At 41.6% G+C, this 72089-nt stretch overlaps 2 protein-coding genes, 2 long non-coding RNA genes and 1 pseudogene across 4 annotated transcripts; 1 reads left to right on the top strand and 4 right to left on the bottom strand.

The window, feature by feature from the left end:
* The first annotated feature begins 6516 nt into the window (after positions 1–6516).
* LOC131402015 (olfactory receptor 9G1-like) lies at positions 6517–7511 on the top strand. Its single transcript, XM_058537016.1, has one exon. It carries the CDS (start codon positions 6529–6531, stop codon positions 7462–7464), a length of 936 nt encoding a protein of 311 aa, XP_058392999.1. The 5' UTR covers positions 6517–6528; the 3' UTR covers positions 7465–7511.
* Positions 7512–8954: 1443 nt separating this feature from the next.
* On the bottom strand, positions 8955–9893 carry LOC131402014 (olfactory receptor 9G4-like). Its single transcript, XM_058537015.1, has one exon. The coding sequence runs from the start codon at positions 9891–9893 to the stop codon at positions 8955–8957; it is 939 nt and encodes a 312-aa protein (XP_058392998.1).
* A 5206-nt stretch (positions 9894–15099) lies between these two features.
* LOC131402002 (olfactory receptor 9G19-like) lies at positions 15100–16033 on the bottom strand (annotated as a pseudogene).
* Positions 16034–39923: 23890 nt separating this feature from the next.
* LOC131402018 (uncharacterized) lies at positions 39924–49968 on the bottom strand. The gene is made up of 3 exons (XR_009218186.1): positions 49951–49968; positions 47659–47823; positions 39924–40194 (listed from the first exon to the last, which is right to left on the bottom strand). It is a non-coding gene; the product is annotated as an uncharacterized LOC131402018 (long non-coding RNA).
* A 14340-nt stretch (positions 49969–64308) lies between these two features.
* LOC131402019 (uncharacterized) lies at positions 64309–65098 on the bottom strand. The gene is made up of 3 exons (XR_009218187.1): positions 65005–65098; positions 64702–64802; positions 64309–64395 (listed from the first exon to the last, which is right to left on the bottom strand). It is a non-coding gene; the product is annotated as an uncharacterized LOC131402019 (long non-coding RNA).
* Between the last annotated feature and the right edge of the window lie 6991 nt (positions 65099–72089).

The raw sequence follows: 72089 nt of genomic DNA on the forward strand, positions 1-72089 counted from the left end.
AGTTTATAAATCTAATCTTTAAATATGTGAATAATCCAATACCATTTGAATGTTTATCTTCCGAGACTACTTCTAGGATGAGTATCAATTATGAACCTGGCAGGTAGCAGATTGCTAGTTAAACTGGTTAATTTGGGAAGGGATTAATAAAGGGATTATTACAAAGGAATGTGGGTGGTGTGGAGAATTCCCAAGGAAAAGGGTAATAATCCTAGGACCACTAACTTCTGAGAGCTGTTCTTCCTCTATCCCTGAAGGTGCAAGAAGAGAGAGACATGGTGAGCGCTGGAGCGAGAGCTTTGAAGGAGGGTCACCTGGAAGGAGCTGTGGTCTAGGCCCAAGGATGCAGCCAGCTGTGACATGTCTGCAAGCAAGGAGCCTGGGGACAATTACTCTGACCTCACTCTCTTCCCTGCCACTGGCTAAATCCATTAAGTAGATAGAGATCAAAGAAACCCACTGATGGAGTTAACACAGTTGAGCATCCTGGAGCAAAGGGGAGGTTCAAAATGTGGAGAATGAATTTGGAAGGACAATAGAAAAGTTTCAACATATAACAAAAATATCAGTATCATTGAACATATGTGCTTTAATGTGTGATGTATGCATGTGAATAGATATAGTATATGTAATATATGTGCACACATATGTTCAGTTTAGCTTCTACATAATTCAAGAGAGAATGAGGATGAAAATTCAGACTTATTACATTTTCACCAGGAAATTGTAGTCACAAAAAATTTTTCTGCATCATAAAATAATACCCAATTTGTCAATATACAGTCTTGTTTAATTGTCTTGTTAGTTATTTCCCAAGCTATGAAATCCTGAGGGGTTGCAGGAATCTACCACCCTGGGAAACCAGAAACTGATAAAAACAATTCTGGAACAGGCAGATTTGAATTCTGTTGAGGTGATGGTGTGGCTGGGAATTTTAGGTAAATTGCCTAATTCAGATGTTACAGATAGATGGAAAATTTTACTTGTTCCTCACAACCAGTCCAAAGGTCATTTACATCTTAAGATACAATAAGTGCTAAAAAAAGGGCCTTTTGAAATATCTTCACCATCTTCCTATTGCAGTTTCTGAAACTGCTGAGAGTTCACAAGGAGAAGTAGCATTTCTCATTATTACAGACAAAAAAATTAACATTACATAAAAGGACAAGGGAGAAAAAGAAACTAAATACACAAACAAAGAAGCAATCATCAGGAACCACTTACAAAAGAAACATGATTGTCAATATCTCAAGGGCAACTGAGGCAAACGAATGAAGTAGCAAAGATTACTAAAGATTACTAGTCTGAAGGCTAAAAGATATCAAGAAAAGTTTTAATTTATTTCAGTTTGATATTCTTTAAGAAAGCACAAAGGCATATAATATTTTTGAGGAGAATTCCAGACAAGAGATGCTTATCTCTAGACACAAAAAGTTATATTTTAATAATTTTGATGGAAAATGCATTGTTTAGTTTATACAAAAACACAACTTTTGTTGTGGAGAATAATATGTTAGTTTCTTAGCAAACAAAGCTAGATTACCATAGTCATCCTGTTCTGATTACCAGCTACAGAACTCAATTCTTCAACCAGTCTCTACCCAAGGAATTGTGTGCCCTATCTTGTTTTTGTGTTGGCATTAGGATTCCAAGTAGATCTGTTTATAGCTCATCTTTTTAATTGTATAACATTAAGCAACACATCTTTACTTTTGTTAACTCTTTGAGTCTTCCCCACATTGTAATGCAGGCAGGACTCCTGGAATAAAGAATAAGAGTAAGAATACAACTGATATTTATATCAACATTTCAAAGATGTGATTACAAGCAACCTGTTTTACAAGACTTGGGCTACTTAAATGAAAGCAGGTTCCTGGGCCCCACACACAGACTGCTAAATCCTTGTGTGTGCTGAATTCCAGAACCACTGGTTACTGGAGTGTGTATGATGTGCCAGGCACTGTGCTTAGTCCTTATTTGAATTTTCTGCTTTACAACAACCCTAAGGAGATAGAAGTTATCCCCGTCTTACACATGAAGAAATTGAGGCTTTACAATGTTGACTAATGATGGAGAATTTGAATCCCTGTTAACTGCCTGAAAGTCAAATGCTTTTTGTATGATGCCCAGGCTCTCTCTGGTTTGAGCAGTCAGCTCTGATTTCTAAGACATGCTTCCTATCCATCATATATCCATCATATACAATGACAGAAAATCTGTTGCTGACATAAAAAACACCTTCTTCAAAGACCCACTCTATTTGGGCAAACAAGTATTGGGTAAAGTTATTTCATAGGCAGATTTGTTTCTTCCTATTCCTGTCTGCAGGAGTGGTCGAGGGATTACTGGTGACAGGAAATGCATGTGAGATATCAGACAGTTCTGCTGACGTTTTAAGAGTAAATGACATCATTAGATACCTCCCAGAAAATTGATTCTATTGACTTGGTTCTCTTGCAATCCAAGGCTAACCATTCATTCATTCACTCCTTTATTCATTAAATATTTATTGTATGTGTATTATATGCTAGGTACTATTCTAAGCACTGGGCATATAAAAATAATGAAATAGACAAAAAATCCTGCAGTCATGGAGTTTACATTCTAGTGGCCTTCTATCTCTGCTTGACCTCACTCACCCAGTAGACTCATGAAGATCTAGACAGAGTGCTATATAACCACAGGTAATTTTCCCACTCAACGATACTCTCCACTAATTTTCTATCCCTTCATATAATCCCTAGAAGAATCCTATAAAGAGTCACTAAGTAAAATACAAAGCTGTGGAGTAGAGTTTCTTAATAGAGTCATAACATCCTTTAAAAAACATTTTTGAAATGTGTGGTGGATTTTCGACTGTCACAAAGATCAGGGACACTCCTGGCCATTTAGTATGTAGCAGACAAGGATGAAAATCGTTTGCAACCATGAGCAAGTCCCATCCAAAGAAAAACGTCCCACCCTCTACATCCAATGTCTTGATAGACAATGGTGCATTGAAAAAAATCATAATTATGTGAGTTTGAAATTTACTCCACTTTATGAAAAAACGCAAAGTATATTTTACAAGTTTTTGCTATACATCAACTTGCCTAGGAACTAAAAATTGAGCAAAGGTTGTGATTTGTTTTGTTTGGAACTTTATCAAGAATTATTCACCTTGTCAAAAAATCTTATCACGGAGTGTAAGTGTCACTCTGGGTATTTGAGTCACCAATAGATTCGTGATGATTCTACATAGATATGTATTCATTACACTGTGTTCCAGCATTGACATATTGAAAATCACATTATTTTATAATAGATCCTATAATTATTACTATATAATAATTGTATTATCAACTACTTTTCTTTTTTTATCACGTTTACATTAGACTTAGAATATTTTATTTACCTATGCATACGTATGTTTGTAGGTACATTATATTAACAACAAATTTCATCTTAGGACTATGAAGGAAGCATTAAAAGTGTTTGTTATGAAGTGGAAATTTTTGAATGTGATAAAATTGAGTACTATTACTACAAATGATATCAAATTGGGCTAAGTGTCTTTTTAAGAAGTGTACATGGCTAGTTATAAAAACTGGAAAAAATGCTTTTTCAGGTTTTTAGACCCCAAAAGACCTACAATGACATTCCATTTTATTTCTACTTAGCATAATCAGATGGACTAATTTTTTTGGTCTTCATTCTGAAATTTCACCCTGATTCTCAATTTGCTTTTCTCCCTGAGATTTATGACAAATGTGCCAAAAGCCCCTGCACAGTAGCTGAGAGGAAAACTTTCTCTGTGACTATGGAATAAAACTGTATAGGAGAGAGAATATTTTACCTTAGAGTTTTCTACTGGGCCTGAAAAGTAAATTTACATAAAACAGATTAATAGGAGTAAAGCATACAAACTGATTTAGCATAAGTATTACGTGACCTGGGAGCCCTCATAAGGAAACAGAGCCTCAAAGATGTGGCAAAACATAAATGTTTTTATAATAGGTTGAAGAAAGAGAAGCAATAGTGGAAAAGTAACTAAAATATATGGAGAGGCTAAAGGAAGATGCGAATTATTTTAAAGAGAAGAGCAAAGTTGAAGGACTCATGCTTCCCAATGGTAAAACATACTACAAAGCTATAGTAATTGAAACAATTATGACATTGGCCTATGGATAGACATAAAGACCAATGGAATAGAATGGAGAGTCCAGAAATAAACCCTTACATTTATGGATTTGGTAGGTAGGGATAATGCCTCCCCGAAATGTCTATGTTCTAATCCCTGGAAACTGTGATTACGTTAGGTTACATGGAAAGTGGATGTTATGGTTGCTATTCAGCTGACTTTAAAATAGATTATCCCGGATTATCTCTTGCACCCAATGTAATCACAAGAATCCTTAAAATTTAAAATAGAGGCAGAAGAGTTCAGAGTCAGAGGGAGACATGATTATGGAAGAATTGTCATAGAGATACAATGGTGCTGACTTTGACGATGAAAAAGAGGGACCATGAACCAAGGAATGTGGGCAACCTCTGGAAGCAAGGAAATATATTCTTCTTTACAGCCCTGAGAAAGGAAAATAGCGGGGCCAACATCATAATTTCAGCCCAGGAGGACCCATGTTGGACTTCTAATCTACAGAACTGTAAGACAATATATTTGTGGTGTTTTAAGCCACTAAGCATGAGGTAATTTGTAACAGGGGCAACAGGAAACTAAAACAATGCTCAACTAGTTTTTGTCAAGGATGCCAAGATAATTGAATGGGGAAAGAATAGCCTTTTCAACAAGTGGTGTTGGGACAACTGGATATTCATATACAAAAGAATAAAGCTGGACCCCTACCTCACACCATATACAAAAATTAACTGAAAATGGATCATAGACCTAACTGTAAAAGTTAAAACTATATAAATCTTAGAAGTAAACAGAGCAAATCTTTGTGACCTTGTGTTAGGCAATGGTTTCTTAGATGAGACACAAGAGCAAGCAAGAAAAGAAAAAACAGACAAATTGGACTTTATCAAAATTAAAAGCTTTCATACATCAGTAAAGACTATGAAGAAAGGAAAAAGATCACCCAGATGATGGGAGAAAATATTTCAAGTGATATCTAATAAAGGCTTGTATACATAATATATAAGAATCCTTACAATTCAACAATAAGAAGACAAAAAACCTAATTAAAAGGTGATTCAAAAATTTGACTAGATATTTCTCTAATGAAGATAAACAAATAGCCAATAAGTACATGAAAAGATGCTCAACATCATTAGTCATTAGGAAAATGTAAATCAAAACCACAATATTATGCCTCTTCATACCCAATAGGATTGTTACAATCAAGAAGACAGAAAATAACTTGTTTTGGTGAGGATAAGGAAAAATTTGAACCCTCGTACCTTGCTGTTGGAATTGAAAAATGTTACAGCTAATTTGGAAGACAGTTTGGCTGTTCCTCAAGATGTTAAATATAGATTCAATATGTGACTCAGCAATTCTATCTTACATATCTACACATGTAAATGAAAACATGTGTCCATACGGAACTTATACAAGAATGTTCATAGCAGCTGCCAAGAAGTAGCAGCAGCAATGTGTCCATCAATTGGTGAGTAGGTAACCCACTACGGTACAACCATTTAAAAGAATATTACTCACAATAAAAGGAATAAAGTAATGATATATGCTAAAACATAGATGAAAAAGAAAAAAAAAGGAATCATTTTAACAAAGTCTGTGCAGAATTCTTTTGGTCTCAACTTCTATCCTTGATAATAAGGATGTTTCTTATTGCTGCTGGTAAAAGTAAGACAGCTCTCACACGAGAGTTTCATCTCCTGTTTTCAGAAGGAAAGGGGGAGATCAGAGTGTCCCTTTTGTATCTGCAGATATTTTAAATGCCATTAGCTCAAAATAATACTTATGCCAAAGCAGCATATTTTGGAGTGTTGTATTCTATCACCTTTCAGATGTCACCACCTTCCAAACCATAAGAACTTTCTCAATTATCATGGGTTTGAATATCTCGTCCATTTCTGGATGAGAAATTAGAAAGGGGGTTCTTTCTCAGTGTCAAAATTTAATTACCTCTTCTCTCAGTTTGCACCCATCATCCAGTATTATTTTCTTAATATCATCTAAAATTAAGTGAAAGTATTTCTATACTTATTTATTTATTGTATGTTTCTTCCTTCTAAATAAAAGCTACACAGAATAAGTGTCAGCCATATCACCCTCACTGCTGTATCCCAATGCCTAGATAACACCTAGAGCAAAGAAATATATTCTGAAAAAATGAATAAACCACCAACAGCACTAAGGCTTTATTATTATTAAAATAATTTTACTGAAAGGAATCTATTGAGGCTCAGAAAACTCCTATTACCTGTCCAAGTCAGGCAAGATTCCTACTCAGATCTCACTTACTCTAAAATCTATAGACTGGAACAGAGAAAGCCCTCCTTTGGTATTGGTTGGGGGAATTAAACTCTTCACTCTTTCATTTGTAGGTGAGATCTCTTTAAGCCATGGAGAGGAGCAATCACACAGTGACAGAGTTCGTCCTGTTAGGCTTCACAACAGACTCCGTGATGCAGCTGGTCCTGTTTACGGTGTTCCTTTGTGTGTACTCCGTGACTGTGGTAGGAAATACCACCCTCGTAGTGTTGATCTGTAATGACTCCTGGCTGCACACGCCCATGTATTTTTTCATTTGGAATCTGTCTTTTCTGGATCTCTGGTATTCCTCTGTCTACACCCCAAAGATCTTGGTGACCTGCATCTCTGAAGACAAAAGCATCTCTTTTGCTGGCTGTGCGTCACAGTTCTTCTTCTCTGCTGGGCTGGCATACAGTGAGTGCTACCTGTTGGCTGTCATGGCTTATGATCGCTATGTGGCCATTTCCAAACCCCTGCTTTATATTCAGGCCATGTCAAGGAAATTGTGCATCTGTTTAGTTGTATATTCCTATACTGCAGGTTTTGTCAATGCAATAATACTCACCAGCAACACATTCACAATGGATTTTTGTGGTGACAATATCATTGATGACTTTTTCTGTGATGTCCTGCCCCTAGTGAAGTTGGCATGTGATGTGAAAGACAGCTACCAGGCCATGCTGTACTTCCTCCTGGCCTCCAATGTCATTACGCCCGCTGTGCTCATACTGGCCTCCTACCTCTTCATCATCGCCGCCATCTTGAGGATCCACTCCACCCAGGGCGGCCTCAAAGCCTTCTCCACATGCTCCTCCCGCCTGATCTCTGTCACTTTGTACTGTGGCTCCATTCTCTACATCTACTCTTGCCCAAGTTCCAGCTATTCCCTTGAGAGGGACAAAATGGTTTCCACATTTTATACTGTGCTGTTCCCCATGTTGAACCCCATGATCTACAGTTTGAGAAATGAAGATGTGAAAGAAGCTCTGAAAAAATTTTTCAGCTTGACACAATCAGGAGTCTAAATTGACATAAATTTCTTAAATGAGTGCTAAGTGCAAAATTAAGTTCTTCAGGGTAAGCTTGGAGAAGTGAATTAAAAAATAAGTAAACAAACATTTTTTCTATTCAAAGAAATCCAGTGAAAAAGACTTATTTCTTTGTGTTTGTTTTTCTTTTGTGATCAAACTAAAATTTATACTATAGAATATGGATTCAATTTAATATTAGTATAGTTTTTGAAAAACAGCATTAGGGATTAATGCAAAATAGAAGAATATATGTTACTTTGGGATCAAAGGATTACATTTTATTTCACTATTTACCCTGAGATTGACCCTTGTTTTTTCTCCCTATAGTAGGCATTGTGGGAATGTGAAGAAAATGTTATATGGATACTTGATTTGTGGAATATATCCCAAATCCTTATTGCCCAGTACACACAGAACTTCCGTGGTAATGGAAGAATAAGGAATGTTAAGAATTTTGTGATTAAAAAAGAGAGGGCAGTGATGTGTTAGATAATACACGTAGATGAAAAGAAAGATCACAAAAGTCAGAGCTAATATAAATGGTGAGGTGGCTATGGCTAGTTGTTCTAAAATTTTAATTTAAATGCAGTTTATAAATGTGCTCATTACAACAATAACTATAATCTTTCAATAACAAATTCTAACTTTTTATGCTCAAGCTACTCATTTGTCAAATGTGACTAATAATCCTTAATCTGCAATTTTATTGTAAAGAGTATGGAGAAAAAGTCAACTAAACCTGCCACATACTGAATATTGAGCTGTAAGTTTCTTAAAATTGAAAAATTCTAGTGGGGAAAAAAAACAAGCATTGAATCTAGAATACAGTAGATTTTGTTTGTTGGTTTGTTGTTTCAGTGTGTTCCCCTGGATGTCGTTATTTTCCTCGATAGGGAGTATATAGTGGTATGGAATGAGGGAGAGTATGACAGACTACTCATTCTCTGTGGAAGAGATCACTCTTTTATGGAGTTATACAACCCTAAATACACTTGTTTCCCCACGGATTCAGAAAGGTGTTTTGGGTGTTTTCTTTTTTATTTTCTTGTAATAGAAACAACTCAAAAATTTGCCTAATATTCAATTGATGTAGAAGACACAATGTTTACAGAGATGTATTCTATATGCTCAATTAGAACTTTATGAAAATATTTGGAGGGAACTACTTATTAAAAATAAATGCTTGTAAATTTCCAACAGTTACACCATTCCAAATCTTATTCTCAACAAATAAAGTTTTCAGACTAAGATTCAAATTCAAACTATGTGCATGAAAACCATCCAACCATCAAATAACTCAATATTAGAAGTTAATATTATTAATCACAATAAAATGATAATAAAGAGTTAAAAATGGTTTGATCAGTGTGTCATTGTTTTACATACAACTCATTGAATATACTTGAAATATTACAGTGTTACAAATTGTCTATAAGCCAATAATTTGGAAAATACGATAAGGGTATTCTGCAAAAAGATAACCTTCACCTCTGTGGCCTTATGCTCTGAACTGCTTTCCGGAAGGCTGCTTTGACGTCTTTGTTTCTCAGGCTGTAGATGAGAGGATTAAGCAATGGGTTGAACAGGGTGTAGAAGAGAGAAGCCACTTTGTGTCTCCCCACAGAGTAGGTGGAACTTGGCCTTGAATACATGAAGAGTAAGGATCCATAGAAGAACATGACAGAGATAAGGTGAGACGCACAGGTGGAGAAGGCCTTGTGCCTTCCTGAGGCTGAGCGGATCCTCGAGATAGACAGAAGGATGTTGAAATAAGAAATCAGGATGGCAAGAATGTTGGAGACGACCGTGAAGCCCACCAGACCCCGGAGGATTTTTTCATAGACCTGGATGTCTGTACAAGACATTTTTACCAATGGTGTTACGTCACAGAAATAGTGGTCAATGATATTTTTACCACAGAAACTCAGGCGGAAAGTGTTAGCAATATGAGCGATGGAATTCAAGAACCCTCCGATGTAGGAGCCAGCAACGAGTCCAGTACAGAGAGAACTGGACATTGTACTTGAATAAAGTAACGGCTTACAGATGGCCACTAGGCGGTCACAGGCCATGGCTGCCAGGAGATAGCACTCAGTGTAGGCGGCAAGGCAAGAAAAGAACAGCTGTGCTCCACATCCAGCCAAGGAAATAGGTTTATTTTCTGAGACACATATGGCCAGAATTTTGGGAATATACACAGAAGGATACCAGAAATCCAGAAAAGACAGATTACTAATGAAACAGTACATAGGTGTGTGCAGGCGGGAATCAATACATATTAAGATGACCATGGTCATGTTCCCTGACATGGCAATCAAGTAGAGCATCAGAAATATTCCAAATAGAATCAGCTGCCACCTGGGGTCTGCGGATAAGCCCACCGAGATGAATTCAGTCAGGACAGTGCGATTTCCAACTTCCATGTCCAGACAGAAGAAAGCCCAATAAAGATTACAAGAAAAAAAAATTCAGTGATTTTACTGCTGAAAGAAAGAAGCAAAGGTATCAATTAAGTCAGTAATTACTAGAGGCTTATATGGACTTTTATCCCTTACTCTCTAGAATGCTATAATTTCAGTCTCATACTTAGGAACAACTGGAATTGGAGTAGGATCTGATTCTGAAATTATGGCTCTCACTTAGTAATTGTTTAATGCTAGGCCAGTCCCTAATTCTCACCAAAAAGATGAACAAAATGATGACCCCTGACAGGTTGTCTGATTGAATAAAGAAGATATGCATCAAAACACCCGGCCTCATGCTTGGTACATAGTGAGCACTCAAAAAATTTTAGTATACTTCATATATTATTAAGACTTATGTGTCAAGCATCATCCCGATAATTATACAAAAACCAATATACTGTCCTATTCCTTCGGCTCTTAGTACAAATAGAATAAGTAAATGAATAAATAAATAGATATGTTACTCACTATGTGCCAGTTAGTATTCTGAGCCCTAATCTTAACACACTTAATCCTTACCACAACTTTACAAGGTAGGTATTTATGATGCTCATGTAATTTAAGAAACATTTCCAAGGTCACAGAATTATTCAATAGCAGAACTGGTTTTTGAACACAGAATTTCTTTTATCAAGGGTATATGCTTTCAATTGTTAAGCTTTTATGTCTTTTATAGATGAATTATTTTTTCCCCTGTTTTCCTGGCTAAGGCAACCTTGTAATTCTATGACAACTTGAATATCTTCACCTATTAAAAAGACCTTTAAAAAATCACTTTTTTAAAAGAATGCATTCTTTTCCACTTTCCGCTACTAGATGTAAGATTTATATACATAAGTGAGAAATTTTTTTTTAATATAGTGGATTCTGAACATTGGAAAGAAACCAATTTTTGGTGTCAAAGATTCATTGAGAAACCATGAATCCTTCAAAGTTCCTACCTTGAAACTCCAAAGCTAGCAGAGAGAAGCTACAAGGAGGTATCGAATTTAAAACATTACATAATTAGGGCTGATGCCCCAATAGCTTTAGAGCTGATATCCCTCTAACTATAAAGTTGGTGAAAGAAAGCTAAAACGAAGAGAGAATTGTAATTTATTCTGATGTTTAAAACACTTACATATGGGCTAAGCCAGGGTCAGTGTTGTAACTAGAACGCAAACTCAAGTCTTCTACCTGGAGTTCTGGTGCTTCTGCTTGCTAGGAAGAGAGGTATGGTGTCCAAATCTTTCAACCGTAGCTGATGATGTTATGATAGGTCATAACTGCATTGATGATGCTGTGGTAAAAGCAGCTCGAAGTCCTGAAGACCGTTCGTTTCTTTATTACTGCATAATAGATCTTTTCTTATTTGCACACAAAGCATAGATGCTTCAGCCCTACACCCAACGTTCCATAAGCTAGTTCTAACTTACCTTTATAAACCTCTCTCACCACTTCTCTTCATCAATTTAGGACGTCAACCAAACTAAATTCCTCTATGATTCATGTCCCCAGAATAATCTCACACATCCTGGGAGCTTCACAGTTATATTTCTATGCTATTATTCATGTGTATGCTATATTTTTTTTTCAGAATTTACTCAAGCTTGAGTATAAATACTTGACGGGAATGTATGTTTGTTATATTGGTAATGTAAAAGTGGTGGGGGATAGCCACCATCTCAGTAGTTACTTTGAACTTTCCCTGCTATGATATCATGTGTCTATATAAGGCAACATATCTGGGCGTTATTGAGCACATTTTTAATATAATATAATTTGGGGAAAAATGGAAATTTCTGACCAGATCTAATTGTTACTCTTCTACTATTACCCTCTAAAGACGCAAATAACTCATAAAATACATATTCTGCTCTAAATTCAAAGTCTTCCCAGAAGAAGAGGTATTTAAATGAGACCTGAAAAATGAGCTAAAATGAAAATGACCCTAAAATACTCCCAATTTTTTCTAAGTTAAAGTCAAATTCCATACAATGGCTTAAAGGTCTTCCAAGAGCCTACCCTCCATTACCTACAGGTCCATATCTCCTAAGACTCACCCCCGCCTTCATTCTGCTCCAGTTTTGCTAACTTTCTCACTGTTTCACAAAGAAACATCAGCCCTTCTCTAACACCAAAGATTTCTGAACTGTCTATTTCTCTGCTCGAAACACTATTCCTCAGATATTTGCCAGGCTGACACTCTCATCTCCTGTAAGTCCCATTCAAATATCATTTTCTGACTAAGGCTCATCCTTATCACTATTTTAAATTCCACGCCCTCTTCCCACCAGCAATCCTCATCCTTCTTATTCTGCTCAGACTCTGCTCTATTTTCCCCCAGACCTACTGTCACCTTCTAACTCCTGTTTATTAAGTTTATTGTCCATTTTCCCCACCATAATGCATTAACTGTGGGGCAGAAAGATTTCTCCACTTAGTTTACTACTGTATCCCACCATACATAATAGTTCCTAGTAACTAACTGGCACTTAATATATATTTCTAGAACAAATAAATGGGTACTCACCTTTATACCTTGAAGCTGTTTTTCACAAAGTATCATCTACTTCTAACTTAACTCAAACTATTCAGGACTTATCTGCCCTCACATGGACTTTCTTTGCCTAGTGTACTGTATCACTAATAAGAAGGAAGAGTAAATAAAGAGAGGACACATAAGCACATCTCAAATCCATCTTGAATTTGAAATAAACTACAATTAAAATGTGACTGTGAAATAAAAGACAAAATATCAGAGCCAGTTATGCTAACGCATCCCATATAGAATGGCTTCTAAAGAGGTGTGTTCCCCTGTAGAAGCTCTGTTCCCTGCTCCCTTCCCTGGAGGACTTAAAATTCTGTGGATGAAGGTGTCCCTCTAGCACCTAAAAATGAGTACCAAGAAATAAAAATATCATACATTAGTATTTTGGATATCTCAGAGTGCCACAACTACTAGAGGCAAAAAGCATGTCACCTTTTTTTGTCCTCTTGATCTCTCTACTCTGTAAGTGAATGTATGATGACCCAGCATAACCATAACCACCACACTGAATTTCAAACTCTAGATAAGAGTTACATATATTTGGTTGAAATCTTATTTAGGATAGTGTCTGTGTGTGTGTGTGTGTGTGTGTGTGTGTGTGTGTGTGTGTGTGTGTGATTGGCACAACAATGATCTTATGAGAGCCAGGCCAGACTCTATCCACCTTCAAATTGCAGTAGCTGAGAGTAGCTGAGATCATAGCGAGGTCAAACCAGCCAGCTGCCCCAGATTCCAGTAACTTACCCTTGATCAGGAAGGACAGTCCTGGAAGTGATACACTTTTCCCTCTCTTGTCACACTTTGGCTTGCTCTTTTGGGGCCTGATATATCTATTTTCTCAACAGCCCTTTGAGATACCTTCCTCACAAGTCTAGAAATATGTACCTCACTCTCCAAAGACCAATTAGAGTTCATTTGGAGTGTGAGGATGACATCTTTATTAGGATATGGTGAAATAAAGGGTGTTTCATTAAATGTTGACTCTCTTATTGGATCTAAGTCACAATACAATTATTAAATGTGTCTGATCATGGAAACTCTCCAAATTGTACTAATTATAGTTTTCTAGAATGTATCATATTGGTGATAATTTTTTCTTGCCATATGCTCTTCTCTCTCTTCTAGGCTACCCCTTCTTGTCTCATTCATCAAGAAACTCTTGTCTATCCCTGGTGTTACTGGTTGAGTTTACCCCACAACCATTCATGTGTTGAAGTCCTAATGCCCAGTAACTCAGAACGCGGCTATATTTGGAGATAGGGCCTTAATAGAGGTGATTAAAGTTAAAATGAGTTGATTAAGGTGAGCACTAAACCGACCAGACTGGTGTCTTTGTAAAAAATAAGAAATGGAAATTTGAACACCCAAAAAGACACCAAGGATAGATGTAAACATAAAAAAGACTATTTGAGGACGTGGCAAGAGGGTGGCCATATGCAAACCAAGGAAAGCGGCCTCAGAAGAAATCAACTCTGATGGCATCTTCTTATTGACCTTTTAGCCTCCAGAACTGTGAGAAAATAAATTTCTGTTGTTAACGTGACCTAGTCTATGGTATTTTTTTGTGGGAGCCCTAGCAAACTAATGTACTTGCTTATCAACACTAGGGCTTTTTTATGTTGGTGCAGTCCCGTGTTTTACAGGTAGAAAGACAATTAAATTAGGAAATGTTATGCATCATAATGAAATATTCTCCAATTTTTCATTCATACATACAAAACACTGACCAACCAAAGAAATATAAATGTTCATAGACCCTTAATTGTTATCAGTCATTGCTTCACCTAGGAGATATTTTCACTTTGAATCTTTTTGTGGATGCAAAGCTTTTTGAAATTTCTTCCTTGATTTCTCTAGCTATCTGTCTATGTCTATCTATAGATCCATTTTTGTCTATTTCATACAGCTGCTATACTTTTACCCTTAATTCCTTAATTTTTGGGTAAACATACTCTTTTATTGAAAAGCTCACAATGACTCTAGTAAAGATATTTGTTCCTTCCTCTATCTATTGCCAGGGAAATCTTTGTTATCACGGTAAGGCAAGAAATAAGAGTCAGAAAGAAAAAATAAGTTTATTTCCAATGGCATTTTACAGTAGAAATTTTACTTATGACCTCCTAACTGACTCTGTCTGCCAACAATTGGGGTAAGAACCTTTGGTGTCAGAAGTTCTGGGTCCGCACTCCTATTTTCTCACCTACGAACGACATGATTTGAAGGAAGCCATTTAATCCATCTAAATGAGGCTAAGTTTCCATCACCAGTTCTATTATTCTTGTTTATAGATTACAATATTATACATACAAGGAACTTATAAACTGTCAAGTGAAAATTAGAAGGAAAAAAAGCTGCTCTCTTTCATCCTTCTAGAATCCCAGTAATTTTATAGACTTTATTTCAAGCCAGCTGGCAGAGCAGTTTTTCCAAATGCCCCAGCCTCATTTACTTTCAAAACACATTCATGTACATTAGTGCCAACTTGAAAAAACAAATGCAGACTAGTGTTTCAACAATATCCAAAGATTTTTTTGTTTTCTTATTTTATGTATTTCTGAGAGGACAGGCTGATAACAATGATAGGGAGATAATCTGTGAAATAAAATATAGCCATTGTTCACCAAATATTTTCACTTAATAAATCTTTGGTCTAGCTAACATTTTCTTCAGGGCATTTTTAACATCTTTATTTCTTAAGCCATAGATGAAGGGATTCAACATTGGAATCACCACAGTATGGAACACTGACACAACTTTATCCCTTTCTAGTGCATAGCTAGTACTTGGTCGGGAGTAAATGAAGAGAATTGAACCACAGTACAAGGTGACAGCTGTCAAGTGCGAGCACAAGTGGAGAAGGCCTTGAGGTGGCCTTGGGTGGAGTGGATCTTCAAGATGGCAGCAATAATGAAGAGGTAGGAGGCAAGAATAAGCATGGCAGGGGTGATGACGTTGGAGGCAAGAATGAAATAGAGCACAGCCTGGTAGCCCTTCTTCACATCACAGGCCAACTTTACAAGGAGAGGCAGATCACAGAAAAAATCATCAATGATGTTGTTGCCACAAAAGCTCAGGGTAAATGTCTCGCTAGTGATGATGGTTGAATTAAGAAAGCCAGCAATGTATGAGGTTGCAACAAGACTGGAACATAACCTTGCAGACATAGCCTGGGAATAAAGCAACGGGTTAGAGATGGCCATATAGCGATCATAAGCCATGGCAGCCAACAGGTAAGATTCACTCTCAGCCAGTCCAGCTGAGAAGAAGAACTGAGCTAGGTAGCCAGCAAAGGAGATGCTTTTGTAGTCAGAGATGCAGGTCATCAGGATATGGGCACGTTGGCAGAAGAAAACCAGAGATCCAGGAATGGCAGGTTTCCAATGAAGAAATACATTGGTGTGTATAGCCGAGAATCAGCACAGATCAGAGAAATCAGGGTAATGTTCGCTGAGAGACTGAAGACATAAATGATGAGGAAGATGAAAAAGAGCACTCTCTGTAACCGCATGTCTGCTGTGAACCCCAAAAGTATGAACACTTTCACTCTGGTGACATTTTGCTCATCCATTGGTTTGGGGTTTCTCTGGTCTCTTTCTGTGAAAAGATTAATGAATATGTCATGGTTTAAGATATGAGTATATCAGCTTCCCCATCATTTGCCATTTAAGATGATTGAAAAACCCAACTTATGTATTGACCTTGTAAATTGTGAGACATGTTTATGCTGAACTGGTATCATTGTTGTTGGATAAATGGGAAATCCTTCTTTGCTGCCTTGAGAGATCAGTTACTGTGTACATAATATAGTGTGTCACCTTATATTTTTAAACTAGTTTTTCCTACTTTTTGGAGGGAGTAATTTGTGTATCTTCTCTTCCATTTGCACTTAGGGTGATTGGGAACCATGTGGAAGATATGAAGAACTGAATTTGAAAAGACGCACTGACTTCTCTTTGGGTCTTTTAATCCTTTTGTCTTTTTCCACAGAGTTACATATAGAAGCACACCTATATTATTTTAACTATATATTGGAATATCTTTAGAAGTGCATTTTACTGTAATTTCTTCAAAAGCAATAGTTATATTTTCTTCAACTTTTTACCCACAAAACCAAGAACACAGCTTTGCATAAAGTTGAAATTGTGTAACTTGAATAAAAGAATAGATTTACTTAGATAATAGGAATTTGAGATAATAGCTACCTGTATGACACTCAATATAACCTATAAAGAAGTAATTATATTAATGAATGGACAATTGTGTTCATAATGTGAGTGAATTTCCTACAGAACCAAGATTTTAGAAAAATAAAGGAACCAAAAAACTACTGTCCAAACTGAATGATTTTGGGATGGATGGTAGGCTGAATAAGGGCCTCTATAGATATCTATGTTCTAATTCCTGAAACCTGAGAATGGTACTTTATATGGAAAAAGAGTTATTAAATTAAGAACCTTGAGATGGGTAAATTGCCAGGATGAGCCCTAAATGCAACCCCAAATATTCTTATATGAGGGAGGCAGAGGAAGATTTGACTACAGACACAAGAGAACAAGGCAATGGAAACTCAGAGGCAGAGATTGGAGTGATACAACTCAAGAAGACAGAGAAGGCAAGGAATAGATTCACCACTGCAGCCTCTGGTTGGAGTGTGGTCTTGCCAACACATTGGTTTTGGTTCAGCAACACTGAGTTTGGACTTTTAACCTCTAAAACTATGAGGGAATGCATTTCTGTTGTTTTAAGCAGCCACGTTTTTGGTAATTTGTTAATGAAGGAAGTTATGGAACTCAACCTCTAACAATCTTCTTTTCCTTAAAGATAGGAGACTGAATTATTGCCAGCATTAAAGGAAGCACTCCCTTTGCTTATTATGTTACAACCCAGGGGGCCCCTATTATAACACACCAAAATTAAAAAAGGCCTGAATGATGATTGTCATTGTTCTGAATTGACAGAGGGTGTGATATTTCTGCTATTAGATCCAAGGCTTTAGAATCTCTTCTGCTAGAGGACCAAAAAAAAAAAAAAAAAAAAACCTTAATCTTAGTCATATGCTTGGCTATGGACTTAAAACTGAGCTATAAAAATGAAGAATTGCTCTTTTGCAACTGTATTTGTTTGATAGTAAAAATCTATAATTTTTAACTGTAAAATAAACATTAATGCTATACTTATTGTCAAAGCAGAAATTCTTCATAACAACCAAAAGAGGCTTGGAATAGGTTACCTTTGAATTCCCTTAGAATTTCAAGGCTGTCAGATGCTAAGTCATTTTTAACAAAGCAGCTTAAGACTAAGTACCAAGAAATTTGGGTTTGACCTTAGTTGACTGCTGCCAAATTCAAATAAAATTATAACCTCCCAAACTCTATTTTCTCACCTAGTTTTCTTAGTTCAGTGAGACATTATGAGATCACAGATGTGATTAAGCACTGTGAAAACTAGAAGTTAAAACTATATATTGCCTTCTCTATGTTTTCTTCATCGCTGTAGTCTACCCTTCAGATATATTTATTTTATTTCCCAAGAATTTCCAATTACCCATGCTATTGACTCCATAGAGTTTCACGTGTTCTCATGCAGAAACTTCTTCTTCTTTAATATGTGGCTTTTACACAAGTTGAGCAATTGCTGGGCTTGTTTGCAGAATTACAACAGGGAATGAAAATTTCAAGAGAATTTTCCTACCTAATATCATTTTTTCCTCTACAGTTATTAAAAAATTAAGTAAACTTAAGTGTGAATGTCTATGTATATGAATATGTATATCAACGCTTTCACAAAAAACATGGGTTGAAGTTATCTTGGTGTAAGACATAAGATGCAGGTAAATAATATAAATTAAGAAAATGTGAAAAGGAAAAACAAGCCCTGGACCTAAAATGGAAGCAAGGATAAACCTGTTGCACAGCAACCAGTCCAATCCACTACTCTGTGCAGACCACAGATCTGATCAAAACTTTCTAGCAGCCCATATATACAATCAGTAGCATCCAAAAGACAAGCAAACCAACCAAAAGGTTGGGCAATATATTATCATTATTGATACTAATTTTAAATTATTTCTCCCAAGATTTCTTGTAAAGACAATGAGTTTTGAAATATAAGGCATAATATATTGAATGCTATTACATATGTAGACTCACAACAGAGTTTTTTGAGCTGCATTTACTTGCCAGTAATTTGCAGACTTAAACCTGGCTACATCCTTTCTTAGATTGGAGGAGACACTCAGACCCTTCTCCCCACAAAATATTTCTCCTCCCCATCTGCCACACATCGTTCTTTACCAAGAGGCATTTTTAAAAGATAGATGCCTCTAGGAGTGGTCACTCAGAAGGAGCTGAACTCTCAGGGATCTCTCAGTCCTCTCCAGGCATAATGAACTTGCCATTTCTGTCATTCAGTTTGATATGTTAATCAGATGCTTCTTGAGTTACATATTAATTATAAGTCTACAGTATAATCCCAAAGATTTATATTATATTTGCACTCCATCTCTTAAGGAGTTCGTGTACCACGCAATGCCTAACATAGAATAATGAACATTTTAAACTCATGATAATATGAACCCATTTTAATTTTTCTATACTTGTCCTAATCTAAGGACTAATAAATTTCCTGCAAGATAACAGAAGAGGCAATGTTGGGCCACATACAGCTACAGAGGATTTATGAGAATGAAAACATCCATCAAGGACACATCTCATTGCTTGTTTCATTGAAAGAGAAGATAAGCCTGGAGGAAAATATATTTGGAGACATTTCTGCTTCCTTCATCAAATATAATTATAAGAAAGAAAACTTTATTCTATCTCACAATGTAGAATTATGTTACGGTTTGATTACATAAGAATTGTTTTGTCTTTCGTCGCTATTGTGATTTCCTAACCTTTTCCTCTGGTTATTTTAACGCAATACTTCGTGAAGAAAAGGAGACACTTCATTTGAATTTCAACTCAAGTCTAGAATTTCTCACATTATCTTAAATAAAAAGTGCTTTCTATTCATGTCACAGGAATCCAATTTCCAACAGTAACAACACTGGAGAGTATATAAGCCTGAGCACCCCTTTGGGATATGCTGCTGGAAGCAAAGAGGATCCTCACGTGCTATTCTAGCACTAAGTGACCAATCATAATGCTCAGCTATCTTTCTGGAATGCAGCAGGGAGAAATCATTCAAAATGAATATAATTGGTCCAATTAGTCTGTAAAGCCCTTTGCTTTGTGAGTTTCATTCACGCATTTTAGATGAAAGAGGAACCTGCAAAAAAGAACAGCCAACAGAAACATCAGCACACAGTAGATACTCAAGAATCATTTGCAATCCACAGTGATAACAATAATGATAATGAAAAGGCCACAGAATTTTAGTGCTGAGACATGTTGACTATCATTTAATAAAAAGAGCCCATTTTACAATCAATGAATTGAGTGACAGGATTTGAGAAATTGAATTTGAGAGACAGATCCAGTCATATGGTTAGAGGAAGCTTCATCTCTACATCAGAACATGATTATACTCATTGATTCAAAACATATTTATTATGCAACACCTAGGTACACAGCACTGAGGGAGAAGCTGGGGGAGATACATCTGGGAGGCGAGGTAAGGTCTTAGGTGGGCTTAGTTATTGCCAAGAGACAATTCAGGACAGAGACTGTCTAAGAGTGAACCTCAGGTCTACAACTCATGAGTTGTGTGACCAAGAGCAGTGCACTTAAACTCACCAAGCCTCAGTTTTACTATCTATAAAGTGGAAATAACTTGTCTTCCTCATAAAGTTGTTGTGAAGATTGAATGAGATAACATATATAAAGGTTTTAATAAATATCAGTGAAAAAAATCAAAAAACAAGCAGAAGTAAAAATGAAAATAAAATAGAGGGAGATACAGTGCCTGCCCTTGTGGAAGTTATGGCATCATGGGGGAGTTAATCAAATAATTAAATACATTTATAATTATCAATTATGACTAGTATTGCAGTCATAATATTAAGGTGCCATAAGATTTTACTACAGTATCTGACATAGTGTGGGACTTTAGGGAAGATTTGTCTGAGGAGGTTATATTAAACTGAGAACGGAATGACAATAATAGGAGGTCACCAGTCATAGTGAGTGATGATGGTAGGGGTGGCAGCTGCAGGGAGGGTAGGGAGAGTAGTCTTGTGAGGTCACAGGAAATGCAAGGATCCCACTTGAGAAAAAGCACCATGGATTCTAGGAAGGGAAGGAAGTTCATAGTGGCTGGACTTTGGAAAGATAAATACAGCTGCACTGAATTAGGCAGGAGAGGTGGGCAAGTTCAGACAGCATAGGGACTGGGCGTCCATGTTAATGATTCAGAGTATATTCTAAGTGCACTGGGAAGCCACTGATGAGTTTAATCAGATGCATGCTGTGGTCAAATAAAACTCTCTTTACAACATGAAAAATAGAAGTGTGAAGGCAGAGAGGTTCAGATGACTATTTTGGAAACCCATGCAATAGCTGATAGTACTCGGACTGGGTGATAGTAAACAATTTGGTGAAAAACAGTCATATCTGAGAGATAATTGGGAAGTAATATACATATAGGAGTTGGTGATGAAACCTTTAACACACAAATATCTCTGAAATTTCCTTGTCTTTGAAAACAGCCACTTTCCTCTCTCTCAGGGAAAAAAATCTTTTAATGACATTGTAGGGACAGATGTCTTGCAGGATATGTCAATATCTTCTCTGTTCCTACGCTCAACATCCCTCTTTGCTTCCAGGTCGAAGAGAGAATTAGATCCGAGCACAATCCAGATGTGGAGTGGAAGGACGGCTCTTGGAGGACATGTGTATACACCTGATGTGGGATTGTGCTGATTGTCAGGGTCTGAGGAGCTTGTGGGGAATGGGTACCCAGGAAATTGAATAAAGGAAGATAAACCAAGAAATAACATCAGCAGAGGCCTATACTCAATACAAATGAGATGCAAGACCATCGCTTACATTCTTTGTAAAGGAAGGAGTCAAAAAAATTAGAGAGACACGTATGTTGGTGTAGATCAATCATGTGCAACCTACTTAACCATCTCCTAAACCTGCAGTTCTCACATCTTTTGATCTCAGCAGCTGGGTCAACTGTGTCAGGCACCAGGGGCCAGAGGCCAGTTTTTGGAAGGATGGGAAGAGGAAACAGATTCATACTCACTGACTGTGTTCTTCAATTTATTAGAGACTCTTGTGTAATAGAGGAGATTCAAAACAAAATGACTAGACAGATTGAGGCTTTGTTGTTTTCATTTCTACAAGTAGAAACTAAAAGAGGTAAAAATGTTATTGTTGTTGTTTGTGGCCCTGTTATAAATCACCTGCCCCTCTCAACAACCTAAGACCAATATGGCAACTTGACAAGACAATGGGTCAAGCTCCTTTACAAGACACTGAAGTCTCATAATTTATAGCCTTCCTCTCCAGCCACATCTTCTGGTATTCCCCACCACCATGCTGTTGATGGTGCAGACCCTCAGAACTCTTGTGCTGTCATCTAGAAAAGCCTCCACCATGACCACCTCTCTTTAGATATCTACATGCTGCTCCTCGTGCTTGCAGTGCTCTTGCACACTACTCCATCTGGTTTGCTTCTATTCATGCCACACAATTCAAGTCAAGAGTTAACCTAAAACATTTTACATTCCCCGCACCCCTGCACAAACAGAATTAGTCACTTCCCCCACTTTGCACAAGGTGATCCCCAATGCAGTACACTCTGTACAGAGCACAGTTAACACCAAGAATTCAGGGTTCCCTCCACACTTGTCCCCTACTCTCAGATCCTAACAAAGGAGTAGTTACAATTCTAAGTGCTTGCTAAATGCCTGGCACAGGGTTGAGCATGTTACGGCTGTTATCTCCTTCAAACTTCAAACAGTTCAAAGAGATAAAATCTGTCCAGAGCAGTGGGGAAATTTCCTAAACATAATGCAATTGAGAAAAATGAAAAATGTATGAGATAATAATACTTCTTTAAGAAATGAAATTGGGGGGCCAGCCCGGTGGTGCAAGCGGGTAAGTGCGCACACTCCGCTGTGGCGGCCTGGGCTTCACGGGTTCGGATCCCGGGCGTGCCCCGCCACACTGCTTTCAAGCCACACTGTGGCGGCGTCCCATATAAAGTGGAGGAAGATGGGCATGGATGTTACCCCAAGGCCAGTCTTCCTCAGCAAAAAAAAGAGGAGGATTGGCAGACGTTACCACAGGGCTGATCTCCTCACACACACACACAAAAAAATGAAATTGTTTTAAAAAACAGAAAATGCACAGCAACTGTGTTTAAGCATTCTCTGAATAATTTGGTAAATAAGTTAATACATGTAAAGTTTAGAACTTTGTTTAAAATATATAATAATCAATATATAAATTTAGAATTAGTATGAATGTTATCATTTAATTTCTCTATTTTGAACCCTGATGTGTTTTTTGTATCTTTTTTTGGGAGACAGGGCACTAAAATTTCAGGAATTGCAGCTTTTATGGTAAGCAAAATCACTCTCTCATTATTCACAAATCTCCACCCATTGGTACTATCAATAGAGTATGAGAGATGGGAGAGTGGAGAGAAAAATTGGCAATAACATTCAGCCACCCACCAAGAAAAGGGGCTCTGTTCTGATATTCCCAAATGCAAGAGACCTCCAGCCTGGAGGAGTGAGGAAATGGAGTAAAATAGAGGTTCTGTATGTGTATTTATGATCCAAATCCTAATTACTCTGTGATTATGCTGAGAAACACATAAAAACACAAAAAGTGTTCACAGAAATGAAAACTTAGAAAATGCTGGACACTCAAACATACCTCTTGGCTTCACAATAGATAACCTGATCAACAAAGAAGCCAACTTATTTGAAGGTCAGAATTTTGTTTACTTCTTAATGTTATCTTCTGAAAATACAACACAGACATAATGAAAATTGATGACAATGAAATTGTCATGTTAGAAAAATGTTCAAATTGCAGATATATCTGTTGAGCTCTGAAGATCTGACATGTGGCTGTTTAACAATTGAAGAAAAACCAATATGGATTACATTTTAATAGAGCTTCAAAGAGAATTGAGATACACAAGTTAAGAGAAACCTTTGAGAAAACTGAGAAAGTTCTCCAATGGATTTTGTGAAAATAACACTCTTTGTGAATGAGCCATGAATAACCATAATGAGGTGTTGAAAATTTTATGTCCCTTTCAATACTTAATTTCTTACTATCTAGGTGTATGAACTGGTCCATAGTTGAAATTCTGTGTAGCATTTCAAGATCTTTGTTTTATATTCCAAGATCTATTCCAGTGAAATGCTTCATTATAATATGCTAGAAAATGTTGGTTTTGTTTCCCATGTTAGTGTATTCACATCAATAGACATTTTCCTCATATCTGTCTTCCTTAGATAAGAAAGACTTTCTGTATTTGTGAATGGTTAACTCCTTTTCTGCACTTTGCACTTATGAAATAGCTTTATTTCTCAGGGGAGGAAGCTGAAGAGAGAGTGTGACAAGTGACAAAACCCCTTCTATCCTTTTAGGGAGTCTGTATCTCTCTTGTCCATTTACCCCACAGTGTACCATGAACCAGATATGTGTGACCAAGGCCACATTTCTAGATACCTGTGCCCTGATGATGCCCTTTTCCAGGAGCTCCTTCCTCACCTCCATTCTAATGATAGTAGAAGAAGACTTGCTCAGTGTTCATAGATGAGTGACTGAATAAATGAAATTATTTTTGCCCAATTTTCCTCTTTTTATTTTCATGATGCTGACTTTAGACAAAATCAGAAATAGAATGAAATAGAAATATTTCAGGCCTCATTTAGCCCACAGGCCAAATATTTATTGAACAGTGACTATGGACAATTTATCCAATTATGTGCTAATCACTAGAGACCCAACAGCGAACAAGTGAACAACGTAGAAAGAGTCCTTGTGCTGCTTATAGTTCAGGTTGTCATGACTACGGAGCAAAGCAATTGCTTAGTGTGATTGTGAGAAGTTGCAAGACTTGCCCAAGACCATGAAGAGAGTTCATGTCAGAGCCAGCATAATCGGAACTCCTAGCAACACACTTTGTAAGTCTTAGATGCTCTAAAACTTAGTCCTCTATCCCCTTTTTTCACCAAAATGGTTTTCTCTACCTCTACTGGAGCAGAAGGTCTAAATTTGGGTCCATTGTTCACTAGGAAAAACATAGATGGGCCTCAAAGGGTACAAGATTCACCCTTGAAAATGTTCAGGAGAAATCTTGTTTGCATGCTTATGTGTTCAAGAGGGTCTGTTAGATTCTCCGTAGGGTCCATGGTTCAGAGCCATTGGGCTACAGGTTTCAGATTTGTATCCCTCAAAATGAAGGACTTCTAGAGTGATGTAGACAGTTTCTGAAATGGATTTTACCAAAGGAATTTGGGCAAGAAAGGGTAAGCTAGATGAAATTTCCTTTAGAGTACCTTAGAACTCTGACCTTCTAGATTTGACTGCTGAAAAGAGTTGTCAGCCAAACATTAAAATCAAGTCTCATTTTATCATTTTGAACATATCCAGAAGAAGAAACCTAGGTAAAACTTATGAAAACACTGCCAAGAAAAGGAAGTAAGTAAGGGTATACTGATATTTTATATTGCTGTTTTGATTAAAAAAAAAGAGAGAGAGAGAGAAGACATCCTAAATGAACAATTACTGGTTTTCATATGAAAGAATTTCAAATCAAAGCAAAGTGATTATGAATCGTGAGTGTGAATAACAGCATCAATGTAAACAAACGTTTGTGGGGTAATGTTTTGTCCTTCCATTTAATTTTATCTTAAAGGGAAAAAAGTGCCCCTGTTCTCAAGGAGCTTACCTTCTACTAAATATAGACAGGCTAGATGTTCACCAAGCCCATCTACTCTTCTAGACACAGAGGAAGATCACAGTCCCCAGTCAACTTTATAGCTAAGCTAGGATCATGTGACTACATTCTGGCCAATAGGATTTGACAAAAATGAGGTACACCATTTCTATTTCTGGAAATATAAATACACAATAAAACCCCATACACAATCATCCACATCATCCATCCTTTCTCCTCCCCTTCTGCCAAATCCCAGCGGCCATGTTCGGTGACGGTGATGCCGAAAGAAGGAAGAAAACTGGCTCTCCAAGTCACCAATTAGCAGAAAGATGACACGTCCCAGAACTTGAAATGGAATATAGTCTAGCCCATCCCAATTAAAATTGGTCATTCATTTAAAAATCAAAAAAATATATATTAAAAACCCAACAACTAAACAGGAATTGCAATTGTTAAAAATCAAAAACAAACAAAAATGTAACCCCTACCTTTAAGGAAGATAATTTAATTGTGGAAAATGTAATTGCTAGCAGATATATATTACAATATTGTTTAGAGGCAAATTGAAAGGGGAAAAAAGATCTGTTAAAAAGAAATTATTGTCTATACTTTCCAATAAATTTTACTGTGAAAACATAACTGCTCTAAAAAAACATAGTTTATTTAAAAAGGTGGGAGTAGGTGGTTGTTATCTCATGAGAAGAGTGTTGAGTTTGAAGGGGTCCAAAGATGAAGGGGAAGGTTGAAGGAGGTTTTCATTTTTCCTCTATATTCTTTACAGTTTTTGACTTTTTTTAGTAACAGGCATGTGTTAATGTAACCTATGTAATAGAAATAAAAAAGAATTAAAAATGGTTTGTCTATCTTTATAAATATATTAAATATAATTAATGACATTGCTTATAAATGATATATTTAAAACTTTTGCCTTTTTATGTAATCGTTTATCCATACATGAAGAGGCAAAAAATACGTTCCAACTATAGCTTAACAGGGAAAAGACATCTTTCTTGGAGAATTTTTGCCACCTTGTGGTGTGTAAAAGTAATATCACACATTTAATATATCCACACATTTGTTCAGGAAGAAGCATCTTCTACTAGCCAGGCTCTGCTACACTAAATGCTTTTGTAGAATCCATATCTTTCAAAATATCCGTGAGTAAGAATTCCAACTTTGCAGCACTTAATTATGTTGAAGAATTTACATGTATTTGCGGTCATATGTTTCCTGTCTCTTCCCTAAACTGTAAACCCTAAGAAAGCTGGGTCCATATCTGTTTTTGCTCACCAATGTATTATATGCCCTCCCTAGCGTAGTCCCTTGCATAGCACTCAGCACAGAAGCACTTGGTAAATATTTGTTGAGTTAGTTAATTGATTAGTTAATGTGCTGAAACTTAATCATCTTTGGGTTATTTTTGAAATTACAAAAAGCAATGGACAGAACAGTGTGTACAATATCTTTCCATTTGCCTGTGTGTGCAAAGATATATTCATGTAAATTCTTGTAAATTGATAAAACCCTCTGGAAGGAAAGATAGGAACTATTAATATTGATCCATGTTAGAGAAGGAAGCTGGAGGTCTGGGCTGCGATGATCACTTCTTATTGTGTACTCATTCGCATATCTTATTGGAATGTTTACCATGAACATATATTATTTTTCAATATAAAAACATAAACCAAAAAATAAATAGTATAACTATTACCCAATATAGACAACAAATTACCTGTATTTTTCATTATATAAAAGAGAGAAAATAAACATCCATGTCTTTTTTGAATTTTATTTTATTAATAAAAATTAAATATAGGGGCCGGCCCGGTGGCATAGCGGTTAAGTGCTCACGCTCCGCTGCTGGTGGCCGGGGTTCGGAAACTGGGCTCGCACCCACGCACCGCTTGTCAGGCCATGCTGTGCGGCATCCCACATAAAGTGGAGGAAGATCCGTATGGATGTTAGTTCAGGGCGTCTTCCTCAGCATAAAGAGGAGGATTGGCATGGATGTTAGCTCAGGGCTGATCTTCCTCACACACACACACAAAAAAGTTGTATATATTTAAGGTGCACGATATCATGTTTTGGTTTACATATACATAGTGAAATCATTACTACAGTCAAGCTAATTAGCATAGGCATCTCCTCACATCATTATTATTTTTGTGTGTATGGTGAGAGCACTTAAGATCTACTTTCTTAGCAAATTTCCAGTATAAAATAAAATGCTATTAACTATCGTCACCATGCTATACATTAGTTTTTAGAACTTATTTATCTTACATAACTGAAACTTTCTATCCATTGACCAACATCTCCCCATTTGCCCCACCTCCCTGCCCCTGGTAACCACTGATCTACTCTCTACTTCTATGAATTTGACTTTTTTAGATTCTATGTGTAGGTTAGATCACGTGGTATTTTTCTTCCTCAGTCTGGCTTATTTCACTTATCATAATATCCTCCAGATTCATCCATGTTGTCATAAAATACAGGGTCTCCTTCATTTTTAAAGCAAGTTATATATATATTTGGTGATATATATATGATATATATCTCTCAATTGCTTTATCCATTCATCTATTGATGGACACTGATTATTTCCATATCTTGGCTATTGTGAATAATGTTGCAATGAACATGGGAGCTCAGATATCTCTTCAAGGTACTGATTACATTTTCTTTGGATATATACTCAGAAGTGGGGATTGCTGGGTCATACGGTAGTTCTATTTTTAGAGGAACCTCCACATTGTTTTCCATAATGCATGTAACGATTTATATTCCCACCAAAAATGCATGAGTCCTCTTCTCCACATCCTTGACAACACTTGTTACCTTTTGTCTTTTTGATAATAGTCATCCCAACAGTTGTGAGGTGATATCTCACTGTGGTTTGATTTGCATTTCCCTGATGATTAGTGATGTTGAACATCTTTTTCTATACCTATTAGCCATTTATATATCTTCTTCGGAAAAACATTCAGGTTCTCTGCCGATTTTTTAATTAGGTCTTTTTTTCTTGCTATTGAGTTGTTTGAGTTCCTTATATATTTTGGATACTAACTCATCAGATTTATGATTTGCAAATATTTTCTCCCAATACGTAGGCTGCCTTTTCATTATGTTGATTGTTTCCTTTGCTGTGAAGAAGGTTTTTTTTTTTTTTTGTGAGGAAGCTCAGCCCTGAGCTAACATCCATGCCAATCCTCCTCTCTTTTTGCTAAGGAAGACTGGCCCTGGGCTAACATCTGTGCCCATCTTCCTCCACTTTATATGTGATGCCTGCCACAGCATGGCCAGACAAGCGGTGCATTGGTGCACGCCCGGGATCCAAACCTGGGCCACCAGCAGTGGAGTGCGTGCACTTTAACTGCTACACCACGGGGCCGACCCCTGAAGAAGATTTTTAGTTTTTTTTAATTTTATTTTATTTTTCTTCTTGTGAAGAAGATCGGCCCTGAGCTAACATCTGCCAATCCTCCTCTTTTTTTGCTGAGGAAGACTGGCCCTGGGCTAACATCCATGCCCCTCTTCCTCTACTTTATATGGGACGCCGCCACAACATGGCTTGACAAGCGGTGTGTCAGTGTGTGCCTGGGATGTGAGCCGGCGAACCCTGGGCCCTGACACGCAGCACTGGACCGCGCACTTAACCACTTGCGCCACTGGGCCGGCCCCCTGAAGAAGCTTTTTAATTTGATGTAGTTTTGCTTGTTTATCTTGGTTTTTGTTTTCTGTGCTTTTGGTGCCATATACAAAAATCGTTGCCAAGATCAACGTCAAGAATCTTTTCCCCTGTGTTTTATTCTAGGAGTTTTTATGGTTTCAGGTCTTATATTTAAGTCTTTAATCCATTTTGAGTTTACTACCGTGTACGCTGTAAGACTGGGGTCCCCTATCACTCTTTTGCATAATTCCACATGACTTTTTATTGCAATCCTCTTATTTTTATCTTAAATCTTAGCATTGTAATATCTAACTATTTAAACTTATCATTTCAATATTTCAGGGCCTCCCCCCAAGCTAGTACAATGTTTTCTCTGTCGTATATTTGCTCTATTTTGTGTGTGTGTGTGTATAGCATAGCTATATACATTCAGAAGATTATATCAATCAAACATCTCTCAGAGGAAAGATCCACTTAAAAAAAAAATGGAGTAGAAGAGAACAGAGTAAAAGAAAAGGGGAGCAAATTTAATTATTTCCCTGTGCTATATTGATCATTATTTGAGTGCTCAAAACTATTTCCTTCCCCTTGTTGTCTTCATCAGAAAGTACCAAGAAGCACTGACTCTCTTTCCAAAAAAAATCTCTTGTACTTCTCTACTGCAAATTTCTAAAATCCCTCAAGAATGTAATCATCTTTATTTTTTTTTATCGGAAGCTCCTTTGGGAATAGTCATGAGTTAATCATAAAATGTTAAATTTCCCTTTTAGTGTGATGGCTATTTGAGATTTCCTTTCTTTCTTCATTTCCTTCCCTCTTTTCTTTCCTTCCTTTTTGTATGAGCAGGTACCATGGGGCCCTCGAAGGAGTAATTGCCCTAAACATCAGGAGGATCGAGTTCTTAACATGATTGTGCTTCTAACTCGATGACCTTGAACAGATCAGTTCCTCACTCTGATTATTAGCTCCCTCACCAGACAAAGACAGGGCTCAGCCCAGGCTGTCTGTAAGGTAGTTTTCACTTCTAACATTTCTGTGACTCAAAAAACTATATAGGAGTTTGAAGCCTGAACAATGAGTAGTTAATTCTTCAGAGAAACCATTACAGCAAAATGCTGACAAACTATTCTTGCCAGTGTGAGACTGAGGCTCCAAGGCCCAACATGGTTACTGATCCTCTTTCTAACAAGACACCTTGAGCATCATTAAGACTGAATGGGTGCACAGAGACGGGCAATTACTAACCTTGAAAGAAATTATTAGCTCATTCCTAAACAATGTCAGAGGAACTAATTAATCAAGGCAATTTAAAATAACAAAACTTCCTGGGTGATAATTAGTGTTCAGCTCTGAAAGTTAGCTCCTAGGGCCTGATCCAGGTCAGGAAGCAAAGAAGCACTGACCCTGGGGATGAGCAATGCCTCCGTAGATTGATATAAGACAGGAGGGCCACTTTCTAGCGTTATCTGTTCATTGGATGCTATCCTGTCTTCTTGGGGTTTGATCTCTTGCCCTACAAAAGAAAACAAAACAAAAAAAAAACAAAAATGTGTTCCAATTCAACAAAACCTGGCAAACCCAGGAGATTAAATTAATTTATAAAAATCAGAAGCTGTAAGAAAGGCTATAATTCAAATCTTTGCTCTGTTGAAGAACATGTGTCTTGCACAAAGACATTTCTAGGTTTGAACACCAGCTCTTAATCTTGAGCAAGTTATTAAAACTCTTGAGTTTCAATTATTTCAAATGCAACAGCATGTTAAATAATAGTACCTGCAGTGTGGAATGAAATGAGATAATGCACAGAATGTGCCTGGAACATAGTAAGAACTCAATACATATTAATTGTCCTTATTGTTTAGTCATCGCTATCATTCTCACCCAGGCTATTGCACCAGCTCCTACCAGGTCCCCTCACCTCTAGTCGCTCTTCCTTCCTGACTATCCTACACAAAGCCACCTCTCCAGTTGGGTAGGCCTACATGTTATAAATGGTGGCCTCTTCCTACAGAAAGAATAATGCCCCAACTCCCCAAACTAAATAGGCCGTAATCTGACTCCATCGATTTTTCTATCCATATCTCCCACCACTTTACTTCATAATTCCTGTAATCCCAGCTAAATCAGACCACTTGTTTGTCACATCGTCATGCTCTTCCTGTGCCATTCTCTCTACCTGGTATTCTTCTCACCATTGCTAGATGTCCAAGTCCTACCTTCACTGCCAATCTCAAGGATCACCTCCTCCACGAAACCATTCACTGCCCTAATCCAATATGAAGCTTCTTTCTTTCTTTCCTTCCTTCTTTATTTACTGAGTCTCCACCAAACCATGTATTTGCTTCTTATGGCTATTATATTCTGTCATACATTTTAGTCATTTATACATTAGCTATGCTTTATTAGATTGGAAATTTCCTAAGGATAGAGACCATATCTTTCTGGTTATTTTGAATAATAGTAATAAATGCAAAAAAATTTGTATTCTATTTTAATTTTGATAAAATAACCCTTATTTCATTGCTCACAAATGATTATAATTCTATTTTCTAAATGAGGCCCTCCTAGAAGCAAGGTAGCTTCTGGAGATCACACAGAAAGTTAGTGACAAAGTTGAATCTAAAACTCTGCTCTTGGGGCTGGCCCAGTGGCATAGCAGTTAAGGTCATACACTCTGCTGTGGCAGCCCGGGGTTCGCAGGTTCGGATCCCGGGAGCGGACATACGCACCGTTTGTCAAGCCATGCTGTGGCGGTGTCCCATATAAAGTGGAGGAAGATGGGCATGGATGTTAGCCCAGGGCCAGTCTTCCTCAGCAAAAAGAGGGGGAGTGGCATCGTATGTTAGCTCAGGGCTAATCTTCCTCACAAAAAAATAATAATAATAAAAATTGAAAAAATAAATAAATAAAACTCTGCTCTCTGACTTCATATCCAGTGATCTTCCTAGCCCAATTTTTTCTTAACTTTATGTGGACAAGATCAATGGTCCTTTGTCAATGTGGTTGCTGGTCCTTATGCACCTGGGCCTCCCATGTAGCTACTTACATATTTGCCGGAGTATTCGTTGGATCTCAATTTTACAAAACAAAATGAAGTAAAAATTATAAGCATTAACTTCCTCAGCCCCATTCTCAATTCCCCCTTTCTGCTCCTTCCCACTCCTCCCTGGCACAGTCTTCCCCACCAGAGAGTCAACAGACCCAGAACCTCCTAAGAGCCTGTAGAAGCACCTCTTCAGGGGCAAAATCTGTGGCACAGGGTCTCAGGTTTACAACCAGGAAAATGAAGATATGGGGCAGGAGTAGTTAATGCATCTTTTACTCCAGCAAATAGTAAATTAAATATTTGAAGTCTATAGATTGGCAAGGCAATGCTTAAAACACTGTTATTGACTGGTAATGGATAATAAATAGTTTGAAACAGGCTTATTCCAAAATCCTAGCCTCAATTAAAAATAAATAAGAGGAGAGTTACTATCCTTGAAAAAGATATAAGTGGACATTCTGAAGAGAATTCCAAGGTCCTTTTTCAGTAGATGTTTTTAAAAGTACACTCGTTACAGAAAAATTGAACAATACAGAAACATAGAGAGAAATTTTTTTACAGCCATCTGTGGTCTCACTACACAAATATAACTGCTACTAAGTTAGATGACTTATTTTTTTTCCTTTTTTTTTACTCTTTCTTCCCTGTGTAGTACTTTTAAACACATATATAACATTTTATTTTTATTTCTTAACAAGAGGAAAAAATAATATTTTCATGATTTTACAGAAATTTGTTTGAGATTGGTAATAGCTGAAAAATATTTCCTTATAAAGGACATAATGTGACAAGTCACTAGCCTTAAATGTTTGTTGGAGGGAAATTATTGTTTCAATAGCTCATCATTCCATCTGCAGTTAGGGCCACCTGGCCTCTACAACTTTTACTTTCAATGATGAATGTCATAAGAAGCCATTTTCAAAACATTTTGAAGTTCTCTGTTTTTTTTTTTAAGGTACAGACCTGGATACTTCTTTGAGGTGAAACATGTTCCCTTATTCTACACAAATCCTGACAGTCACCTTTTTAAAAAATCATAGTAAAGTAAACAAAACATAAAATTTACCTTTTAACTATTTTTAAGTGTATAATTCAGTGACATTAAGTACATTCACATTCACCCAACCATCACCACCATTCATCTCCAGAATTATTTTTACATCATTCCAAATCGAAACTCTGTACCCATCAAATCATAACTCCACGTTACCTCCTCTCGCCAGCCCCTAGTAACCACTATTCTACTTTCTATCTCTATAAATTTTACTACTCTTAGTATCTCTTATAAGTGGAATCATGTAATATTTCTCCTTTTGTATCTGCCTTATTTCGCTAAGCATAATATCTTTAAGGTTCATCCTGGTTGTAACGTGTCAGAATTTCATCCTTTTTTAAGGCTGAATAACATTCCAATATATAGATATATCACATTTGATAATCCATTCATCCCTCAGTGGACATTTGGGTGGTTTCCAACTTTGGCTATGGCAAATAGTGCTGCTGTAAATGTCAGTTTTTTAGACATACAAAGACAAAGTAAAGGTTTTATGTTGAGATAAAGATGAATATGGTAATATAACATATTGGACAGTTTATTGTCATTCATTCAACAAATATTACTAAGCACCTACTCTGTAGCAGACATTCTTCTAGTGGAACAGTGGTGAACAAAAAGAGCTTTGCAATCAGAGTGCGAAGTATATATGTGCCAAGAAACATGGGGACAAAGGTGAGGCAGCTGGCCACTCTGGTCTGGTAGGCTCTGACCACGGGCAGCCTCCCGAGGCACTCTTCAGAAAGCAGCCCATGCAGAGAAGGTCTGATGGCAGGCCCCACGGACCCCGCAGAGAATAACCCCAACATCCACTGCTCTGCTCTCTGCTTCACCACAACCTGCTGGTTTGGCCTGTGGGAGCACAACTACTTCAACAGCCTCATTGTGGATAAGGAGTCATGACGCTGCAGGATGGCACATGCTCCAGGTGTCCGTGGAGATGCAGTCAAGCAAGAATTGATAGAGAGGTGGGACTGGCAACATCTCCTGGAAAAAGCAGCTCCATGCCGGCTCCCAAATCTGTCTTCATATTTATCCTATATGTCTGTACCTTTCTGCTAATTGTTATTTTACTGATGTGTAGGCTGGAACATGACTATCCAACAATGCATGAACATTCAGAAAATTCGAGATTTATCTGATTTTGAAATATGTAACGTAAACATTCAACTGGATTTGAATTCTATTTTCATTTTAACAAGAAATTTCAATATCGACATTTGTCAAAAGAATAGCTTTACTATCATTTCTTTAAATTTAATTTCAACTCCTTTAAATATATAAATGCTGTAAAAATTAATTTTCAGATTATTATTAAAAATTATTTGTTAGAAGTTGTTCATAATAATTTCAGCCAAAAACCTGAGGTAAAACTGTTATGCTCACGGAAGCAAATTCAAGTTCCCCACGCAAAAATTTGGAAAAAATTTCCTTGTAATTTTTATATAAATTCAAAACATCTTACCTACTATTTTGTATTTTGTTTATTGTAATAACATGATCCTTAAAAAAATAATGAAACGTCTATGTCTTGAGAGCTTGGCTTTGTGACCTTTCTGATCTCTGCCATCAAGAGGATGCACGTACATCTCGGTGGCTAGTTGAATATACTGGGTTTCCAGGAAGCACTCTCTTTGTCTGGCTGTGTCAGCTCTCAGGGGAGTTTGTCATAAGGGGTCCCAATTTCTTTCATTAGGGCTCTTTGTTGTTTCACCCTCCATTGCTTATTAGTGCACTCTGCCTGTGCAATACAGGCCTTTGTTTTCTTAGACTATTTTTGGCAGTGAACTTTTTGGATCTTATGAGGACTACTTCTTTTGCACTCTCTTTTGGGGACAGCTCTTATGTCCATGGTTAAGCTGTAAAAGACTTGTTGGTTTGAGTCACTCTTAAGATCCTACTCGTCAATGTGGTCAGATGACGGATCATTTAAATTAGAAAAACTTCTAAATTGTAAAAAAAAAAATTTGAGAGTTCTTACCATAATTGTTTTATTGGTACCTATAAAAAGACTAAATTAATAAAGAAATACAAAAATAAAATAATGACTAACTTTAAGACTCTGACTCAGGTTACAATTAAATTGAGAAAATATAAAAATGTGTTGATAAGATTATGAAGGTTGGAATGCTTAAGCTCATTTTATATGAAGAGGTTGTATCAACTTTGCCTGAATGCATTTTGAAGATGGACATTACGTCTGGCTGAGAATGCTTCCCGTATCCAAAATTATAAGACCAAGACCTATTGATAAAGTCCTAAAGATAGCTATGACTAGAGGTATAAGAGTTGATGGAAATCAGATAAAAGTTTGTAGGTAAATTGATATATTTTTAGACTTTATGTGAAGTGATTGCATCTGTTTATGGTTGATTGTATTATAGATTGTATTGTGGTGATAGACATAGTGTATCACTGGCAAATGTTTCCCCTGCCTGATTATAAGACAGCATATAAATCTGCACTTTAGACGATGTTAATTCAACATACTAAAAGAAAGTCAATAGAGTTGTCTGAGCCCACACATGATATGAAATAAAAACTAGAGGCTAATATCAGGTGATTAAAAAAAAAGATAATAAACCCCCAACCCCCAGGGCAAATTTGTCTAGGGTTAAATTGCACACTTAGAAAGAGGGCCTTTGTTAAATGATTTGTGCAGACTTTTCAAGGTGCGATACATTATCCTAAAGTTTTAAAATAATAGCTATGGAGTCTTTATGTATGTTATATACGTGTGATATTTTGCCTCTGGATGGTATGCCCAAAATTAAGACCTCTATTTCATTGGCTTAAAACAATTCTCAAAAAAGACGCCTACTTCTGGGTCTCTATTTTTCTGGTATTTGTTGCACGTTGAATCACAGTTGCATATAATGAAATACTGGATTTTCCCTGTTTTTAGATTTATATGTGTTGGAAATTTGATTGATGAAAATTGATATGCCATTGCGGTATCATGCTGTCAGGAGAACGACTGTTTTCAGCATCACAAGTCTCACAATAAGCCAGTGTGTTGGGATTTGTCTATTTGCCTGATCGAGCATGTTGCACTCTTCAAATCCTCTTTATCATTACTTACTTTTACCCCACAGATTTATCAGTTTCTGAGAGCAATGTGTTAAACAATAATAGAGTATCTTAGTATTTATATCTTCCCTAAAAATGAGTTATTTTTTAGCTAAATCTTCTCTCCTCTATTCTTCCATGTGGTAATCATCTGGAATTTTGGTTCGAATGTGTTTTTAATGTCTTGGTTTAAAACTAATACTAAATTAGACAGACTGTTTGTTCCTTTCCTCCTGACTCCTGTCATGTTTTCCTGGGTTCACATTTCTTCTTCCTGATGCACATTCTTTACCGCTTCTTTCACTGCAGGCCTGTGGGAGGTCAACTTTGAGTCTGTTTGTGGGTCAGATAACGTCTTTCTTTCTTTGACACAGTTTGAATAGGTGTTTAATTTAGCTTTGGAGTAATTTTTTTCCTTCTTTGTCAAGTTATTTAATATTTCTGAGCCTCCATATCTTTAGCTTAAAATGGGAATAAAACCCTAAAAATGGTGACTGTAACTGAGATAATAGACGCAGAGCTTGCCAGTCACACTGCTTAGCAGAAATTAAATAGTCAATAATGGTAACTATTATTAATCATTATCATGATGTTATTATAATAATGTAATATATAGTAATAATATATTAATGTATAATAATTATACATTAATTTATAATTATAATGTACAGTGTATAATGTATAATGTATGCAATGTATAATAATAATATATTAATATTATTAATCATTAGAAGCTTCAGAGTGTGCATTCTCAGAGAATCACAGCTTAAGATTGAGAATGTGAAGCTCACACACAAGAAGTCTGAGAGAGTGTCATGACTGTGACTTTAATTCTCAGCCCTTGGGTATCTTCAGCTGTGGTCATCTGCACAGTGTGTACAGATAATGTAATCTGTTCCCACAGAGCCACGGCAGAACAGCGCAGCCTGCCTCATGCCTGGGATGCTCTGGGCTGCTTGTTGGGGAGCCTCTGCTGTGAGGCTAGTTGGACTCTGTACAGAGAAAGATGAAAAAAGACTCTTTCTTTTTCCTCAGATTTCCCCCCGCCTGACTTTTATTCACTTTTACATCCAGAGCAGATACTCTCTTCCCAGAGCCTTGGTGTTACTCTGGGATTCAGGGTCTCCAGACACCTAGTCATTTCAGCTCCCAAGGTCCAAGGTGACTGCAGAGTCATGTCTCACACACTTCTCTCATCTTGGCCTGTTTCCCGTCATGGAGGACCCATGAGTGGGGAGAGGAAACATCGAGGGAGATTGATCTGGAAGTCCTGGTGAATCTGAGCTTCAGAGAATGAAGCAGAAAAGGGGAACGTGAGACTGCCAGGGCTTCAGTGGGGGAGGAATATGGAGGAACCGACAGGGGTGTGATGGCTGCACAGAGTCAAGGGGAGGGATGTTCCAAAGTTTCCTAAGAAGGGAAAACTTGCACTGAAGTGGGGATTCGATTTTACATGATGGCAATGTCTGTGCTGGTTTCACCAATTCTGGTGTCCCTGAGGGATGAACTGGTGTGACACCACAGGACAGAAGTTGCAGTCACTTTCAGGACTTAAGAAAGTTGAAACCTTTCAGCTTAGTCCCCTGTGAGCCAGTCAGGGGCCAAGTCTAGAAAGGCTCGGAGCCTGTGTCCGTCCAATGTGGTTTCGTTCTGTTCCAGTCAAGCTTCTCCAGACCCCGTCTGGGAAAAGGGGACCTCAGATCTAGTCAGATCTAGTCATCGCAGCTTCCGTAGGTCGCCATGAGGCAGGTAATAGACCAGGCGTCGTCACTGGACCTCACAGTCGCCCTCCTTCTTCCGCCGGCAGACAAGTGACTTGTGAGGTGAGGAGAGCGCATCAGAATGGTCCAGTCAGCTGCCCAGTATGGGAGACTCCAGGGGAAGGAGATGCCAAAGCCACAGAGACCCGATGCCTCCTGTGTCTCCCTCTTCCTTTTGTCCACTTAATTTTCACCCTCAGTCCTTCTTTTCCTTGCCTTTTCCCTCTTTCGGCTCTCTCTCCCTCTCTTTCCCCTGCATGTTCTAGCTTAATTGAGGTATTAACGACATGCAGTAAACTGCATACATTTAAAGCGAATAATGTGATACCTTTTGATTATAACTTATTGAACCATCATCATAATCAAGAAAAGGAATGCCCATCCTCCCCAAATTTCCTCATGCTCATTTTAATTCCTCCTTCCCTGCCGTTTGCAAACACATTCTGATTCCCAGGCAACCAGTGTTCCGGTATATGTCCCTATAGATTTTCCTGTATTTTCCATGAATTTTTATAAATGGGATCATATACTACTCATTTTTTACTGTCTTCTTTCACTCAGCATAATTATTTTGAGATTTATGCTTGTCATTGGACGTACTATGAAGTCATTCCTATCCCCAACCCTTCCCTGGCAGCACTGTGCACACGCCCGAGCGCTTCCCAGGTTGGCGTGAGAGCCAATAGTACTGCTGCATCCCCAAAAGTAGGAATGCGCCTGGTGCAACTCTGGGAGGGGTTGTCGGCAGCCCTGGACCCGCACATGAATGCTTTCCTGGATGGCTGGAAAGCCCACCGTGCCACTGGAGTCCCAATGATCGGCCAATGCTCAGACCCATGAAGAAGCCCCACCCACCAAGCACAGAGGCTGCCATGAGCATGAGAAAAGGCAGCAGCAGATACACGCGCACATGCAGATGCTTTCCCAGATGCACACACACCCATAGTAGTGCTGCGGTCTCACAACTGGGTACTTGCCTCCGTGTGGCGGCAGCTCTGAGCCCAGTGTGAATGCTTTCCCAGCGGGTGAGAACACCCACTGTACCCACACAACTTCCAGCATATGGGGGGATCAGAAACACAGCTCATGCTTCCCCCACAGCAGTAGCAGGTGGAATCTGCGACCTGATACTACCACAAATACGCAGGCAAAAGATTAGTTCATCAAACACCGTAAGAAACTACAGTAACAATTCAGAGCAGAAGGAAATGACAAATCTCCAGAAACCAACCTTGAAGTCAGAGAAATTTACAATCTAAATGACAGAGAATTCAAAATAACTGTCATAAAGAAACTCACCAAGTTACAAGGATGTTCAGACAGTTCAATGAACTCAGGAATAAAATTAATGAGGAAAAGGAATACTTCATCAAAGAGACTGAAACTATTAAAAAAAAAACAAGCAGAAGTTCTGGATATAAAGAACATAATTAATGAGCTAAAAAAGAATCTAGAATCCTTAAAAAATAGAGCTGATATCATGGTTGAAAGAATAAGTGATTTAGAGGATAGAAATACAGAAATGCTTCCAGTGGACGAGGAGGAAGGACTCAGATTTTTAGAAAATGAAGGAATTCTTGGAGAAATATATGACTCAATTATAAAAGCAACATAAGAATTATACGGCTGGGTAGACGTATGTAATTATTAAAGACACATCCAAGCTATTTTTCACCAGCACTCGATGAGAGTTTCAGTGAATTGACATCTTCAACAACACTTGCTATAGTCAGTCTTTTTAATTTTAGCCATTCTCAGGTGTGGTGGAATCTCATGATGACTGTCACTTTCATTTACCCAAGGACTCATGTTGTGAAGGAGAAGGTAAGCCACACACAGACTGGGAGAAAACATCTGCAAAACATATCCCTAGAAAAGGACGTGTATTTATAATATATAAAGAGCTCTTACAACCCAATAGTAAGAAGACAAGCAACACGTCATGGCTTACCAGGAGACAGCAGACCAGGCCTGTGATGACCACCAGGATTCCTGTCAAGCAGATCAGGATGAGGGCCCAGACGGGGTGGTCTGGGGAGACAAGTGCTGGGGTGAGCCACCTCCTGTCATCACCCCAGGGCTCCTGCTGACCCCACTGTGCCTCAACCATCCTTGACAAGGGTTGGCCAACTTTCCTCATCATCCAAGACCCTGTGCGCATGGTTCTCTTCAATGAGGCACAGCATCAAGATACTCGCCCCCTACCATGGGCTGGGGCTTCCTGCAGGTTTACCAGGCTTCTCAGTCAAGGTGTCATCTCTGTTGGCAGAATATTCTGGAAGTGAATGAAATGGAGAATGCATGTGAGTGTGTTTCACTCTTTTTAATAAAACTTTTTGCACATAGAAAAATAAAGGAAACAGTCTCATAAACATACATCATCTAATTTAACCATGTATATTCCATCCAATTAAAACAATATTTCATCAATGTATAAATTATTAACACTTGCCACCCTTGATTCATCCCATGTTTTCAATGAAATATTAAAGTCAAGTAGACATCATCATGTTTCACCCCATTTTAGTTTCCATCTCTAAAAAGTGAGCACACTTTGCTACAAAATCCAAGACCATTATCACAGAACAAAAGTTTAATAAATTAAACCAAATTCATACCTCTGGGCACAGAGGCCTGAATTTGGGCTGGACTTTCCTATGACGGCCGGGGGGAGAATGGGTCATCACAGTTGGCAAGCCTATGGGATCTCTCTAAATTTGTAAATTCCCACTCAAAAGTGTTCTTCCATGCCTAGAAACACATTCATCCCCTTCTCCCTTATCTATTTGCTTAATATTCATTTTCTAGGATTAACCTACAATGTAATATCCTACAGGAAGTCTTCTCTGATTTGCACCTGCAAGTATGAGTTTGTTCACATCAAATAATTGATAATTTTCAATTCTCTATTCTTGTTATTGCCAGCTACAACATAAACTCCACACGCAGCACCCAATGGGCATGGGAGGAGGGGTGCAGGTCCCCCTACTTGTACCTCTAGCCAGACAACCTCTTAGAGGTGTGCTGTCTGATATGGAGCAGCAACAAGTCTCTTTTTGAATTAAAATTAATTTTAGTTAAGAGGAGTGACGTCAGCATCATGGCGGAGTGAGCTTTCCCGTGAATTCTTCCCCCACAAGATACAACAAAAGTAACAGCCACAGACCAACAACGGAATCCCAGACAGTGAAAACCTAGAGTGGAGGGATCCACACTGCCGCACATCTGAGAGCGGAACGTGCTGGGCCCCCGGAGGAAGTGGGGAGAGGTAAGGAGAACTCCGCTCCCTCCCCATCAGATCAGCGATCCCGGTCTGCGCGGCTCCCAGAGAGGGGGGAGGGGCGGCCCTCGGCGGGAAACTGTAGCTCTTCGGGCTCTCTCAGCCAGTGGGAAACTCCCGCACAGAGGGCTCAGAGGAGCCACAGGGCTACCATCAACATCTGAGCACCCCAGAGAGCGGATAAAGAGGGGCAAATGAGAAGCCTCCCACGTCAGGGACCCAGAGGGCAAAAGAGAGAGCTCCCCACTCCCCGCAACCCGGAGTCTGCAGCTCGACCAGACCTAGCGATCCGAGGCAGACCTGAACAAACTGGACTGGACCCGTGGATCGCAGTGGGGAAAAAAACAAAACAAAACAAAACAAAACTGCGGATCGCAGCAGAAAAACTGGGGCAGAGCGCAGGGGGCTTAGACTACACAGCCCTTTACCACCAGACAGTGGTGGCAGGTGGAAATTGCAACCAGAGACTTCCAGGATGAGGAAAATCAAAACCAACACAGGAACCACAATGCAAAAATATGTGAAATCACCAGACCAGAAACAAAATGACAAGCACCCAGAAATCAACCCCGAAGACACAGAAATCCATAAACTAAATGACAGAGATTTCAAAATAGCTATCATAAAAACACTCAACGAAATACGAGACAACACAGACAAACAATTAAATGAGATTAGGAGTTTCTTCACAAAAGAGATTGAAATCATAAAGAAAAACCAATCAGTGCTGATGGAGATGAAGAACACAATGGAGGAGATAAAGGAGAATCTGGAGTCTTTAAAGAACAGAGCTGAAAATATGGAGGAAAGAATTAGGACTTTAGAGGATAGGAATACAGATATACTCCAGATGGAAGAAGAGAGAGAACTAAGACTAAAAAGAAATGAAGAAAGACTCTGAGAAATATCTGACTCTATTAGAAAATGTAACATAAGAATTATAGGTATTCCTGAGGGAGAGGAGAGGGAAAGAGGAACAGAGAGCCTATTCAAGGAAATAATAGCTGAAAATTTCCCAAATCTGGGGAAGGAGCAGGAAACCCCAGTAAGCGAAGCCAACAGGACGCCTATATATATTAACAGACAAAGGCCTTCACCACGACACCTAGTGGTAAAGGCTAGCCAGGGTCAACGACAAAGAAACAATATTAAGGGCAGCTAGACAAAAACAAAAAATAACGTACAAAGGAACTCCCAGCAGGCTCTCAGCGGATTTCTCAACAGAAACTTTTCAGGCTAGAAGAGACTGGAATGATATATTCAAAATACTAAAAGACAAAAACTTTCAGCCAAGAATACTCTATCCAGCAAAAATATCCTTCAAATATGATGGAGAAATAGTAACTCTCCCAGATAAACAAAAGCTAAGGGAGTTCATGGCCACGAGACCCCCCACTACAAGAAATACTCAAGAAGGCCATCAGGCCTGAAAAAAAGAAGAGAAAGGGAACACAAAGCTTGGAGTAAGGAGAAAAGTAGGTAGACAAAATCAGAGAAATAGTAGATCTTTACCGGAATAGGTTAGCAACCACTTAAATACTAAACTCAAAGATCAAAGGAAGAAATTCACCAAAAATAAATTTAACCTCATCACTGTAAACATACAGCCACAACACAAGATAGAATAAGGTATAACAAGAGCAACTTAGAAGGGGAAGAGGAAAGTGACTGAATTGACTTAGTATAAGGAAATAGGAGGCTATCAGATAATGGACTATCTCATACACAAGATTTTTTGCCCAAACCTCAAGGTAACCACTAAACAAATAATCAAATTAAAACCACATATGATAAACAAAGAGAAAACTAGAAGAATCATAAGACAGAACAACCAAACTGAATTGGCAGTCCAAAACAAATGGGACAAGAAACAAAGGAAATGCAAAAGAACCAGAAAATAAGTGACAAAACAGCAACATTCAGCCCTCATATTTCAATAATTACCCTAAATGTAAATGGATTGAACTCTCCAATCAAAAGATACAGAGTGGCAGGATGGATTAAAAAGCAAGACCCAACAATATGCTGCCTTCAGGAAACACATCTTAGCACTAAAGACAAGCACAGGCTCAGAGTGAAAGGATGGAAGACAATACTCCAAGCTAATGGCAAACAAAAGAAAGCAGGTGTTGCCATACTCATATCAGACAAAGTAGACTTCAAGATAAAACAGGTTAAGAAAGACAAAGAAGGGAAATATATAATGATAAAAGGGACACTCCATCAAGAAGACATATCACTTATAAATATATATGCACCCAACATAGGAGCACCAATGTACATAAAACAACTATTAACAAACCTAAAAGGAGAAATCAACAACAACACAATAATAGTAGGGGATCTTAACACCCCACTTACAGCAATGGATAGATCATCCAGACAAAAAGTTAATAAAGAAATAGTAGACTTAAATGAAAAACTGGACGAGATGGACCTAGTAGACATATACAGAGCACTCCACCCAAAAACAGCTGACTACACATTCTTCTCAAGCGCGCATGGAACATTCTCTAGGATAGACCATATGTTGGGAAACAAAGCAAGCCTCAATAAATTTAAGAAGATTGAAATCATAACAAGCATCTTTTCAGACCATAAGGCTATGAAACTGGAAATGAACCAGGAAAAAAAAACTGGGAAAGTGACAAAAATGTGGAGATTAAACAACATGCTACTGAACAATCAATGGATCATTGATGAAATTAAAGGAGAAATCAAAAACTATCTGGAAACAAACGAAAATGATAACATGCCATATCAAACCATATGGGATGCAGCAAAAGCGGTCCTGAGAGGGAAACTCATAGCGATACAAGCCCACCTTAACAAACAAGAAAAAGCCCTAATAGGCAACCTTAAATTACACCTAACAGAACTAGAAAAAGAAGAACAAACAAAGCCCAAAGCCAGCAGAAGGAGAGAAATAATAAAAATCAGAGCAGAAATAAATGATATTGAGACCAAAAAAACAGTAGAAAGGATTAATGAAACAAAGAGTTGGTTCTTCGAGAAGATAAACAAAATAGACAAACCCTTAGCCAGGCTTACTAAGAAAAAAAGAGAAAAGGCTCAAGTAAATAAAATTAGAAATGAAAGAGGAGAAATTACAACGGATACCATGGAAATACAGAGGATTATAAGAGAATACTATGAGAAATTATATGCCAACAAATTGGACAATCTAGAAGAAATGGATAAATTCTTAGACTTATACAACCTCCCAAAATTGAACCAAGAAGAAATGGAGAATCTGAATAGACCAATAACAAGTAAAGAGATTGAAATAGTAATCAAAAACCTCCCAAAAAATAAAAGTCCAGGACCAGATGGCTTCTCCAGTGAATTTTACCAAACATTCAAAGAAGATTTAATACCCATCCTTCTCAAACTATTCCAAAAAATAGAGGAAGATGGAACACTTCCTGAATCATTCTATGAGGCCAACATCACCCTGATACCAAAACCAGACAAAGACAATACAAAGAAAGAAAATTACAGGCCAATATCGCTGATGAACATTGATGCAAAAATCCTCAACAAAATATTGGCAAACCGAATACAACAATATATTAAAAAGATCATACACCATGATTAAGTGGGATTTATACCAGAGACGCAGGGATGGTTCAACATCCGCAAATCAATCAACGTGATACATCACATCAACAAAACAAAGAATAAAAACCACATGATCGTCTCAATAGACGCAGAGAAGGCATTTGACAAGATACATCATCCATTTATGATAAAAACTCTCAATAAAATGGGAATAGAATGAAAGTACCTCAACATAATAAAGGCCATATATGACAAACCCACAACTAACATCATACTCAACGGGGAAAGACTGAAAGCCATTCCTCTGAGAACAGGAACGAGGCAAGGCTGCCCACTCTCACCACTCCTGTTCAACATAGTACTGGAGGTTTTGGCCAGAGCAATTAGGCAAGAAAAAGGAATAAAAGGAATCCAAATAGGTAACGAAGAAGTGAAACTCTCACTATTTGCAGATGACATGATTGTATATATAGAAAACCCTAAAGAATCTGTTGGAAAACTGTTAGAAACAATCAACAACTACAGCAAAGTTGCAGGGTACAAAATCAATCTACAAAAATCAGTTGCATTTCTATATGCTAATAATGAACTAACAGAAAGAGAGCTCAAAAAGATAATACCATTTACAATTGCATCAAAAAGAATAAAATACCTAGGAATAAATCTTACCAAGGAGGTGAAGGACCTATACAATGAGAACTACAAGACATTATTGAGGGAAATCCACGATGACATACAGAAATGGAAAGATATCCCATGCACGTGGATTGGAAGAATAAACATAGTTAAAATGTCTATATTACCTAAAGCAATCTACAGATTCAATGCAATCCCAATCAGAACCCCAATGACATTCTTCACAGAAATAGAAAAAAGAATACTAAAATTTATATGGGGCAACAAAAGACCCTGAATAGCTAAAGAAATCCTAAAGAAAAAGAACAAACAGGAGGCATCACAATTCCTGACTTCAAAACATACTACAAAGCAATAGTAATCAAAACAGCATGGTACTGGTACAAAAACAGACACACAGATCAATGGAACAGAATTGAAAGCCCAGAAATAAAACCACACATATACGGACAGCTAATTTTCGACAAAGGTGCTAAGAACATGCAATGGAGAAAGGAAAGTCTCTTCAATAAATGGTGTTGGGAAAACTGGACAGCCACATGCAAAAGAATGAAAGTGGACCATGTGCTATCGCCATTCACAAAAATTAACTCAAAATGGATCAAAGACCTGAAGGTGAGACCTGAAACTATAAAACTCATAGAAGAAAATATAGGCAACACACTATTTGACATTGGGTTTAAAGGAATCTTTTCGGATGACATGCCTACCCAGACTAGGGAAACTAAAGAAAAAATAAACAAGTGGGACTTTATCAGATTAAAGAGCTTTTATAAGACAAATGAAACCAGAATCAAGATGAACAAACAACCAACCAGCTGGGAGAGAATATTTGCAAAACATACATCTGACAAGGGGTTGATCTCCATAATATATAAAGAACTCACACAATTGAACAACAAAAAAAAAACAACCCGATCAAAAAATGGGCAGAGGAAATGAACAGACACTTCTCCAAGGAAGATATACAGATGGCCAATAGGCACATGAAAAGATGCTCAACATCACTAATCATCAGGGAAATGCAAATCAAAACAACACTAAGATACCACCTCACGCCTGTTAGAATGGCTATAATCACCAAGACAAAAAACAACAAATGTTGGAGAGGATGTGGAGAAACAGGAACCCTCACACACAGCTGGTGGGAATGCAAATTGGTGCAGCCTCTATGGAAAACGGTATGGAGATTCCTCAAAGAATTAAAAATAGAGATGCCCTATGATCCAGCCATCCCACTACTGGGAATCTATCCAACGCACCTGAAATCAACAATCCAAAGAGGCTTATGCACCCCTATGTTCATTGCAGCATTATTCACCATAGCCAAGAAGTGGAAGCAACCTAAGTGTCCCTCGACTGACAATTGGATTAAGAAAATGTGGTATGTATATACAATGGAATAGTACTCAGCCATAAAAAAAGACAAAATCGTCCCATTTGCAACAACATGGATGGGCCTGGAGCGTATTATGTTAAGTGAAATAAGCCAGAAAGAGAAAGACAAACACTGTATGATCTCACTCATATGTGGAATATAAACCAACACATGGACAGAGAAAACTGGACTGTGGTTACCCGGGCAGTGGGGGTGGGGGGTGGGCACAAGGGGTGAAGGGAGTCATATATGGGGTGATGGACAAACAAAAATGTACAACCCAAAATTTCACAATATTAGAAACCATTAAAACATCAATAAAAAAATAAAAAAAAATTAATTTTAGTTAAATAAAATAAAAATTCTAACCTCAGTAACATTAAAAATCAGTAACAATAAAGACCAGTCACAATACCATCTTTCAAGCACTCAACAGCCACATGCAGCTATGCACTGGACAGCACAGATATAGAACATTCCACCACTGCAGAAAGTTCTAGTGCATTGGTGCTCATCTAGAGCGGGACTTGGCAAACTATAGCCTGTGGATCAGAAACCACATCCACTCCCAAACCTGTAAGTCTGCTTCACACACAGCTGGAGGCCCTCATTGACCATCGGGCCCAGTGGCTCTCAGTGCAGAGATAAGGAAACAAAAGTCCAGAGAGGGGAGGTGACTAGCTTGAGGTCACAGAGCTGTCTAGGAGAAGGTGAGGGCCTCCCATACTACACTGGTGTCCTTTTCTCTCTCTCAATGGTGGCTAAAGACTGGGGGACTATGCCACATCCTGCAAGCCTGAGAAAGTTCAATGTTCTCTCAGCCCCAGGCCTCCAGAGTCCCCAGAAAGGCCTCACTTCCTTTCCCAATGACCAGGGAGCCTTACCATCCCCAAGGACATTCTTTCCGTCCAGGGTAAAGTTCTGCAGCTGGGTACCCTTCTGGTCAGCCACAGGAATTCCTCATAGATGGCAACTCTGTCCAGTCTCTGTGCCAAGGCGGCTGGGTACACAGTGAATCCATTGCAGTGTGGTTACCATGGGGGACCAACCTGGAAGGACACAAGGGATGAACAAGGGTGTCTGGAATTCTACCCTGATTCTAGATTCCCTGCTTCTGGGTCCTGTCCAAGAGAACTTTCTGCAATAATGTCAACATTTGCCTGCACTACCAAATACACTCATTATTAGCCCCATGTTGTTATCAAGCACTTAAAATGTGGCTAGTGTGTGTGAGTGAGGAACTGAATTTCTCATGTAATTTCATTTCAAGTAATTAATTTATAAATAAATAACCACAGGGAGAACATTTTTGAAACTCTGGAGTAAGGACTTCTGCAAATGCATAAAAACAATGAGAACACTGGTAAAAATGGTCAAAATCAACTTTTCAGAAGTCTAGAAATTAATCAAAGGCTTGCAAGAATCTGAGGAGGGTTTAGTGAAGACACACGGTGGAATCTTGATAAAGGGAGCAAACTTCGTGGCACTATAACTTGCACTATTCCCATCCTGCTCTCACAACATCCTCCATAACTGTGAAAACCGTCAGTCTCAGAACCATGGTGGCTGAGACAACCAGCAGCACAGCAGCCATAATGGGTGTGGAGCTCTGAAAAGACCCCTCCCCACCCAACTGCAACTAGCTGACCTGCCTGGCAGCTCCCCAAAAACTCCCCATGTTCAGGGCTTGTCGTTACTAGACTCAGAGCTTGCCCAGGGAGGAAAGTCTGTCCCCAAGGCACTTGCTAAAAACAATCAGCGCTAATTGTTTTCTATTGTAGCTGCCTGAGGGAGTGATACCAGCTGAGGCAGGCAAGAGGTGAGCCAACAACTTAGAAGAAAAACTGGGGGAATGAGATGTCCACAGGGGGCTTTGAAAATCTCCAGGGTATTTGCGGGCATCTAGAAGGCCACAAGGGCTCAGGCCTGTGGCACGCCCAGGAAAGATTGAGAACATCTTAATCTCTCACCTCTAGTTGAAGAGTTGGGTTAATATCTGAAAACTTGATTATGTAATACACCATAGTAATAGAATAACGGCCAATACCACACAATCTCGACCACATATACAGAAAAGAATTTCACAAAATACAGCGCCCTTCATGTCTAAAACAGAAAACACTGAACAAATTAGGAATAGAAAAAACTTTCTCAACCTATAAACAGCATCGATGAAAAACCCATGGATAACACCATATTCAATGGTGAAAGACTGAAAATTTCCCCCTAAGACCAGGGACAAGACATTGATGTCTGCCCTCATCTCGCATGTTAATCACAGGCACCAGAGGCTCTGATAAGGGCAATTAGGCAAGAAAAAGGAATAAAAGAGACCCAGATTGGAAGGGAAGATGTAAAACTATTTGTTTGGCAGATGAGAAGATATTGTATCTAGAAAAACCTAAAAAATACACCCCACACACACACAATATGTGCATCGTATCCCAATAGGTGTATAAAAAATTTTAATTGCCCCATCTGGTTAGTGGCTCCAATATTGGAGAGCACAGGTAGACCACTAATATTTGTTGAACTTTTCCAGAAGAGGAGGAGGAGGAGGATGCTGGAGGTTGGTGGCCCCAAATGTTAATGCTTTTCTCAACCCCCGACAACCTATGGAAGGAGATGGTAGGATTAGCTGACAGGGATGTGGGGCAGAATGGGCACTATGTCAGTGACTTCCAGATCAAGGATGTGTCACGGGAGCTCAGAGCCATCAGCCACCAGCTCAACCAATGCTTCCAATCTCCTCAACCTACATCAGGTCGGTGACCAGACAGGAGTGGAATATGTCTCACAGCTGGCTGCCTCTGTAGAGCTTGGTGACCTAGAACAAACGCGAGGGAGAGTGGGTGAGATGGAGGTCTCCTGGAGACGCAGGGGGCCACTGGAGCCAGTGAAAGATCACAGACCTTGGGGCAAGGGAGACCTGACTTCAAATCCTGGCTCTGCCCCTAACTCACTGTGTGACCTTAGGCACAATAATCCCCTTTCTGAGCTTCAGTTTACCCATGTGAGAGATGGGGAAGGCAGCTAGGACATCACCTCTGGACACTGAGAGAACCCAGGCACGCAGGGAAAGTGAAGGGTTGAAACAATCACGTAACAGATGTAAGTCAGACAGAGGAATGACGGTGCCCTCAGGGCAAGGAGCGATGCGAGAGGGGAGACCCCACCTGGTCCTGGGTGTCCCTCAGCAAGACGGTGTACTCCGAGGATGTGGGCTCCGGGTTGCTGAGGTTCCAGCTGATGATGTGCAAATGTAGCTGGTGCTCTCTCTGGATGGATAAACTCTGGGATGCAGAGCCTGGAGCCACCGAGAGGAAGAGCAGACAGGTGGAGACTCTCCGCTCCCAGCACAGAGGCATGGTGGCCCACGGGGTCAGGATGGTAGGTGCAGACGGCGTCCACACTGCTGGCTTCCCCATCCTTTTCAGGCCTGGGGAGAGAGGGATGTGGGGACTCTAGAGAGAGGTCCTGAAACCTCTGGGGTGCAGGCCAGAACAGGAAGGAGGAAATGGGAGGACAGGGGGGAGACAGAGAGGGGTGGTGACAAAAGTGGTCATTAGGGGCAAATGCTCAGGGGAGGGTCTCACCTGAGGGAGACCGGTCTGCAACTCAAGGAGAAGAGGCCCAGGCTGCTCTTCTTGAACAAGGATCCAGCTGGGGAGGAAGGAGGAGGAGGATGAGAGGAGGGACAGGGAGTGGGGGAGGGGCTGGGTGGGATTTAACCCACCAGGAGCTGCTGGAACCAGGGTCTCCCCAGGCTCTGCAGGACCCTCTCAGTGGAGTTGAACATGGCTGAGCAGTTGCTCCTGTCTGATGAATACCGGAGGGTGGAGATGGGGAAGGGGACTGTGAGGGTCTTCAGGTTGTGCCCCAAAGCTGCAAGACGAGAGGGAGAGCGATGGCCATCACTGAGAGCTGGCCTGAGACCACACCAGAGTCCTGCACTCATTATCATCTGGCGTCTTCTCTCCCAGTGGCACCACCACCCACCCGTGTGGTCACCCAAGTCAGAACCAGCACATCTGCTCAGCTCCTCCTCCCTCCCAGTAACACCCATTCACCTTGAACACTGGTCCTCACATACACTCCCTCTCCATCCCTGTCCCAGCTCAGGGGACTTAACTTCCTTCACCCGGACCAACACCCCAGCAGGCTCACTGCATGCTCTGTCTAAAGGATGTTCTACATGGACTACTAGAAGGATCTTTCTGAAATGAATACCTCACTAGGGCCACCACTGCTCTAGTACCACCCGTGGCTCCCTATGGCCTTCAGTGTTAGTTCAACCTTCTTGACCTGGCACTCAAGGCTCTACTCAATCTGGCTCCTGCTCACCTTTCAGTCTCATTTTATCCATGTACCGCGGGTTAAACTTCATGCTTCACGCAACCCAAATTCGTTTCAATTCTCCCCATACAGCATGTTGTTTCTGGCTGGAGCTCCTATATTTCAAATTTTTGTGGAGGATTTATAAGACTTTAGAAGTCAAGTTGAATGGGTCTAAGGAATGTTGCTGAGTATCCCTGCTAATATTTAATGGGACGTCTTCTAATACTACATACACACGCAAAACATTTCTGTATTTATATTACATATAAATCCTGATTTTTGAGTATTATGCAATGCCAGTAAATCTATATTTTCTACTATAATACACATTTGCAGTTATTTACATTTGTTTTATGTGTTCTTATTTGCATATAACTGTACTTACTGAAATATTTACCACATAGAACCACACACAGCTTACCGTCTTTCCCTTGAATATAATCCATCCAAGATCGATAATTTTTCTCAAGATACCCTCACTCTCAGTGTCCATGTGGTGACAACCTGAGCCCAGGAAAGCCCACTAGCAGGTCTTCTGCACAGCGGAGGCTGCCGGAACCTGCTGGTACCAGGTCGACAGGGTACTCACCTGGTCACACAGAAATCCATGGATCAGTGAGGACAGGTGGACCCTGAGGCTGGTTTCACCTCAAACTTGAGCTCCACGGATGTTTTCGTGTCTGAGGGGGGGAAACAAAACCGCAAACAAGCTTTTGAGGCCTTTTCTAGGGTGTTGGATGGAAAGTTCACCCCATTCACTTTTCTTTTTTGTATTTACTGATTTAACTGTAACTGTTGGCTATGACTGGATTTTCCCGATTCCTATCCAGTCACTTGCTCCCCAAGATGGGAGGAAGCAGCTCCGCGCTGTGTGCACTTGTGTCGCTCAACTCACTTGGCTGGACAGACACTTTTTGGTGACTCTGGACCCTTTAAACAAGCTTGTCATTTATGGCCCCTGTAAGTAGCTCGCTGACTTGTAAACATTTCCCACACTTCATACAGGGCTGGGGAGATTTTCAGGCCCTGGAGCAGGTTTCCCAACCTCGGCACCACTGACATTTGGGGCCGGATGATTCTCTGTCGGGCCGTCCTGGGCCCTGGAGGACGCTGAGCAGCATCCCTGCCTCCCCCTCTAGATGCCAGGAGCGCCCCCATTAGTAACAACCCAAACACCGCCTCCAGACGCGGATAAGCCCCCTGGGGACAAAATCACACGGAGGACGGTGACGGGGACTCTGAGGAGGGGCCGGCGGCGCCCGGAGCCGGGAGGAACAGCAGCCTCGGGCGCCCTGAGCGAACAGCCCGGGGAAACGGGGCTCCGGGGGGACGCGGGGACGCCGGGCCGTGACGGGGCTGCCCGCGGCCGAAGCTTCTCCCTGGACCGCGACCAGAGCCGGGACCGCCCGCTGCTCACCGCGCCTCGCCCCTTCGGCCGAAGGTCCACGGGAACGCGGTCCGTGCCGAGAAGACTGGACACACCGCGCAGACCTCCCGCTCCATCCACCGCGCCGCCCGCGCTTCCGCTTCCGGTCTCGGGCGGGCATTCTGGGAGGACGCAGGTTCGGGGAGGACGGACCTTTGGGGGCTGTGGGTTGAGGCGGCGTGGGGGGCGGGGCAGGGGGCGGGGCAGAGCGGGGCCGCGCACCCCAGCCTCGGGGGAGGTGTCTAGTTTCTAGAGTTAATGTGAGGCCGGGCCTCGGGCTGGGTCAGCACCAGGGACAGGGACCAGGTCTAGGGGCGGGGCTGTGGGTGGAAACCAGGTCTAGAGGCGGGGCTGTGGGCGGGGACAAGGGTGCGGGCGGGGCAAGGGGCGGGACCAGGCTGTGGGCGGAGCCAGGCCCGAGCGTTGTGCGGAGACCAGTTCCAGGGGCGGGAGGAGGCGGGGGTGGGGCTGGAATAAGTCTGGCCGACTTCACAGTGGGAGGAAATCAGCTCCAGGGGCGGGGCTGGAGGCGGGGCTTTACGTGAACCCCTAGACTGTACAGGTAGCTGGATGTTGAACAGCTTTTCTTCATTCCTTTCCTCACGTTTATACAGCCTCATAGAATGATGTGCCCATATTTAGAATTATAAACTTTTTGTGCGTGTTTGCTGTTCTTAATTTCATTAAAAAATTGGATCATATATTCACATTTCTCTACAACTTACTGTCCCAAGCAGTATATAACGCTACTTTAATTTTAATTTAAAAATCTGGGGGGAGGGAGGCCACTACGTCGTAGATGCACGTATAGGAAAACTTTAAAGAGTGGTGCAAAGTCAGTAAAATATTCTCACTCTACCACTGTCTCCCAGTCCTTTTGCACAGAGATAAACATCCTTTTCTCCTCTATCCTTCCAGACATACTGTGTATATGTGGGCCTGTGTATATGTTCAAGCCCAAGAGGGAGGTCCCCAAGCAAAACCTGAAGCCCATGAATTGTCTCATGCGTCAGAAGTTACTGAAAAGAGATTTAAATTTCTGGTGGAAGGAGATGAACTAGTGATGAATCCATAGGAAGACAAGAAAGAAATAAGGGAATTTTACCATTTAAAAGGTCAAAGGAAAAAGTGAGAAAGAAAATGTGTTCATAATATCTGATGTAGCACATCTCTGGATAAGATTCGTATGCTATAAAATGGTAAACACTTATGTCATAAAACAGTAGACATTGAATTTTGATTTATCCTAATTCATTAAATAGTTATATTGGGCAAGGGGAATTATGTTTTTAATGTATGTAAGAACTCTTCATGCTGATTTTTTCAGAGAAGAAAGAAACTATAAATAGTCAAAAGATGAAAAATGAAAAAGTGTATGAGTAGCTAATATAGAAATACAGATTTTCAACCAGATAATTAAAGAACTTGTTTTTGGAATGAGAGTCAAGAGTGGGGAAGGTAGATTTCATTAAAAGGCTTGAAGTATTATTTGAGAGATGTGCGTATAGACACAAACACACGCACACACGGGAGCCTGAATTTCCATTCCAAAGGGATCATCGAACTCTACAAATAATTTGTAAAAAGGATTCACTTTACAACAGTAGAACATATTTTGAAAACTACAGACTTCAAGCATAAAAAAAGCTCTCATCATCCCAGTAGAAAAATGAATGGGGCATCACTTTCCAACCGACATGGTGATAAGCATTTGACATACATTACTCTTGAGTATTTTCACAGCAACCCATAGGAAGATGGTATTATCTATCTCCATTTTGCAGATGAGGAAATTGGTGACAGCATATTGCTAAAATTTTCATATAATTTCTCAATAGATGTTGTTTTATGTTAAAATTGTTTATTGAATTTTCTTTTCATTAATAAAACAATATATGCCATTCTTACAAATAAGCAAAGAGTGTGTAAAAACAATTTAGCAAAACGACAGTTTTCTTTTGATATAATTAAATATAACAATCACTTTATTATTTTTCTGCTCTCTGCCTCACATCTAGGAATATATTTCCTATCCTAAAGGCTTACTAGAAAACTCTACTAAAAATCAAGAATCAGGGAATACCCATATTATGCAAGGTTCCTGAATACATGCAAAAAAAGCCATTATAACAAGTTTTTGTACAAAAATCTTCGATCATTCATGAACTGATAACAACACAAATCATGATTAGGCAAGGTATTTCTGTAGAATGACAAATATTTAAACTTTATACATTTAGAAAGTAGTTCATTACAGTAACTAATGTGTAGAAGGAGAATTTTTTCAAACTCACTAAGTGCCAGGAAAACGTCTGACAAAATGCACCGCAATATTATTCACAATAGCCAAGAGATGGAAACTACCTAATTGTGCATCTGTGGGTGAAAGGATGAAGAAAATCTGGGGCATCTGTACAATGGAATATTATTCAGCCTTAAAAAGGAAAGAAATCCTGTATTCAGAATTGCTTGCGCGGATCATTTCAGTAGTCATGTGCTTTCTTGCTTAGTCCCCTCTGGTCCATTCGCCAACCAGAAACCAAGGTGATCCTTTTACAATGTGAGTGCCACAACCTCTAATGGATCCCTAAAAGAGGCTTTGGAGGTAGGCTGCCTGGGTACCAGATGTGTGACCTTGGACGTTTATATAACCTCTAATGTTCCTCATCCATACAATAGGGGTTACTAGTATTGTCTCCATAGCATTGTTGTGAGGATTAAATGAGTGAATACATGTCAGATGCCTAGAATGTGCCTGGCACATGGTAAGGCAACATGAAAAATTTCACTGTAATTATAACCAAATTAAATATTGTGATGGCCTATTAATTAAGTTGAACCATATGAAATTTCTAATATTCACCCATTTTGACCCATTATTATGGTTGAATAAATGATAAAACTCAGTCTAGGCAGGTTGTGTAGAGTCAAAAAGGATTGGATAAATGAAAATATTATTAGAAAAAATAAGCTGAAAAAGATGGCTTTGCAATTTACAAAGCAGTTTCTCATACTTTGTTTCATTTAATCTCTATAGAATGCTTTTCAGGGTATTATTACCACTGACTCTGAAGGAGTAACTGACTTGCTCCAAATCACACCACATTAAATAACACAATTAGAGTGGAAACATCATTTCGAGTATAAATCCCATATGATATTTTGTTTTCCCTTCATAATATCATCCATCCTCTCAAGAAAGTGATGAAATAATGCTGATTCATAGGAACTTAGTCTTAAAGAGACATACTCTCAGATGATAAACACTATGTCTTTGAAACAGGGGTGTTGCGAGAAGAAACATGGGACCCATGCTTTCTGGGTTTTCAAGTCCATGCTTAGAGTTCTGGGAAAGAGTAAAAGAAGGGAAAGGGTGAAAAACAGTCCAGAATGAAAAATGTTTGATGTATATGTAACTTTATTGATCACCTCAAGATTCTCTTTTTGTTTATGGTCTGTGTCACCCTACTAGAATATAAATGTTCTTAGGGTAGATCACTGCTATCTTGCAGCAAGTGGTAGGCTCTGAGTAAATATTTATTAAAGGAATGAAAGTGGCCTTGAATACATCTGCTCTTGACTCACCAGAGAACAGCCCCATACTAGGCAAATGGCATCATTAGTAAAATTTTAAAAATCATATCCTTATTAACTCGTAACCATGGATTCAAGGCTCCCATTTACTTCATACTTTCGAAGTACAGAAGAATTCTGGTGTATTAGGGAATGTTTCCACAGCCTTGCTGTAAAATAAAGCAAGACTTTGTGGCCCATTGATTGCTGGTTCCAGCAGGGCCCATCTCTATACTTACCTCTAAATAATTAACTATAGATTTGTTATCCCAGTGAACAGCGATTTGGTATGGAACCTGTTTTATCAGTGTCATACAAAAGTAGACATTTGATATGTCTTGAAGTGGTGATATGGATAATAATGTTGATGCAGAAGAAGACAACTAAAAATTCTCTCTGATCTTTGTTAAGTGTATCTGGGTGAAGGGTATCTTGGAATCACTGGATTTCAGAACTCAAAAAGACTCATCCAACTCTTCATGTTACAGGTGAAGAAAATGAGGTCTAAAGAGGTTGAGAGATTTGACCAGGACTAATTCCTGGGACTAGAGAGAGATCCTCTGATTCTCAGCTGACCACATTGTCATAGCATCTCCAGCTCCAAACAGCCAAGAGAAGCAAGTCTGTTGACTTCCAGGTAGAAGTGATTCCCCTGCACGTTTTTACTTTCTCTTAGATGCCTGCTCTGCCCTGACAAGGAATTTATCTGGTGTTTACGCTACACTTAAGAAGAGGAAAATGCTCCTGGCAAACATTATTGTGATTCAGTGTGGCACTGGAGAGCACAGTCATGAAAAAATGAGAATCAAAAGAATAAGAGGTAATTAATATTAGAGAAGAAGAAAATCTATTATTTGAGTGGGACATAACTTATAAAGTTTACAACTGGTAAGTAAGTTGAGTAATGTGAAAGGAAGCTAGATTCCTATATGAAACATCAAAAATACTGTTATATGAGCCAGAATTAGTTTAAACAAAAAGGAAAAGAAAGGGTGAGTCCACTCTCTCCTCCTGACCTGGGACGCCCAATGTTCCCTGCCCTTGGACAATAGAGGTGCTGGTTCTCAGGCCTTCAGACTTCAGCTGAGTTATACCACCAGCTTTTCTGGTTCTCCAGCTTGCAGATGGCAGATTGTGGGACTTCTCTGCCTCCATAACCTCGTGAACCAATTCCTGTAATACATCTCCACATCTCTATGTTTATATATATTCTATTTCTGTTTCTCTAGACAACCGTGACTAATACACGTGGATGACAAAGTCCATAGTAGGTGCACAGAGAGGAACTTTCGCAAAGCAAAGGAGGCTCCCCCACCCCACAGGAGAAAGCAACTCATCCTATCCTGGCAGCATGCATCAGCACATGCACGCGCGCACACACACACACACAAACACAGCTAACTTTAGAAATGTACTCAAGCTCAAACTCTCTCTCTCTGCCCTATAGGTCATCGCAGTGGTTATTTCCACATGGCATGTTATAAATTCTTTGCAGTTTATTATGTCTTTCCTCGCGTTAAGACTAGGTCAAACAGGGGCAGTGAGTCTGTTTAGCTTTTTTGTAGATCACAGGTTTTACACCAGAGTTTTGCATGTAGTAGGTGCTCTATAAATAGAACGACCAAATAGTTTTCTCTCCAAACTGGAACATATTGAGGAATGAAAAGGGTAGTATTAATAATTATGATAGGACAACAGGAAAAATATCTGCTGAAGACAGAAATTGAGGATTTAAAAGGTAAGGTGAACTGATCAGTTTTACATTTTAAACAGATCACTGTAAGTAGAATCTCGTAGGCTGATTACAGGGAGAGAGGATTTGGAAATCTTAAGCTGTAATTGCCAATTTATTGCAGTATACCAAAAAAACTTGATATCTTTGCATAAATGTAGTTAAGTGGATGGGTTTAAAATATTTCAGGAAGTGAACTTTTAGTATTTGAATTAGATAGGTAGGTAGGTAGTTAGGTAGGTAGGTAGGTAGATAGACACATATAATATACGAGCTCTTTTTGTGTGCCAAGCCATATGAGAACACTGTTGAGGGAAACATCTAGAAAATCTACATTAGTCATGTCTATATGGAGTATCCCATTTAGTGAGAACTGAATATTGAAAGAAAGAGATGATGCACATATAAGTAAAATAGAACAAAATATCAACAAAGAGGAAAAATGGAGTTTTGTAATTTAGGTTGCTAGAGCAGGAGAGTTCACTGTGTGGGAATGGTATTTTGTGTCATTTCTGAAAGGTGATTAGAAATGATTCAAAAGTGAAGAATCTGTAGGAGGATTCAGGAGGGTGGATGGATGGGTCATTGATATGAATGTGGGGTGGCAGAGTGTCCAGAATGACACTCAGGGACAGACAGGATATTAGCACAAACAAGTGAATTTGGGAACACTGAGAGAGAAGTGAATTATTTGGGAAAGTGTTTTTTTCAATTTGGAACCTGGACACTGTGAGTCGAGTCATCACTGATGGGCTGAGTGGGCAGGTACATATTTGGGTCTGGGGGGCAGAGTCAGATCTGTGCTGATTCTTTGAACATTTTTAGCTCATTAGTGGTATTTGAAGCCAGGGAAATGGATATGATTGCCTAGTAGGAGGGTGCAGGTGGACAGCAGATGTCAGAGCAGGGCTGACTTCTGGGAAGCATCAGGCATTGTGGGTTGGTTATAAAGAGAAGCCAACAAGTGACTCAGGAAGTTTGGAGCAGGAGAAGGACAGTGTAGCACTGGTGGATCCCAAGGACAAATGAGCTTTCTAAAGGAACTTGAAGGCCACAAAGTCACATGCTACTGCAGGACATGGCAGACAAATAATGAAAAGGCCACATTGGAATAGTAAGAGCCGTGACCTGTGAGCTTAGCAAGAGAAGCATCCACAGAATGGGGACATGGGATCGGTTGCCAGTGTGGAAACAGAGGCATTGGGATGTAAGTGAACTTTTCACAAGGAGTCCCTGGCAGGAGGAGGAGAGGGAGGACATCGAGGGTGAGGGGCATTAGGAACAATGGATGAGGGATTGGTTTGTAGATGGTAGAGATTTGTGCATATTTGAAACAGGAGGCATGATCCCAGTAGGGAGGTGATTGAAAGTACTGCGAATATTGAAAGCATAAGGTCATTGAAATGGAAAGATGAGATGAAAATCAGAATGGTTTTAGCTAAGAAAGAAATATATCTGTATAAAACAACAGAAATGGTGTGATAAATGAATTGCTTATGCGGAAAATTTCTAGATCTGATGACTAGAGTGTGAAATAGTTCTTGTGTGGTGGTTAACAATTTGTCTGTGAGATATGAAGTAGGTCAAGAGAAAATAGTTGTATGGAACTCAGGAAATGGAAAGAAATTAACAGAGCATTCAGGAAGCGTTAGAGAATGCATGGAGGCCCATTGGTTGCTGTTGATTCTCTGTTGGGACCCCCAGGCTCCTCGTGTGCTCTCTCTTCAGCGGCGATCCTCAGTGCAGGTGTCAACATGGCCTGGCAGGTATTTGGAATCATCCAAAGTCAGAGGCTTGCAGGGCAGATATGATGAGAGTAAAGAATTAGGGAGCGTTGTCAGTGGGTTATTGAAATGATGGACCACAGAATCCAAGATTAATAGGGAGGAGTAGGAAGAGAGAAGGAAGAGAGCCTTGTTAAGATACTCGAACTGGAGTAATCTATTTTCTTAAAGAATGGTTATATACAGTAGAGTTCTTTGTGTAAAAACTAGAAATGTGGAAATGTGTGGTGGGAATGTGGTGTTTCTGAGTTACTGATTTGCAAGCAGGAGAATTTTGGTTGAAAACAGGCTCTGGGTGTGGAAGTGAGTATCTAAGGGTGGAAGAGTGCGTGATTTCATTAGAGATGGGACACTCAAAGGAGTTATGGAGTCCTTGGATCTCTGTGTCCCAATAACGTAGGTTACAGAGTACCAGCATGTGTACAGTTGTCAATGATAGAGAAGGGAAGAGAATAACATCCTTAAGCAAGACGGAGGAGGCAAGTTGTTCTGGATTTGCACTGATAGTGACACATCAGCTTGATAGTGTCCCAGAATCCCGTTCTCAACGTGTGATGCCTATATCAGCAGCATCAACATCAGCTGGGAACGTCTTAGAAATGAAAATTCTCCGTTGCCTCCCCAGACCTACTTGGGTTGAGTTCCAGCAATCTGAGTTATAAAAACTCTGCAATGATTGTAATGGACAGTATGATTTGAGACACGTTTCTCCAGGGAGAGAAAGAGGGTGCAATATCCAAATGAGCTGCGAACATTCTCCATGGATGGTAGTCTTCATCCTCCTCTTTGTTCAAATTTTGCATTTTATTCTGTTTTTAAAGAGAAAGCTCAAAAAATATGTCCTAACTTCATAGTAGAAACAATGAGACCATGAAACTAAAACCAAGTAGAAAACTGAAGTTCTATACAGTCTGAAGGCTGAGCAGCTGTATATTCCAGAGGTCAGTTACTAGAATCACTTCCCATCCTGGCAGTGAGGTCATGTGCAGTCAATGGGAGGAGACCTTGGAGAAGCCCCAGCAAGTCTGTGGATACAGGAGACTGTAGGGACTCCAGGCCTGCAGCAGTGAAGGAGAACTCTTAAGTCCTTTGGATTCACAAATACCTTAAAAACAGTTGCACTGGGGGGTCCAGGTGAATCCCTGGGCTGTGGCTGGAGCTGAGGGGTCTGCACACCAGCCCTGAGCCCACCCCTGGCCAGTGTCCATATTGGGCAGAGATGAGTCCTGTTTTGGGTCTGGGTCTCTCATAGCCCCTCTGCAGGCAACGAGCATCTTTTGGAGATATCAGGAGACAGACACAGAAAGTGAAGAAAAGCATGGGAGGGAGTGACTGTGGCCTCGAGGACAGACGAGATTGCCCGGGAGGCAGAGAGAGCAAGGAGCCAAGAAAGGCATCCTGAAAACACAGTGAGGAAAGCAACATCGGTGCTGAAGAAAAAGAGAGTGATGTGGTTGAGAAATTCCCCATGAGACAGGCTTGACTCTCACAGCATCTCTTTGTCACGTCCATCGTGATCTTTACCTTTCATGATAACATCAATTTTTATTTACCATGATTTTTCTTCCTTTTTATATTAAAATTGATAGGATAATCGATGCTGAGGAATTAGTGTTTTGAACTTATATCTGTTTTTTCATTGAGTGTTAACTCAATGAAGAGATGATACCTACTTGAATGAGATTTATCTTTTAATATATATTAAATCTGATTCCATAAATTATTCTCATTTTGCATGTAATTTTTTTTTTTTTTAGCTGAGGGAGATTCACCCTGAGCTAACATTTGTTGCCAATCTTCCTCTACTTAGTATGTGGGTCACCGCCACAGCATAGCAGCTGAGTGTTGTAGGTCCACACCTGTGAACAGAACGTGGGCTGCCAAAGCAGAGCTTGCCAAACTTAACCACTAGGCCAGGGGCCAGAACTATGATTTTGCATCTAATTTTAACATAAAATCCATCAATCTTTCTCTTCTTTGTCACATGTTAATTCAGACATAGGTCATTTCTGTATCATGAATTAAGTATCTCTTGTTTGTTACCTGGCAAACCTGTGTAGCTTTGATTTTGGAATCTTAAAAATGAGCACACCCCCTGGAGGCATTATTTTCCCCATAGAGAACCTTGGCAGCAGACTCATTGCCTTCCTTCCCACACGAGATCCAGAGTCGTGGAAATGTGTTCACCTTGCACACAGCACAGAGCACATAGGAATTACTCCACAAACATGTGGTAAGTGAACAGTTGGTGGCATCATCAGGTCATTCACAGAACGAGACTGAGAGAGAGCTTCCTTAGGTCAGGAAGGAGAAGCACTCCTTTATATTTTCAATCAATGTTTTAATTTGTAACATTGTAACGTGAACACCGAGTATACTATTTGTATCAAAATTGTGTTCTGAAAGTTTTCAAAAATCTCTAAATCTCAGAGTAGAGGAAAATCAACCTCTGTGAACCTGTCACTTGCTTCAAAAATTATCAACTCGTATACCATCTGGCTTCGTTTATCCTCACACCCACCCCGCTAGAGTTAACCAGCTGAGATGACTGAGAGCACATCATTTCAGCTGTAAATATTTTCAGTTTCTCTTACAGATGAGGGATTTTTTGAACACAAACACACTAATGTTATCACACACAAAAATAAAAGTGTCATTCCTATAATCAACTATCTGGTCAGTATCCAAAGTCCCCCAGTTTTCTCAAGGTGATTTCCTGGTTTTGCATTTTATTGGAGTCAGGATCTTTAAAAAACCCTTTTTTTGCAATTGGTTGATGTGTTTCTGAAGCGCCTTTTACTCTCTTACTAGTTCATGCATCTTGATGCTTGGGTGGGATATGCCTGTGTGTGTTTACATGTCTACACCGAGGTGTGAATTCTTTCTTTCCTGGATGGCAGTGCCCTGGCAGGAAGGGCCTGGGCTGTGGGAACCAGGATTTCTACTCTGCATCTGGCTGAACTGAAAAGGCGTCCCTGGGTGACACTTGCAGCCTTCAGAAAGGAGAGGGAAGAAGTACCAAGGAATTCAAGACAATGGCCCTTGTCTTACAGGGTGTTTCCAGGGCATGATGTTCAAAATGGCGGGTGGTAACCCTTTAGCTCCTAGTCGTAGGGTGGGTTCTTGGGGTGAGCTCAGAGTAGTGTCTGTTTACTACCCATGTGGGAAGCGTTTCAGTATTTTAATTGGTAAGATTGTGTCTGTTGTGTCTGTGTTGTCTAAGATGGGTTGCATTCCCCTGCTGGACCCACTCCTATACCTGCCGCTCTCGTGCCTCATCTTTCAAAACACCCAACAGGCAAGATTCACAGCCCGGTAACACACATCCACATAACCACAGCACAGACTGGGGAAAAGAACACAGTCATCCCAGGGGCTACGTGCTCTATGCGCTCAGGCCCAGCTGCCCCTTTGGGACAAGTCAGTAACAACACGACTGAGTGTGTAAACTAGTGATTGTCTGAGACCATGGACCTCAGAACACCAGGGTCCCAGATGTCACCCTAGGCAGCAATGGACAGTGTGGGTCATTCAGTGGCCAGGATTAAGGTCTGTTATCTTGGCAAACCAGAGCTCACCCCTGATCCATCAGGCACAGCCAGGGAGGAATGGCCACGATGTACCTGACAGAGAGGCTGGGGGCCTTCTAGGGAATTTCTGCCCAAAAAGAATCATATAAGGAAGTGCGGGGATGCTGGAAATCCTAGTTCACGGGGAGTGGTGAGGTTTATGGAAGAAAGTCCTGTTGTAGGTTTAAAAGCTGCATCATGAATCTTTTCCTCTGGATATGAAACAAGTGGGAAAAGGACTTCCATGGCATGGGCCAGGATCCCAGGAGGATTCCAGTCTAGGCGAAGGGTGAACAGGGAGCCCTAGAGGCGTCCTGATGGGGATATCCTGTCGGCCCTTATTCCATCAGCACATGGTCTTCCTCTGGCCTTGTCCTTTCCACATGCAAACTTTTATCTTTTTACATTTTTTCCTCATTTAGTGTTGATGCAAATCCAGAGACTGATTAGAAAACGGTAACTTCCAATATTTGATCAAAAGAAACCTCAATGGGAGAAGCAGAAAACATTCCTTCTTCCTGGAAAGCTGTAGAAAGACAGCCGCTGTCCTGGGGACGGACATGGTCCTGGCAAGTGGTATTTGAAAGACACCCACATTTCAGTGGTTGTTGCTCTGCCTGGGAAAGTCCCTCCAACCTCTACATCCAGGGAGATCTGAGGGGCTGTCTCTGCTCCTGGCCCAGGTGAACCACACTGAAATGCACCTGTCCTCTGAGGAAGGGGGACTTGAGAGTGTCATTCAGTAGCCAGGGAGGGGACTGGCCGTCCTCCCTTCTCCCACATACCATAAGCTCTGACCATACATGAGTTCTTAATTCAAGGCAGAATGTGAGATTCTGTGTCTCATTTACATGAGCATGAGAAGTGAAAGAACCACACCACAACACCCAGGCTGTGACAGAAACAAAACTTACTGCAACATTCAAATCTGATATTTACTCTTAAACATATACTAATGCTCTTCCTCAATGGATAAACAGTCCCTGGGGTGGAGATGTCAGGGATTTGGAGGGGGGTCGTGCCCTCCATCTGGGGCTTTAGTGGAAACCAGGGAAAGTCTTCAGATGTCCTCCTTTACTTGGGATGGGGGGGGAAGAGCTGACCTGGTGCACCCCGAGGGTCCCAGTGGCCCTGCTGCTCAGGAGGAGCTGAACTTGTGGTCTCCAGAGGGTTATGGCTCATCGCCAAGGGCACGGTGGCTGAAAAGAAGAAACAGACTATTTTGGGGTGCCTCTCTGAGATTCACGGCACACCTCCCTGCCCCCCTTCACTCTTATCCAAACCCTGTGCCGAGTGCTCAGTCCATCAACAGCACCCTGTTTGTCCCTGATGCAGGAGGCATCATTTAGCATCACCCATTTCAGAGGAGGCAACCGAGTCCCAGAGAGAAGAGGGGAGCGGCCTGTCCCAGGCCTGGTCAGCACTGGAGCTGGGATCTAGGCCCATGCTTAGCCCGAAGCTGTACTGAGCCCCTGGATTCAGTCGCTGCTGCTCCTGACACTCACTCGGCCCTAAACTGGAGGATGTCCGGTTCCTCTTTCTCCTGAAGAGCCGCATTTTGCTCGCCTTCTGGTGTGCGGGCTCCAGCCGGCAGGAGACCCAGTAGCTACAGGACAGAGTGGACCTGTGAGCTACCAGGAGCCACACCTCAGGTGCCCCTCCCAGAGTCTGCCAGCAGCTGAGTCCTGGTGCCCCATGAGTCACCACGCTACGAGTTCTGAGGCTGATCAGCGATCCAGGCCACAGGCTCTGGAGCTGGTCATCAGAGAGAGTCTGCCCTGCCCTCACCCAACTCCTGTCCCCCTCACCTCTCATGGACACTGATGGGCTCCATGGCCTGGAACCAGGCCCCAAATCGCTCATCGGGCTCCAGGTCATATGAATTTGCAGCCTGCTGGAGCAGCTGGATCCTATGGATGACTTTGAATTTCTGGGAGGAAGGACAGGATGCAGACAGGGCTTGGGTGGGGAAGGCTGCCAGGAACTTGTGCGGAGTGAGGATCTGGTCTGGGGTCTGTGCTCACTCGGGAACCCTCCTTCCTTCCCACTCCATTCAGGACTTGCCTGTCCTCACAGTTGGCTTGAATTAGTTCCTCATCCAGGAAGGTGTCCTTGATGCCAGCCCCTCCCGCACCCGCCAACGTGATGGGATGCCCATCTTTGTGGATCTGACTCTCCCAATAAATGTAAGACCCAAGGGATGAGGCCAGAGAAAGTCTTGCCAGGGGAGGTCTCTGATTTCCACATCCCCACCCTCCCCATAACTGCTCACGTCACACCATTTCTGGAAGTTGACCCAATTTCCCTGGAAGGGAGACAGCCAATGTCCATCAGAAACAGCCCCCTAAGCCCATAACCAACCCCCATCCCACCCCTTCTCAGGCTGCAGGAATGTCAGGGCCCAGCAGAGGGCAGACCTTCCACAAAGAGAACTTGACACTGGGCCAGGCTCTGGGCTCCAGGGCAGGAGGGACAGGGGAGCTGAGGCCAGAGACCTTATGTAGCACACCCTCTCTGATGACAGACGGGGAGACTGAGGCCTCAGGGAGGAAGGGACAGCTGGAACACAGAAGTGCTTCCTCACTTGCAGGGGCTGATGGCACTCCCCCAGGGGCAGGACCCGAGGGGGAGGCTGAATCCATCTCAGACACAGCCTCCTGCAGCTCTGCAGGCAGGCAGCTATGAGCTTCACCAGCCCAGGTAGACTGGTGGGGGGCTTATGCGGAGCATCTATTCACGCATTGCTAAGATGGGCCTGACTCCCCAGCTCCCAGGGGTGGCTATGGGGCTCTCATGAGAGGAGGTTTGCCAGATACTGAGAGCTCAGGTCCCAGTGCAGGGCTCTCGCCTCCCAAACCTCAGGATCCTGCTCCCTGGCCCCACCTCCAGGCTCACTCACTTCCAGATCATCCTCCATCCCAATGTCCAGCAGCTTCAGGTGATTGAGGAACGTGCCCAGGAAGGGGACGACACCCTGTGAAATCAGGGTGGGAGTGGTGAGATGAGTCCCACCTCTCAGGTGCCCCCATGGACCCTCCCCCAAATCCCTTCACCCCAGCCTCCTGCCCACCACAGACTCCCACAGAGAACAGCCTAGGACCCTCAGCGGCCTCCCCCCAGTTGCCCCCTCCAGGACCACCCAACTTCCCCAGTCACCTCCCAGGGGCGGCTTTTGGCAAATCCCAGGGTATGTGGTCCCTGCCCCTCCCCTCCCTAACCCATCCTGGGCCCAGCCCTTCCAGGCCTCCTCCTGGTCACTTCAAGGGCAGGCATTTCAGGCTCTTGGGCTCCTGGAGCTGGGCTGGAGGAGGAGGGACCCCTCTCTTAGGGAGGCCTCCAGCCGTGAGGAGAGTGACCCCTCCTCTGACACCTGGACCCTCCCCCTCAGGCCACCTCACCTGCTGCTGCTGCCTCTCCTGGGCTCCCTGCGGATCCATCTCATGGGTGGCCCTCACAGATATCACCTCCTGCAGGGTCAAGGACAGGCTCAGGGAGGCCATGTTCCCTTCCCCATGTCTCCCAGGCCCCTGATCTTGGACCCTGGCCATCTGGTGTCTATGGCTGCTCTCATTCCAGGGTGCCCTGATGCTAGATCACTCCCAGCTCCAACACTCCCTCCTCTGTGCCCTTAGGCCTGCCCAGGCCCCTAAGCCTCTCTCCTCATCAGGAAAGTGTGACAAGGACTCCCCATGCCTCCCAGGGTCCCCTGAGGACTCAGTGTCATCTGACTGTCACCAGTGCTGTCCCCTCCCCCATCGAGGAGGAGGAGCACAAAGCTGCTGCACATTCCTCTCCCCCTTGTACCTCATCACCCCTGTGAGGCCTGCACCACAGATCATCTCCCTCCATTTCCCAGATGAGGAGACCGAGGCCCACAGAGGGGCAGTGAATTGCTAAGGGGCCCACAGAGGAGACCGCTGCCCCTCGCAGCCAGAGGCCCTGGCCCCCGGCCTTCACTCCTCCTCCAGACACACCTCTGACCAATGTCCTGTCCTCTGGACTCTCGGGGTGTGTTGAGGCCCTCAGTCAACCTGAGCCATGGATGGAGAGGCACAAGGTTTCTCGGTGTCCCATGCAAGTGGCTTCTGTGTTTTCCAGCCCCCTGGGATTCTCTGACACCAGGCTGGACCTGAGGCCATGCCAAAGGCCTCAGCTCCCTAGAATCCCCTCAGGATGGTCCCTGCACAGAACTCCTCCTTCATTCACTCAGGAAGGGGACCCCATTGTGCCACATCTGAGTGACAGTGTAGGGGGTGACCACGGCACTGTGTAATGGTGACATTTGCATCCTTTTTCACTTGGAAACTTCTAATGTCCCTTCTCCTTTCTCAGCTCTCATGTTTGAAGTCTGTGGTCTGAGCCTTTGCACAATCCTTAGGCCCCTCCTGCCAGGGCCTCGATGGAGGCCATTAAGAATCTGTCAGGAAGGTCCATTAAGAATCTGTAGGTTCCCTGATAATTCTCATTGCCATCTGGGGCGTATCCTTGTCGAGAAGGCACCGGGGGAGACTCACTGGTTTGTCAGCAGTGACCACTATCGGGCTAGAGTGCACAGTCCCAGAGAGCACACAGTTCTGTCCCAGATCCACCATTTGGCCCAAGGCTGTGCAGCCCCTATGTTCACAAGGCCTGTGTGACCTCACAGTGCCCATCCCTGGGACAGGCAGAGTGCCCTCCCCTGTGAGGTGCAGTGAAGACAGAAGGAGCAGCAGGGGCCTGGCTTCCTGAGGACAGACTGGGCTGCTTTAGGAAGAAAGGAACCCCCACTCATTCCATCCACCCGCCAGCCTGGAGGATGATGAGGGCCAGCTGATGGGTTCCCATGGAAGCCAGACACCTGCTCATTCTGCCAGCTCCTCACCTCTTGGAACAGTCCAGGCGACACCACTGTATCCCGTGACCAAGGCCTCCTGCCCCAAACAGTCCCCACCTGCCCCTGCAGCTCACACCCCCGCTTCCTGTCCAGCTGGACAAGACAGACCATTATTTCACGGGGAACCTTAAGTGAAAAACTTACCAAAGCACATCCTGCCTGGTCCCTCCCCACCTCACCTCCCGTCCTTCCAGATTTCCAGCCTCCACTCACCTCCTTGAGAAGCTTCCTGCTCTCCCGGTGGCACGTTTGGAAGATCTTTTCAACTATTTTACAGTTCTTCCTGAGGAGGGAAAAAATGAAAGAAACACTGTGGAGTGGTTTTAGGGTAAATCCCTTTTATTTGAAAACCCAGAAGATCCAGAAAGCCTGGATGAGCATTTTCACTGTGTCCTCTGAGCCCTGAGGTGTCTGGGACTGGGGAGGGGCTCTCCTATTGTCACCTGGGGCCTCCATTCTCTTATTTTCTCAGCAGATGTGTTTTAAACAGTCTTAATTTCACGTGGACAGAGAGTTCTGTTGCTGCAAACACTTGAAAATCTTCAATTTGGTTCAAGCCATGATCTGTCACTTAGGGAAACTGATTCCTGAAGCAGAACCACTGGCCTAAGTTTTCAGAAAGACTTGAAGCCTGCCAACCAGGTCAGACCCTAACCCCAGGGTTTGCTGTCTCCCAGGAGGTCCCAACTGACTGAAGGGCAATGCCAGCCCTGTGGGGGGTGTCTGGTCCACCCAGGTGGTGCTCGCATGGAGAGAGGCCTACCCACCTGGACACCTGTCTCCACGACTCTTTTAAACGTTGAATGGAGGGGCCCTCCAGAGCCCAGAAGATTGCATGGAGAGAGGAAAGGTTCCTCAGTCCGTGGCATTCCTGGGGAAGGGAAGAGAATGAGCTGTGAGGGGGAGCTGGAGCCCTGCTTCTTCTGGCTTCTGTCCCCTCATTGACGTCTCCTGTCCTGGATGAGACAGCGGCTCAGGGAACCCGGAAAAGGCACAGCTGGAACCTGATGAGGAATACTTCCAGGGAGGAGGATTTTAGCTCAAGCCAAGAAAGGAGCCCAGGAAGGGGTGAGCTTCCCACCACTGGGACCAGGAGTCAGGTCATCGAGGCCTGGCAGGAGGGGCCTAAGGTTTGTGCAAAGGCTCAGACCACAGACTTCAAACATGAGAGCTGAGAAAGGAGAAGGGGCAGTTCCCCCGACTCCAGAGAGGGGCTCCCAGGGCTCCCACATCTTACCTTGGCCACCTGGATCCAGAGCTCCACCACCCTGGCCCTGTCCTGGGCCGTCATGCTCGGGTCCCCAATGCAGGTGGTGATGATACATTCGACCACTCTGTTAAAGTGGGTCATGGTGGCATGGATGGTCGGTGCCAGGTGCTGAATGCCCCTGTTGTCACCCTGGGACCAGATGGAGTCCAGGAATTCGTGGGGCCTCACTGTCTTGAACAGCTCCTGGGGAGGACAAGGAGTGTCACCCAGCCCTGCCACAGCCCAGCTCAGTGTCCACAGCCCCCAGTCCCAGGCTGGGTCAGTGGTGAGAGCTGGAGCTCAGGAAGCTGAGAATGTGGCCTGAGGCTTGTGGGAGTCCCTGGGTGTTGCCTGTGTTCCCTGAGGGCACCCAGCACAGGATGACCCAGGAACCGATACTGTGGCGCGGGATAGTGACATTTGCTCCCAGCCCAGTCTCACTTCCTCCAAACACCAGTACTCGGCTCCTGCATGACCATCTCTAGGGGCATCTTCCACCCATTCTGACCATCCTAGGGTCTGACTCCTCTTTCAGATGCACATTCCCCCAAGGCAGCAACAACCAGGGGCTTTGTTTGCCTGCCTTGTAGTCATGTACACATTAAGTGCCTAATTAGTGTTGAGGCTGTTGAGGCCTCCTGGGCAAATGAGTGAAGTACCCAAGGACGAGACAGCACTTCAGTGTGCTCCCCTCCAACACCAAAGCACAGACTCTGCCCAAATTCCTCTCTGCTCCACCTCATCCATCTGCACAGCCACTCTGCATGGCAGCTGCTCTCAGTGTCCATCTCTCCTGTCCACATGAGGACAACAAAGGCTCGAGAGTTAAGAGGGCTGCTCAGGTCACATGAGGGTATGTGGAGAAGCAAGAGGTTGGACCGAGATCATGGGATTCTGGATCAGGAAATGGCAGGTCTGGGGCAGCTGATGGCACAGGGAAGGCCGGCCCCACCTGCCCTGAGAGCCCCGCTGCTCACCACATCCATCAGTGTCAACTGCTCTGCCACCAGCCGGGGAGGGAACTCCAAGAAGTCAGGCTTCTCCTCCCTCAGCAGCTTCTTGGTGGTCACGTCCCAGGGGCAGGCGGGCTCTGGGACTGGATCTGGCTCTGCTGTTATCTCTCCAGGTGGAGGGAGGATTCTCCCTGGAGCCAATGGTCCAGCTGGCTCCAGCTCAGGAGCTGGCACTGGGGCTGGAGCTGATGGTGTTGGTGGCTCTGGCCCTGGAGGGACTAATGGAGGTGACACTGGCTCCAGCTCTAGCACAGGTGGTGGAACTAGCGCTGGAGCTGGATCTAGCCGTGGAGCTGGCCCTTGCTCTGGCGCTGGAGCTGGAGGGAGCTCTGGAGATGGTACTGCAGGAGGAGAAAGAAACAGTGTCACTCAAGTAGCTGACTTCCCCTGTGCCTGTCAAAGCCAGGAAAGACCCCACTGCCTTGAAGTGAACCAAGCCTCTGAACATTCTGCAAATTGTCATCCGAGACTGCAGTCGCCTCACCTTCCAGCTCTGCCTCAATGGGCCGTGGATGCTCCAGCTGGACCTGGAGAAGGTAGGCGTGGCCCTGCAGCCCCGAGTAAGGCAAGCTGAGATGCAGAGAGGCCAGCTTCATGCTGAAGCAGAGATAGTGCAGGAGCTCGCAGAAATCCTGCCCTGGGTTCGGGCAGGTTCCCACCAGAGAAGAGATGGCACTGGGGGAGGCAATTGGGCAACAGAGTCAGAGGCCTGGCCTTTCCCTCCACGCTTCTCACCCAAGACACCCTGGCTTGTGACTGGACCCTATGCCTGCCCCTCTCCATCCAGGTGAGAGCCACATGGCAGCCCTGACCCCTGTGAGGCTGTCCTGGCAGTGGCAGGCCTGCTTATCCAGCAGGTTGACACAGAGTCTGTTGTGACTCTCTTCCCACTGACACTCTTCTCCTGAAGGTCTGGGACACAGCCCACCCCAGCCCTCCATGCACTTGTGCAACTGGATTGAGCACTGAGACAGATGTGTGACCAGGTTGCTCACACACCTCCTGTTCTGGGCCTGGAGGCGGTGGTCAGAAGAGGTAGATGTGGAGAAGGGGAGGCAGATGAAAATGGGTCTGTGGTGGGAATGGGTTTCTAGGGGAGAACTCAGCCCAGCCACCCCTCTGGTTCCCAGGGGTCCTGGCACCCATCCATAGCTCTTTGACTCCTGTCCTCCTGGAGTGGAAGCCACCGGGCCTCTGCCTTCCCATGAGAATCAAAAGATGCGTGAGATGCGGCTTCTGACAGGCTCCCCTCAGCCACAGCCTCCATCTCTCCCCCGACAGCTTGTTCTTTAGAGACAGGAGGCCGTCCTTCTGCACCCAAAGACCACTCACTTTTTTAGGTGGTCCTGCGCTCTGCCCTCCTGGCTGGAATAAGGGGAGATGCCTCCAGATGTCAAGGAGGCTATGAGGGCATCCCTTGGGATGGACGGTGGATGACAAGACCTGCGAATGATGTCGAATGTCAATGTCTGACTCTCAGACGGAAATTGAGGCCACACATTGTGTCTCCTTCATTCACTGGGTTTACTGTCTCCAAATGTCCTGCATGCAGTAGGTGCTTAATCTACATGGTTCAATGAATGTAATCCACCCAGAACCATCCCAGACACCTGAGTGGGCCTAGGGCATCTCTGCTGCCCCAGAGATCCTTGACTGGCTACCCCAAGGAAAAGGACAAGGACCAGCTGGATGGAATCTCCAACTCCTTGACAGGGTGGTTTCCATGTGCTTTTCCAAACTCAGAAAGGCCGCATCTCA

The sequence above is a fragment of the Diceros bicornis genome, assembly GCF_020826845.1.
Source record: "Diceros bicornis minor isolate mBicDic1 chromosome 3 unlocalized genomic scaffold, mDicBic1.mat.cur SUPER_3_unloc_1, whole genome shotgun sequence".
Taxonomy (NCBI): Eukaryota; Metazoa; Chordata; class Mammalia; order Perissodactyla; family Rhinocerotidae; genus Diceros; species Diceros bicornis.

Bases quoted from the DNA above. Each gene is read 5' to 3' on its own strand.
- LOC131402015 (XM_058537016.1), top strand. From the start codon at position 6,529: ATGGAGAGGAGCAATCACACAGTGACAGAGTTCGTCCTGTTAGGCTTC.
- LOC131402014 (XM_058537015.1), bottom strand. From the start codon at position 9,893: ATGGAAGTTGGAAATCGCACTGTCCTGACTGAATTCATCTCGGTGGGC.